Below are 62,403 nucleotides of genomic sequence, written 5' to 3' on the forward strand. Positions count from 1 at the left end.
GATACATGCACCCCAATGTTCATAGCAGCACTATATACAATAGCCAAGACATGGAAGCAACCTAAATGTCCATCGACAGATGACTGGATAAAGAAGTTGTGATATATTTACACAATAGAATACTACTCTGACATAAAAAAGAATAAAATAATGCCTTTTGCAGCAACATGGATGGACCTGGAGAATGTCATTCTAAGTGAAGTAAGTCAGAAAGAGAAAGAAAAATACCACATGATATCACTCATATGCGGAATCTTAAATAAACAAACAAACAAACAAACACTATGAACTCATGTACAAAACAGAAACAGACTCTCAGACTTAATAAACAAGTCTGAGAGTTACTGGGGAAAGGGAGGTGGAAGGGGATAAAGTTGGAAGTTTGAGATTTACAAATGTTAGCCACTATATATAAAAATAGTTTTTTTAAAGTTTCTTTTGTATAGCACAGGGAACTATGTTCAATATCTTGTAATAACCTTTAATGGAAAAAATATGAAAAAGAATATATATGTGAATATACATGACTGGGACATTGTGCTATACACCAGAGATTGACACATTGTAATTGATTATACTTCAATAAAAAAGAAAGAAAGAGAAAGAGAGAAAGAAAGAGAGAGAGAAAGAGAGAGAGAAAGAAAGAAGAAAGAAACCCTCCTTGACTCTACAGGTGCCTCTTCCAGCTATCCTCCCATGTCCTGCTCTTCTTACAGCACAACCAACTCCCCAGAAGAAGTGCCCATGCCCCACCCTCTCCACCTGTCTCCATCATCCTCTCCAGACCCCACTTCCACCAACCTTTCTTAGCATTGGAACCCACTGGTTAAGATCACCAATGACTTTCGTTTCACTATGCCATTCTCAGCTCTCACCTCACCCACCTCTGGGCAGTATTTGTTACAGCTGAGGGTTCCCTCCTTCCTGCAACGTTTCTTCGCTTGGTTTCAGAGACTTGCATCCTCTCTATGTTCGCTCACTTCCTGGCTGGGCGGGGTGGCCCCACGGATGTAAAGTCCATCCAGTGTGGACCACACCCCATCCATGTTCACAGCTGCAGTCCTGACCTCTGCCCTGAAACCCGGTGCTTGTATTTGACTCCATTTGGAGGTAGACTAGGCATCTCAAACCTGTCTTGCTCAAAATTGAACCTTCCATTTTAACCCTTCCTAACCTGCTTCTCGTCCCCAGCATCCCTGTTTGTGTACTGGCAGCTCCAGACCAAACCCTGGAGTTGTCCTTGTCTCCTCTTTATCTCTTACCTCACATCTGACCTCTCAGAAAATTCTCTCCACTTGACCTTTGCAGCCTTTGCTGAACCTGGCACCTCACCTCCTGCACCGTGACCACCATCATTTCCCAGAACTGGCAGAAGCCCCTCAAGTTCTCCCTGCAGCCTCTCACTGCAATCACCTTGCAAACCTGCCAGGGCCTCCCCTCAACCCAATATAATCAAAGCCTTGACTTACTGTGAGGCTTGACAAGATCAGCTCCCCACCCTCCTCCTGCCTCATCTCCCAACACCTCCCCTCGCCCACGCTGCTCACCCACATGGGGCTTCCTGCTTTGGGGGGAACACCCTCCATCCCTGGCCTTGAACTTGCTGTTTCCGGTGCCTGGAACTCTCTGACCCAGGTAATCACATGCTCCCTTCAGGGCTCTGCTTCCCTGCTACATCCTCAGAGAGGCCTCCCCAGGCCCCTCAACCTACACAGGCCTCTATTACTCACTCTCCCCTGGCTTGTTTCATTTTTCTTCCCTGCACATATTGCTTCTACTTCATTTTATCATTGATTTATGTGTTTGTCTATCCTCTTATTCTAAGTGGAAGATAAGCTTCACTTGTGTGGATTCTTGCCCATCTTGTTCATCATATGTCACTTGTGCCTACAACAGTGCCAGGCACAGACTAGGCCCTTACATTTTAGTTTATGGATGGATAGATAGATGGATAGATGGATGGGTGGATGGATGGATGGGTAGAAGGATAGCTGTATGGGTGGATGGACAGCTGGATAGATGGATGGATAGATAGATGGGTGGATGGATGAATATCCACAGTCACATAGGACAACACCTAGAGGGAAAAACACAAAACACCAACATCTCTTGTATCGGGACAGAACTTAATTTTTTCCCTAAAGCCCACTCATATTTATAGTTCCAGACACCACTGAGGAGGTAAGGGTAGACATTTCCACTTCCAATTTTCAGGCTCTGGGAGGAGGCAAATGAACAACACATGATCTAAAGGCTGTCTGAGCTCTCTGGCTTCCCTGGATGGCATCTACTGATGCCCTTCCCTTCTCCTCAGATGTCCGAAGGAGAAATATCTTTAGCCCAAGGATACTGGAAGATTCCTCTGGTCTTGGCTGGGCTGGGGAGGCTGACTCTAATGGACAGAAAGGATCAGAGGCTGGAGATCAGAGAATGTCTTATCAGGCAAAGCTTAAAAGGGACACAGGACACAAGAGGTGGGTGGCTTTGGCCTCTGGGACCCACTACCCCTTCTCTCACTGCAGGAATGTGACTGGTGATACTGATGTGTCCCAACCCCTACCTCTATCAACATACTTTCCTATCGGATACATTCTCTTTTTGAGCTCAGAACTCTCCAAATATTGTTTTCAAAGTTTTAGTGTGCTGGGGGCCGTGCAAGCAGCAACCGCCCTGTTTTTCAGAGTTGGCTATATCCACATCTTGTCCATCCAACCTCCCAACCTGGATGTTTCTTAAGCCAAAGCCAGGTCTGAGGCCCCCCAGTGCCCATGAGCTGTGTGGCCAGATGCTGTGCATGCTCCCTGAGGACATCCAGACCATGGTGGTCTCTGAACAGGCCAGGCCCAGAATCAGAGCCAGCCAGAGACAGGTGGACTTGAACTGACCTTGAACGAGAATTTGCATTATTTAACTTAATCCTCTCAACCCGGTGAGGGGTATGCTAATATGCTAATATCATCCTTATTTCACAGATAGGGAAACAGAGGCTCTGACAACACTGCCAGCATGTGGTGGAGCTTGGCTTCCCTCCAGGCCTGTCTGACTCCAAAGCCAGTGCTCTCTCCACTAGAGTGGGCACCTAGGGTTCATGCAAACCTTTCTGGAACAACACAGGGGTCACTAACTGGATGAAAGGGAAAACCAAGGCTTCTCAAGGTTCTGGTCAATACAGGTTGCCGCACAATCCGGGGTAGGGCCTCCAAGGGGCGCTCTTGTAATAACGTGCCCAGCCCAACTCCAGGGTCTAGTGGGTAAGGAGCAGGGAGGGTGGGGTCCCTGCCCAGAAGATCTAACCTAGGCTTCAGGCCCATTTAGGGAGAAGACAGTTTTGAACCTTAAAATTTGTCTCATCATTTCAGAGGCACCCAGATGTCCGCTTCCTCCTTTGTTACTCCTCCCCTCTCCCCCTAAACCCTGCCCTCAAGCATCCCCACGTGGGTGCACTGCATTGTCCGGAGCTCCTCCATCAGCCACATCCCAGCCCGCAGTGCTGTCTCCAGCAGGCTCCTGCGGCAGGGATGTGCCAGTAAAAGGGTGTTCCAGAGCCCCCTCCACTAGGCAAACTCTAGGTTGGGCCAAGAGGGAATTGGGGCTGTGAGGAGGGGACATCTGAGGAGGGAACCAGGGAGCAGCCACAAATGGTCAGAGCAGAGCGGAGCCTCGGCCATGGGGCTGAGGGTCAGCTGGGGCCACAGGGCGGCCTGTTTCTGCCCATAAAGCTGTCTATGTGTCAGAGCCGCCCAGGTGGGCTACCTTGGGCTTACCTGGGAAGAGGCTGTAACAGGCAGAGGCCAGTGTCAAAGATCAGCCAGACATTTTGGGCTTCGCTGGGGCCAGTGTGTGGAATAGGGTATTTCCTGGGCCTGGGACCCCAGAGCTCAGCTACCAGCTCCCCTTGCCAAGTTCAGATCCTGGTGAGAAGCCCTCACTGCCCAGCCCCCTCTCTCTCCCCCAGACACTTGAGCTCAGGTTCCTTGGCATAGTAGATGAAGGTAGGAGGGAAGCCATTGAAGGCAGAGCTCATGGTGGACGTGTAGGCGCCCGAGGAGGGAAGACCAGCCAGTCGCCCATGTCCCACTCGGGCAGCTGCGTCTCCTCCAAGAAGAGCCCATCAGAGGCACCACATGTGGAGCCGTAGAGGGTGCAGGAGAAGAGGGGTGGCTCAGGGCAGAGCTGCAGGGACACAGGGGTGGGGAATCAGGGAAGGAATGGCAGGGCACACTCCCAGGGCACAAGGCACCAGCATGGACTCTGTTATTCACCCACACTGACTGATTCCTAAGTGGTCCCTATGCACCAGGCACTGTTCTCAACCCTGCCCTCATGGAGCTTGTGTTCCAGAGACACATCCCAGCCCTACCAATTCACAAGTGCAGACACAGGTGGGACCTCAGTTTTCCCATCTATAAAGTGGGAAGATTTTATTCAACAATCACTCAAAATACTGGACCTCCAACTTGACCACACTGGAAATGCCTGAGGAGTTTTAATGAAGGACGGTGCCAGGGTTCCAGGGTCCTAACCTATGAGAAATTCTGATATCCATGGTCTGGGGCATGGCCTGGACACTGCAGTATTTTAAAGCTTCCCAGATGATTCTCATGAGAAGCACAGTTTGAGAATCTCTACTTCCTAAGTCTCCTGCATCTCTAACATTCAAGGATTCTGGAAACACAAACAGTGATGTAGTGGGATGCACATGGAAACACACCCACAGCCAAACAGATGCACAAGCACACCTCCACAGACCCGTGGACCAGAAGCCCACCTTCTTCCGTCACAGGGGAAATTGAGAAACGCATGCACGCAGAAGTGCCCGTGCTGACCCACATAGGCACATGTGCACATCCTGGTACACGCATGTGATGTGATAATCTGCCAAGCCATCACAAATCTGAGATCCTTTACCTCTTCTCCTGGTAGCAGGGAGCCCTGCTTCCCTGGCTAGGGGGCTGGACCTGGTGGCCTCTGGGTCTGGATGGTGACAGAGCCACACAAATGTCTCCTTACCTTCAGCACAATGGGCATCTTGGGTTCAGGCTCCCTGAGGGAGACATGGAAGGCACAAAAGTGGCCCTTGTTGAGATAGTACACCAGCTCCCAGTGACCTCCTGCCAGCAGGGAGAGGGCAGGACTGAAGTGTGCTCAGCCAGGTTGCATCACTGACCCTCAGCACCTCAGCCCAGCACGCTTGGGAGAGCTCTGACCCCCTGCCCAGCACTGGGTAAACTGTTCCCTGCTCCAGGAGTCTTCCCTAGACCCATGCGTGGTTGGGGCCTGTCCTCTGAGCTCGCACTGTTCCTCTGCTCCCCCCATCAGAGGTTTTCTCCTCTTAATAATAATAATAATAACAATGATAGTAATAGAACTAACATACCATGAGATATAGCTTGGGCGTTGTTCTAAGCTCTCTACATGTATTAAACTATTTAATCCTCGCAACTGCCCTCAGAGTAGGTACAATGAGCTCTACTTTACAGTTGAGAAAACTGAGTCTTGTCAGAAGTCACACAGGAGATTGTAGCAGGGCTGGGATTTGTCCCCAGATAACAGGTCTCAGGTACTCTGCCCTTACCTTAAACCAGTTTCCCTGGGCACCTGCTGCATGAGTCAAAACTGGGTGTAAACAGCCTTTTTGTGACGTAATTCCATCACGGTTGCTCCTTAGGAATATGCTAATTTGTCAATTTCTTTCCTCACGGGACACGTAGCCTGTCCCCCAAACCCAGGCTGGGACAGCTGGGCTCCCTCCAATGCTCCTCTCTTACCTCCTCAAACTTAGGCTCGGAGCCCTCCACTCCAGGGAAGCCCCCTCTGATGTCCAGGAGGCTCATGTCATGCCCGACCCCACAGCCCACCTCAAACACGTGTCAGCAGTCAGCGATGGCCTGTGTGAAGTTGTGGGGTGTCTGGCAGCCCAAGCCCACATGGAAGCTGAACAGGTGGAGAAACATGCATGAAAACGCTAGGATCAGAGGAAGAGAGACACCAACACAGCATCCTTGAGTTGGGGCTCTCACAGCGCTGTGTGGCGGCCTCCTCTCCTAGCTGTCCCCTCCCAAGGTCTCGTTGCAGGGGCTCCCCTTCTCTTCCCCCTTGGAAGGCACGTGCTCAGAACCCCAAATCCCAGGGCCCACAAGGAGGCTGGGCTGAGGAACCAGTCAGGGCCAGGTCGGGTGAGACCAGGGAGACACTCTCCTCAGAGCAAGAGTTCGGGGGGCACCACAACACGAAGTAATCAAGATAAAGAACATTAATGCAATAAGGAGTACGACTGATGCGAAAACATCCATGACAAATAAAATATTAGACATTTAAATAAATAAAGACAAGATTGGTAACAGTGATTGAACTTTGAAGCAAAAGGAAAAATCAAAACTGCCCATCCTGTCTTTACTTAAAATGTTGATACTTTCCTCACCATGAATTTTTTGGCACTAACCTTGACTTTTTTCAAATATTATATTAAAATGTTATTTATCTAGAGTGCTAAGTTTTTAGTATCCCCTTAAATTTTGCTCCCAAGGCCAGGGGCTTCGAATGCCCCACCTAGTCCCAAATAACATCCAGCTTCTTCGCTGAGACAGACGGAGCATCACGAGGTCCAGAGGGGCCACAGCCAACAGGAGGGCGCCCCGGTGAGCCAAAGGCTGGAGACAGGCAGCGGAGACCTGACTCCCGCCTCCCAGGCAGGGAAAGCTAGTGCGCTCACCTGGTTCCCACCACCACCAGCCTGGGTCTCTGACAGACTTGAGCAGATGTTCACACACCTCCAGGCTGGCCCCAGACTTGGCGCTCAGAGGGGAAGATGCTTCCACTGCCCGGGGTCCGCAGCCGGACACCAGCCTGGGAGAGGGGTGCATAGGATGCCTGAGGCCTGGATATTTTACTGCCCCCTACTCAATCTCCCTCCAGCTTCCCACCCACCCCTGCCTAGTTCCTCTGGACTGTCCAGCCACGGAATTCCAAGGAGGAAACACACCCACTAATTACAGACTCCTGCCCAGGCAAGAAAAAGCAGGAAAAAGATACAATTAGAAATATGCCTTCTACTGACCTCTATGTTACAGGATCAGAGATGTTAAATAACTTTCCCAGGACCACACAGCATGTGACCATCAACCGGAAATGGGAGCCTTGGTCTCCCCGACTCCAATGTGAATGCTTTTTCCATGAGGTCACCTGATGTCAGACCTCTTAATGTCAGGCTCTGCCCTGCATATGTCTACATGCAGATATAAGCAGTGTCTCTTTGGCACCAGTGTGCACCAGGGAGGCCTCGGGCCACTGACCCAGATCCCTGTGCTTTGCTGCTTGTGCCTGTCCCGGTCACAGCACGGGACCCCCTTGGTCTGGCTCCTGCAGCCTAACTCCATCTGCCGGAGCCCTAGGCTTGCTGCCCCTTGCTCCATCTGTTTCCACTGATCTGCAGCCCCTGCTGGTCTCACCTGGTCCCGGGTTCTGGGACCTTGATTAGCTCCCCTTCACTGTCAAAGACCAGGAGCTGCACCCCATGGTGGGTGGCATACTGGATGTGGGAGATGGGCTTGAGGGGTTGGTGTAGATGGTGTGCGAGGGGGCCACACCCAGGCTCAGCACCTGCTCCAGCTCCACCTGGGATAGGTGACCACCCAGAGCTCATTCATTTATTCTTCCCAATACGAATGAGCACCATGTGTGTCAGCCACCATTCTAGGTGCCACAGCCCCCACTCCAGGACCCCTGGCAATTGGCCTTTTTTTTCCAGGAAGTGTCAGGCCTGTGAATGAGGCAACTGGCTGCTGGCCCAGGCTCACCTGGCTGGCACAGTCGAAGCTGGTGCCGAGGGTGACCAGGACACGCACACCCAGGGGGCTGCTGCTGCGCCTCACCGCGTGGAAGGGTGAGACCCGCGGCAGGGCCTGGTGGAAGACCTGACGGCGGCCGGCCAGCCCGCCCAGGTTGGCTACCATGAAGGGGTCTCAGCAGTCCTGCCAGGACGGGGAAGGAGGGAGGGAAGGCTGAGTAGTGGGTCATCTCATCTGATTCTCACAACAACTCTATGAGATGGAGATGGAGAAATAAAGGTCTACAAATATGAAGTCACTGGCTCAAGGTCACACAGCAAGAACTCGGCAAAGGGAGGATCTGAGCCCCGGTCTCCCACGTCCAGGGAGCTTGCTCTTGACTCCTGTTCTCTACTGCCTTTCGACTTGTGTCCCTCTCTTTAATAGGGAGGGGGAGTCTGTTGGGCCAGGGAAAACTCTAGGGTATTTATTCTACAATCATTCAACAAAAATTTCTCCAACACCTACTCTGTGCCAAGCTCTAGCTTGGGTGCTGGGGAAATAGCAGTGAACAGTACAAATCAAAGTCCTGGCCCGGTGAAGCTTCCTTTCACCTGAACCAGAGACAGGTATGAACTCATGCAACGTGTGCTCCGTAAGCACTACCCTGTGCCAGGCACTGTGCGGGGGTGGGGCAGAGGGGTTGTATGAATTATTCCCAGTTCACAGATGTGGCCACTGAGGCTCAGAGGGCTGGAGTACCTCACCCAAGTTCTCACGGCTGGGAAACAGCAGAGTTGAGACCCAGTCCCAAGAATAAATGGCTTCAGCTGAAATCCGTACAAAAGTCTATGTTGAGATATTGTCTATTTTTTCCCCCTCTTCCCCTCCACCTCATTGATGTTAGTGGCTATTTCTGTAATTTAGGCCTTAGGAGGAGGTGTGTGGCCAGGGCAGAAAGAGGTTGGTTGCAAGCCTTTCTGGCTTTCTTGGGAGAGCTTAGCCCTTGATGGAAGAGGTTGCCAAGTTGCAAAACGAATGTCTTAGTAACACTGATAGACAGTGAAATGAGCCTATCTGGGTCTTTCAGTGTCTAGTCAAGTCCCCTGTCCCTGTCCCCACCCTCCCTCTCCATGTGGGCGGCTGAGGTCTCTGTGATCTGCTGAAGCCATCATTTTGGGGCTGTCCTGCCCCTGGCATGTCAGCTGTCACTTCCTGTAGACTTACACCCCACCTCTGTGCTGTGACCCAGAGTCTCCTCTGCCTGATCCAGGAAGACAGTTCAGCAGGGAGCCTGCTCCTGCCCTGACTCTTCTGCCACCCCGGCCTGGGTAGGGAGGGGGAGGACCCGAGGATGGCAGAGACGGCAGGGCCCAAGTTTCCCATATCTGGGTGGCAGAGAAATGAGTCTTTACCTAGAAACTAACTTGCCATGCGACTTGGACAGTATCTTTCCTTTCCTCCTCTTTGCCAAGTGGCTCCTCCTCCGTAAACTTTCTCCCTGGTCAAGCAGAAGGGTTAATCTCAGGGCCTTGAAATCACCCTAGTTTACTACTCATTAACTGTGGGCCTGTGAGCAAATTATATAACTGCTCTGAGCCTCAGTTCCCTTATCTAGGAAATGGGAGCTCAAGGGGCAGTGGTGAGGATTAAGCGAGATAATGCCCATAAAGCGCCTCCCTATTACTGTTGGTATTTTTGTTCACGTTTCTGTCCCTGTGACTTGTCCCTATCAGATCATGATGTCTTGAAGACAAGGACCACATCTTCTGCATTTCTGGGTCTCTGGGGATATGCCCTCTTATAAGACCTGGCACAGAATTTGCTGCAGTGAATATATGTAGAATAAATAAAGGATGTCACAGCTAAGACATGTGAGGTCTAAGATACAGACCAAGATCTGTCTGTTTCTACATCCTGGTCAGGACCCAGAAAAGAAAATCAATGGGACAGAACTGACAGCCCAGAAATAAAGCTCAGACTGAAAGAATTTAACACCTCACCAATTACCAAAACAAACAAACAAACAAACAAAGATTTTATAGAACAAGTCGTGCTGGAACAGCAGATGAGCAATTTGGAAACTAAAATGTATTTAGAACCTCACTTCTCACCAAAATCAACAGGGAATGATTTATGTTTTTAAACAATCCATAAACTATATTAAAAATATAGAACTGATCATCTCTCTGAGGTGATGACGTTTTAAGCTTGGTTGTGACAAAAGAGATCACAGTGTGAATGTTCAACAGATTGATGACATCTGATTTATAAATTATAAATACAGTCATAAACTCCAAACTCTTCTTTTCTGGGAACCAGGAGACCGGTGAGGCAGTGCTGACATGGAGATTAACTAAAAGGGAAGTGTGACTTGAGTAAGTCGCTGCAGTATAATTGCAACAATTAAGGTTTTCATCTGAATTCCATATCTGGTCAAATGATTTTACCTTTCTGATCCTCTATTTCCTCATGTGCAAAATGGAAATAGTATTGGGCAGGACACTCGGGTTATGCTGAGGATTAAATGAGACAATCCTAATAAAGATCTTCGCTTCAACCCTGTTAGTTCAAATTCCTGAGATCTGAGGACTGTCTGTGGCATCATGTGGCCTCTAAAGGCTGATCCACACCTTAGTCTAAGCAAGTGCTCAGCCTGTGGCTCTACAGCCTTGCCCTTCTCTGAGGGCTGGGACTTGCCCCTGCAGAGGTCAGGTGAGAACATGACTCAGCACAGCCTGCCTGATCGCATGCACATTTCTTCTGGAACATTGCTGCAGACGAAGAAACAAGTCTGAGCCTATGAACTCAATGGAATTGGAATGCAAGGTGCATAACTGGGATTTGGTCCTGTTAGATCCTGGGCACCATGTGAATAGACACCAAGATACCTCGGATTTTCCTTAGTTGCGCTGTTAAAAGTTCGTGAAGTTTCATCATGCCCAATTCTCTTGCCTTAAATATATCAGAGCCACCTGGTTGGTAGCAAGTCTACAAAGAAAGAAAGATAAGTGAGATCCAACCTTTCTATGATTCCCATGGTTGGGTTAGTGAGTACTGGAACTCATACTGTGTATCACATAGTTTCACCATTTCTTATAATCCTCAGAAAGACCCCAGGAAGCACTAATTACCATCTCTATTTTACCCAGATGGAATCAGAGGCTCACAATTTTTTATTTTTGTCTGTTTAATTCCTGAGGTTTTTAATAATTGGCAGAGCTGGGTTTCAAACAGGAGTCTGTCTGATTCCAGAGCCCAGGTTTCTTCCACTACTAGTTAAGTCACTGAATATTCATAGCAACATTGCAAAGTGAATAGTATTATGTTGGCTTTACAGAGGGAAACATGACAGACAGAGAAGGGTAAGATCTCTCTTAAGTCAAATGGTTTCCAGGACTCACAGAAGTAGCCCCGAAGGACCTCAGATCGGGTCTGATGAAGACCAGGGTAAACAGTCAGTCTTGGGGGAATAAAATGGCATTCTGTCCTTACCAGTCTCACCCTCCCACCACACACCCAACCCCAGAAGAACTCTGCAGTCCCATCCTACCCACTCACCGCTTCCCTCTCTGTTCTAAACCTTGCAGATGTTCCCTTCTGCCTGAAACCCCTTCCCTGCAGCCTGGCAAGCTGGTTCATCCCCAGTGTCCAACTTGAATGGCTCTGGGTGGTTGTCATTAATGCTGTTCATCAGCTATTCCCACTTCTTCCCTTGTAATTGGTAAAATTACACTTCTCCACTGAATCAATCCGTTTAAGCTAAGTTATGCCACAATAACAAACCATCCACAAAATATACTACAGAGATTTGTTTCTCGCTTATCTTCTGCTCTCACTGTGAGTCAGCCCTGGTTCTGTTCCATCCATCATTCCAGGATTGATTCAGGCTGAAGGAGCAACTCTTCACAGCACATTTCTACTCAGAAATCAGTAGCCAAAAAGAATCCAATGGCTAAGCCCGGTGTCAGTGGGGAGAGAATTATAATCCTTCCACAGGAAGAGACAGCAAACATTTTGGCAATGACACAGTCAATCAGAGCCTTCCCTCCCTTGAAACTGGGTACAGCTATGTGACTTGCTTTGACTAATGAAACATGAGCCAAAGGGATGTGTTACTTCCGGTAGGAGCTTTAAGAGCCAGTGTTAATCACCACATACTCTCTTTTCCTCTGCATGAGCAATCTGCACATGGTGGCTACTGCCTCAGCCTGGGACCTAGAGTGAGGACAGTGTAGAACAGAGTCCCCAGCCAACCCTTCTTGGACATGTAGATTGAGGAGATCATAACCTTATTGTTTTAGGCACCGAAGTTCAAGGATTATTTATTCCTGCAGCATAAGCTCGCCCATCCAGCTCAAAACATACCTCCTTTGAGAGACTTCACTGTGCTGACAGAGGACACTGCGAGGTGCTCAGAACTGGACCCATGGATTGGCCAGTGAGGAAGCTGCTGATTTTTAATGGGGATAAAAACACCACAGGAACTATGACAAGATTAAGAACATGATATCTGTAGAGCTAATATCTGGGAATAACAATGTGCTGTTCATTCATTCATACATTAATATATTCATTCAATAAATATTTATCACACACTTATAATGGGCCCAGAATAGGGTAGGCACTGAGGATACAGCAGTGAACAAACCTCCATCACAGAACTCACCTTGGAGTGATTGGAAAAGTTACACTGATAAGCCTCTTGGGGAGGGGAGGTGAGCCCTCACAGGCATGCTTGAACATTGGTAACATTGGCTTTTGCTCTGCAAATGCAGGTGTGGGGAGGAGCTGAACTGCTCAGAACAGGAGAGGGAGAGCTGTGGAGAACTCCAGAGAAGGTGGAGAACAAGGACACCTAGTGTCACAAATAGTCTCCATACAGTAGATGCGTAGGGAATAGGAAGACAAGGAAGATATAGATCAGACCTTCAGCATTTTTCAAATTTCTCTTGACAAAGCAAGACTTAAAAAAACAAATAAGCAAACAAACCCACCTCATGTAGAACCAACATCTTTTTGCACTGGTTTGTGGAGGACTTTGTAAATAGTTTGCCCAATCACAGGATTTCAAGGTGCAGAGATGATTTTCCACCCCTCCTTGGTTAACCACCCACTGGGGAGGTAACCAAAAACCAGGGCAGGGGTTTCACTATGTCAGTCTCCTTTCTCCCCATCCAAATGCTCATGACAATTGTCCTCTGGCCACAGCCAACTGCACTGCACTTTCAGAGAAAGTACCTGTTCATTTAGAAACCTGGTCTACTCAGTGAGATACCACTTTATACCCATTAGGATGGCTCCTGTTTTTTTAAAAACAGAAAATAACAAGTGTTGGTGAGAACACGGAGAAATTAGAACCCTTATCTATTGCTGGCATTGATGTAAAATGGGGTAGCCACAGTGGAAAACATTATGGCAGTTCCTCAAAAAAATTACACAGAGAATTACCACATGATTCAGCAATTCCTAGGTATACATCCAAAAAAATTGAAAGCAGGGACTCAGACAGGTATTTGTACACCTATGTTCACAGCAGCAATATTCACAGTACCCAAAAGTCAAAATCACCCATATGTCCATCACCAAATAAATGGATAAATAAAATGCGGTATATCCATGCCGTGAAATATCATTCAGCCGTAAAAATGAGTGAAGAACTGACACACGCTACCAAGTGGATGAACCTTGTGCTCAAGACATTATGCTCAGTGAAAAAAGCCAGACACAAAAGGACAAATATTGTATGATTCCACTTATAGAAAGTACCTTGATTAGGCAAGTTCACAGAGACAGAAAGTAAAATAATGGTTACTAAGAGCTACACGGGGCAAGGTGGAAGGGATTGGAGAATGGGGAGTTACTGTTTAACCAGAAACAGTTTCAGTTTGGGATGACAAAAAAGTTCCGGGGGTAGATGGTGGTGATGGTTGCACAGCAATGCGAGTGTATTTAATACCGCTGAAGTGTGCACTCAAGGGTTAAAATGGTAAACTTTACATTATACATATTTTACTATAATTTTCTCCATTTGGGGCCACTGGGCAGAGACAAGATCATACCGAGGCAGCCTCTCATGGACTCCTTGCTGCCTCCATCCTCCTGACTTGGACTGACTCCTGGGCTCTTACTCCCCAGCACCAGCTTCAGCTACTGGTGGCAGCAGAAGGGGGCAGGGGGAGCCCCGTTCCCCACTGATCAAGTCCAGCCAAGAATCTGAGCTTGGCGGTTTCCCACCCCATAATTCAAGATCTGTTGGGATCCCAGATGCAGCAAATGCTATTCCAAATGTTTTAGGGCCAGCCAAAAAGGGACTGATGCCCCCTCGGTACTGGACTCTACCCTGTATTTGGTTCCAGTGTTTACCTCCTAAGGTCCTTGGATTCCTCAAAGCAATAGAAATTGATAACAGGCCAGACAGGAATTCAGGCAAGGCTTTATCGGGACTCATTCTGCAGCAGGAGAGAGTGAAAACAAGTAACAGTTTCCTTTGCTTACTCCCCAGGGAGGGCACACTGGTGCCTTCAATGGGGTGACAGTGGGTGGGCCAGAGGGGTGACTGGGTGGTCTGCCCACCACCTTGGTGGTGCTGTGTGCAGGGATCATGCACAGTACCCTGTTTTTGCTCCCAGTACATCAGAAGTGGCAGTTGGTTTGTGGCCTTTTTGTATCTTATTGTTCATAATTGCCCCAGTTTCGCACCTGTGCAGTTATTTTCAGTCCCTGATAGTTTCTTTGTATTCTGTTGCTAGAGGACACTTTGTCCAGGAGCAAGCACTCCAGTCCCAGGTCCCGGGTCCCGGGTCCTAGGTCCCAGCCTTTCTCACAATGAACCAGAAATCATGAGCTACAAGGAGCCCTTTATTCCCTGTTAATTACAACACAAGCTGCTACCCACATTTTCCTGTTCTTATCTGAAGGTCATCAGGGTCTTGATCTTGTCAGGTCGTCAATCACTCGACAGCATCCAATCCCTAGAGCAGCTGTTGCCCACTTGGCATTAGGGGTTCTTACCCACCACCCACAGCCAAACCCCTGCCAGCAACCAGGGCACTGGGGAGGTGAGGGAAGGGCCACCTCCTTTTCGTTGTTTCACTCAGGGTAGGTCAAGGCCTGGGGTGACATCCCAGATTCCTTTTTCCTGAACTGCGAACTGATATGTGAGCTCTTGGAAGGTAACATGGACACTAACAGAGCAAGCATGAAGACTAAACCAAAGCGAGTTGACGGCGGATGTTTGAACGCCACGTACTTATCCAGCAGATAGACATCTCCAACAAAGGGCTTTGAGACCACATAATTCTCCCCACTGCAGACCTTCAACTGACTTCACAGAAGGGGTGCAGCAGCCCTTGCAGAAGATGCGTAACAACAGTAATCACTCAACAATCTTTTAATTCCACCTGCTTCTTCTCGGAAGGAAAATTGTCACTTGACAGTGACAATGACAGTTTTGGGGATATTAGGCAAAATATAGGGGCATTCCTGTAAGTTATTTGCTCTCTCTCAACCTCAGTTTCCTTATCTGCAGAATAGGGGTAAATAAAAGTTACCTGGCAGGTAGGCAGGTGCTTATAATCACAGAAGCTTGGAAGGACAGAAGCTCACAGCCAGACTTCCAGTCAGCAAGGATGTTAGAGGGTCCCTGGAACATCAGCCACTCCTCCTAGAACAGGAATCCCCTCCCCAACTTCCTTTCCACATGTTCATCTAGCTGCCTCTATTTGCATACTCCCAAAGACAGAGAGCTCAGTCCCTTTCAGTTCTTCAACAGCAGCTATGACTGATAGCAGTTTATTTTGACCTCCTATTTCTTGTTTCTAGCTTTGCTCTTCAAAGCCACACAGTACAAATCAGTCTAAATGCTCTTCCCCATCATGAGTCTCTGACAATGTGAGTGTCAAGGTTGAGTTCACCTGAATCTCCTGTCCTCCAGGGCAAATACCTTTTGTTCATTTCACAGATGAGAAAAACTGAGGTCCAGAGAGATCCTGGGACTTGGCCCTGATCACAAGCCCAAATTCACACGTGACAGACTGCAGAGCAAGGGTCCCCTGGGAGTCTAACTAATCCCCAACAGGATTAGGAGGGACATACCCCATCCTCAACACAGTCCTGTTAGAGTTAGAGCTAGGGTTAGTGGCCTTGTGACCAGAACCCCATTTCTCCCTCACAGAGAAATCTTCCAATTGGTGGATATCAATACCACGCATTATTTTGTACTTCTATTGCATATGCATGCATCCACAGAAATTATAGGGTATTATTTTGTTCATTTCAAAAAAGTTTAACATAAATGTTATCATCCCTTGTAGTAACCTATAATGAGAATGAATATGAAAACAAATATATGTATGTGTGTGTATGACTGAAACATCATGCTGTACACCAGAAACTGACACATTATAACTGATTTAAAAAAAAGAGAAAAAATAAATAATATCATCCCATATCATTTTGTAATTTGATTATTTTCAGTCTTTAATGTGTTTTTATGTTATCCTTACTGATTCATGCAGCTCTACTTAAATTAGTTCAAATTCTACAGAGTAGTCCACTATCTGAATAAGTCTCAGGTTATTTACCCATCTTTAACCAAGTGTTGATTAAGTTTTTTGCACTTTTAACTATTACAGACAGAGCTACAATAAACATTCTTATACATGTCTCCCTGTGCATATGGGTGAGGTTTCTCCAGGGCAAACATCTACCGATGGAATTGCTGGATCATAGATGTTCTCATCTTCAAGGTTACCCGATATTACCACATTTCCCTTCAAGTGATGGCTCCCGTATACACTCTTGCAGGAAATATGTGAGTTCCTGTTTCTCCACATGTTACCAACACAAGTGTTATTAGTCTTAACGACTAATTTTTAAGCAATCCATTTCCCTGCCTCTATCTCCATTAGTTGTTGAACATGTCATTCCAATTTCTCTATTTTTACATTTTTATTGTCTGATGTATCATTTATTGGAAGAAGCGTGTCTAAAAGCCTCATTCTAATTGTAGATTTGTAGATATCTCCTTGTATGTCTGTCAGTTTGGGCTTTATATAATTTGACGCTACATTATTGGGTCCACAAAGGTTTAGGTTCATTGTAACTCCCTGGTGAATTGTTTCTCCTTGAATGATGATTCTCTTACATTCCTAAGAAAGACTTTTGCCTTAAAATCTATTTTGTTTGTATCAATATTGACACACCAGCTTTCTTTAGGTTAGTATCTGCCTACTTTGTATTTTCCACCAATTTATAGACATGTTTTATTGCATGTTGCTTTATTGTGTTTCACAGATGTTGAGTTTGTTCTACGAATTCAAGGTTGGTGGCAAGCCTGAGTCAAGCAAGCTTATTGGCTCCATTTTCCAACAGCATTTATTCATTGATGGTTAGCATTTTTAGCAATAAAGTATTTTTAATTACAGTATGAACATTGTTTTTTAGACATAATGCTGTTGCACACAATAAACCACAGTATAATATAACTTTTAAATACATGGGAAACCAAAAACCTTGGGTGACTTACTTTATTGCATATTCACTTTATTGCCATGGTTGGCAATGAACTTGCAATATCTCTGAGATCTGTCTGTACTTTCCTCCTTTGTGTCACTGTGTTTTAGATGAGACACTTACAAATAGTAGACAGATGTATCTTTTTTAAAAAATCCTATCAGACAACTCTGGTTAATTAAGTTCATTTGTATTTATTGGGATTAATGACAAACATGTATTTATTTCTACTATCTTATGTTTTTGTTTGTTTCTCATGTAGCTTTATGGAGATTTAATTTCCATACAATAAAATGTACCATATTATTTTGTATTTTGCATTTTACATCCTTTTTCTTTGATCTTTTTTTTGTTTGTTTGTTTATATGTAATGTAATGAACCAAACCTGAAACAGTTAATACCTGTAAGTGTGTAGAAAAGAGCCTGGTACAAAGTAAATGCGTTCTCACGCTCGCTCTCTCTCTCTCTCTCTATATATATATACACACACAGATATATATACATATACATATATATATATAGGCTAAAGACTACTATTATAACAGTTGTTGCTGAGGGGAGAGTGTAGCTTAGTGGTAAAGTGCATGCCTAGTATGCACAAAGTCCTGGGTTCAATCCCCAGTACCTCCATCAATAAAATAAATAAATAAGTAAAACCTAATTACCTTCCCCTGCAACAAACAAACAAAAACAATTATTGTTATTTACATTTGCTTCTTCTATATCAGTCTTGGGTGAGGTGGAATCACAGAGGAAATGGATAAAACAGATGACTCTCCCTTAAGCATCCTGAAATCCAGTGCTAGAGATAGATATACAACAAGGAAAGAGAGGGAGGTATTAGGAATGAAAAAAAAAATGATGCTCAAAGAGGGTAAATAAATTGCCAAGATTTGTAGCTACTAAGTGACAGAACTGGGATCTGAGCCCAGGACTGTCCCATCCCTAAGCCTGGGTTCTTAAGACTTAGTCCTTTGCTGCATTGTAATGAACTTGTGAGACAGTGTGTGTAAAGCATTTAGCACACAGTAAGAGTCCAATAAATTACAGATGAGAATGACTGTGATGGTGATGATAGTGACAGTGGTGACGAGGATGAGGGTGGTGGTGATGGTGGTGGTGGTAAGAATGGTGGTGATTGATGAGGATGGTAACGACGGTGGAGACGTACAGGTGCAGGTGGTATTGATGGTATTGATGGTGGTGATGGTGATGGTGACTGACGAACCATCCCCCAGTTTGCCAGGACCATCCTGGTTTTAGCACCAAAAGTCCTGAATCCCAAGAAATCCCTCTGTCCTAGGCAAATCAGGATATCTGATGCTGATGGTGATGATGGAATGTCCAGGAGGCCTTTGAGAAGCCATCTAATCCAGGAGATCTGAACTTTTCTTGATCAGAGACCATTCTGAAAATCAAGTGAAATTTATTATTTCCTTCCTTACCAAAATGGCCAGAAATCCAACCCAGCCAGTCTGGATTCAGAGCCTTTGCTCCTGAGCTCCCCTCGGATGTCCTAACAGGCATCCCAAACAGAAAGCTGGGTGACCTCTCCTCTCTGGAACCAACTCCAGTTGTCCACATTCATGCAGTTGCTCAGGCCAAAACCAGGATTCATCCCTGATTCTTCTCTTCTATTCACAGCCCCATGTCTAACCCATCAGCAGTTTCTGCTGGTTTTGCCTCCAGCTCAGTCACATTACACCATCTCCACTGCTGTCACACTGGTCAGTCATGTCCATCCCCGTCTACTATGGTTATCAACCAAGTGGTCGCCCTTTTCCCACTCTGATGTTCTCCCACCTTCTGACATCATACTGTTTTCTTAACATAAACCAATCACCTGAGGTCCCTATTTAAAGGCTTCTGACGGCCTCTTGTTGTACTCAGAATAAAATCCAACTCCTTAGAATGGTCTCCCGCCGTGACCCAGCCTATGTCTTCGCCTCTTCCCCTCGCTCTGCTCCAGCCACACTGTCCTTCAAACACTCCAAGCTCCTTCCAGCCTCAGGGCTTCTGCACTTGCTTTGAATTCTCTTCCCCAGACCCTCCCAGGCCTGGCTTCTTTTTCAGGTCTCAGCTCAAATGTCACCCCTCCCTCTCACCCCCCAAAGAGGCTTCTCCTGGTCACCCTGGCTCAGGAAGAAATCTTTACAACTCTTCATTCCTTTACTCTCTTCTATTTTCATCATGCTTTTCATTATCTGAAATTACCTTATTTATTAATTTGTTGACCTGTTTGTGTATTTCCTTAATATTTACTGAGCTCCTACTTTGTGCCATCGCATTTTTGACCTTAAAAATAAAAGTCAGTTATTTTACTAGCAAAAGTGAGTTTATTTGGGAATAGCAGAGAACTGCAATCCAGACAAGCAAGCCACAGCAAAAACCACAGGCAAGTCCAATAAACAAAGGAAACATTATCTGATAGAGAAAAAGGAGGAAGTTGGAAGGGGTTGTTTTGAATCAAAGTTCATTGGAGAAAAGTGAGAGTTCAAAGTGATGACATGACGGTTTCTTATCGGCTGAGTTGCTGGGGTAGTTGATTTCTTGCAGGAGATGGAAAGCACATCTTTTCCTGCTGGGGCCTGTAACTGATTTTTTTTAGGGGGTGGAGGGGAGGTCATTAGGTCTATTTTTTCTTAATATAATTTTTTTAATGGAGGTTCTGAGGATTGAACCCAGGACCCTGTGTATGCTAAGTGCTTTACCATTTGAGCTATACCCTCCCCACCAGGGGCCTGTAACTAATGGTTCTTTCCTGTTGAGGATTCTTCTGTTGGGGTCTGTAATTGACAAATCTTCCTGTAACTGACCTGGCATGGCACTGTGAGAGCTCCCCCTTCCGGCCTCCCAACTCCATTGCAGTGAGGTTTCCCTTTATTAATTTTCACAGTGTGAACGGCTGTTACCTCCTAACACCAAGAACAGAGCCTACACGAGCCCATTAAATATCTATCGAGGGGCTGTAAATATAGACCAGGTTCTGAGAGAACAGACGTTGGTCAGAGGTCAGGTGTTACTGGAGAATGAGAAGCACCTAACAGAGGACTCAGTCTAGTTTGGGGGTCAGGACATCTGAGCTAAGACCAAAAGGATTTAGGTGCAGAGAAAGGAAAGTATTCTAGCTAGTTTAAAAAGGAACCTAGTGGGTGAGGGTATAGCTCAGTGGTAGAGTGTGTGCTTAGCATTCATGAGGTCCTGGGTACAATCCCCAGTACTTCTATTAAAAAAAAAAAAAAGATATCTATTAGAGAGTGTTATGTGTTGTAAATAATCAGGAGACCTGAAAGAAGCAAATTTCAAACTGAGCTTTTGTTAGCAGGCAGGATAGATGGTTCCCGGAGAAAGAGAACCAGGCATGGCTTTCTTGACATGAGAAGCCATTTTGGCCTAAGCCATTCTGTGATCTAAACCTGGCCACAATGCCAGTTGTTGAACAGGTCTCTGTAATCAATGATCTTAAAGAAACAAAAGAATGCAGAAACATTGTCTGTTATCAGGCAAGAGAAGAAAGGACAACAAAGATAACAGACTCCCAGTTCTGTTTCTGTGGTAAAGATTAGACTGAAGCCTCAACCACCAGATCAACTGAAATCTAAGGGATAATGAGGTTGACATTTTCTGACTCTCACGACTTCAATCAACTAAAGCTTGGACTCTGCCTACTGCCCAAGCACCTTCATAAATATGCAAGTACTTGTAACTTGAAACTTCCCCAATTTTGCTGTTTGGGGAGACACTGCTTTGGGAAAGATCCCAGGTGTTCTCCTTATTTGCTGCAAATGATAAATCCTTTCTTCTCCTGATCTTTGGCTTGGTTGTGTCTTTTGGCTTGACACCTATCAAGAGATGAACCCAGTTTTTCAGGTAATACTTTCAGGAATGACTCCCAAAATCATGGAAGCAGGTTACCAAGAAACCTGTCCCTGGCTCCAGACCCTCACAACCCCTGCTGAAGCCACCAGGGTCAGGGACCCTCTGCTGCCACCACTGCAGACCCACGCCGTGCCTGCTACCTTGCATCAACACCACCAGCAGACCTACCACCAGCAGCTTCACTGCCCAGCCTCACCTCTCACCCTGCCTGAACCTGGTGCCCACACGCTGGAAATGGCCACGGGGGAAAAAAAAAAGCTTTTGGCATTGTCTGCAGAAACTCACTTCCACCTTCCAAAGGTCATGTGTCTCCAATTGGCTGAAATTAAGTCACACCCAGAACTCTATCTCTAAGGGAAAGGGAGTCTGGGAAATGTGTTTTCAGCTTTCTAGCTCCTGCAACAGGGAGGGCCCAGAAAGGAGGGGTGAATGGATATCCAGTGACTGTCCACTGTATGCATCACTGTGTGCATGCATGTGTGTGCCTTGTGTGGGTGTGTGCAAACGTGTGTGTCCATGTGTGTATACATGCTGTGTATGTGTGTGTGCATTTGTGCTTGTGGGTTACACAAGTGCACCTGTGTGTGTGTGTGTTTGTACATGCTTGTGTGCATGCATGCATGTGTGTGATGGGGGACAGCTGGAGGGGTAACAGGCCATCAAGACCTGAGGGAAGGAGGCATTATCAGAAAGCCCATCGCAGACATTTCCTCTGTGAGGATCTGAACCAGAGATCCTGAGGGCCATTCAGCCAACATAGGAAAACAGTCTTTATCTGTCCAACAGTCTAGTCCTACTTCCTTATTTTACTAATGGGAAAAGCAAAGCCAGAGGAGTCACGTCCCTTGCCTAAGGCCACACTGCAAGTCATGGCATCGGGCTACACCCAGCCAGGTCCCCAGGGGGGAAGGTTTGTGTTTTTCACTTGAGATGTGACCAGTTCCCAAGGGAGGGTTTTATCTGAGAGATTCTCCTACCCTGGGCACCCCGCCATGAGGACGCCTGGCAGCACCGCCCACCCCCTGCTCAGCAGGACTTGTCTCTGGCCTTTCAGGGGTGTGCTCCTATGTACTTAAATAACAGTAAACATTTACCAACGCCTACTCTGTGCCAGGCAGTGCGGCAGGTTGGGGTGGGAGGTGGATGAACACATAGGTTACAATCCCCACCGGCCAAGCAGTCCCTAGCCTCGTGAATGATCAGGTGAATGGTCAGGACAGTGTCAGGAGGCTAACAGGAGGGAGGGGGCACTGAGGGGACATCCTAACTGTTGTCAATAAGAAACCTGAGACCCAGAGAGGATCCCTGACCTGGCCAAGTTCACACAGCCCATAAGTGGTTGAGCCCACAATTTAAATGCAATCTATTTTGTTAACCTAAAACAATAAAACTGCCAGTCATTTTGCCAGCAAGACGGGTTTATTCAGGAGCAGCAAAGAGTTGCAACTATCATAAACCACACCCAAGTCCAGCAAAGCAAAGGAGAGGAAACTTTTATAGAGAAGGGGAAGTTGGGAGGGGCTGTTATAAACAAAAAGTCCATTGGAGGAACTTGGGAGTTCGAAGTATAGTGGCATTTTATTGGCTGAGTTGTTGCCAGTCAAGGAGAAAATCTTTTTTCCTCCTGCTGGAGGTAGTAATGTAGTGTCACTTCCTGCCTCAGGTGCAAGGTACATTTCTTCCTCCTGGAGTCTGTGTTGATGCCCAGTGGTACCTTCATGAGCCCTCCCCCTTGTGGCCTCCTGACTCCATTGCAGGGAGGTTTCCCTCTATTAATTTTCACAATTTGAATCCAAACCCATGATTTTAGAATATAGGGGACAGGATGGCAGAGAGTGTGGACTTGGCTGTCACCCAGACCGGTGTCCAAATTCTAGGCTCAGGCCCTTACTAGCTGTGTGTCTTGTGTGAGTTATGAAAGTTATTAACCTCTCCTTCCCTTGGTTTTCTCCTATGTCAAATGAGGCCATGAATATTTCTTCCTTGTGGAAAAGGTAGGAGGGTTAGATGAGATCATGTGCAGAAATTATTGAGCCCATGCTGGCACCTACAGAATCGTCAGTAAGTGCTAGCTCTGTTTAGTCTAAGTCATCAACCCACCAGCTCCAGGCTGCCCAGGCTGTGAGTGAGTAGACGCAAGAGGGCTCATCCAGTATCTTCTAAGGTGCAGGAGTCACATCTCTTTTCCAGGTTGACCTTGTGTGTCAAAGAATTTAATGGTTCCCAGGGGCTGGGGGTGGGGAAAATGGGCAGATATTGGTCAAAGGGTACAAACTCCCAGTTATAAGATTAGCAAGTTTGGGGATCTAATATACAGCTTGGTGATTATAACTAATAATATTGTTCATATACTTGAATGTTATTAAGAGAGTTGATCTTAAGTGTTCTCACCATAAAAAAGAAATAGTAACTATGTGCCGGGATGCAGGTGGTAGCTAATACAATGGTGGTAATCATTTTATAATTTATAAATGTGTCAAATCAACACATACACCTTAAACTGACATAGTACTATATGTCAGTTATATCTCAGTAAATTTGGGGAAAAAAATAAAATTTAACCTTGCCAAAAAGAGATCTGACCTTTGTTCTCAGCTCCTGGCAGGTAATCTGTTTGCCTGGGGTTCCGGGACTAACCAGATAGTAACAATGAGATTTAGGGTGGGTGCTGGCCATACCAGAAAGACCAACCACATGATTTAGGGTGGGGGCTTTGGGTCATATGGTATCAATTGACCTGGAGACTGAGATCAATCAATCAGTCATGCCTACCCAAGGGAAGCCCAATCAAAACTCTGATGCTCGGGTGAGCTGCCCGGTTGGCAGTGCTCCAGGCATATTGTCACTCAGGGATGCAGGGAAATGAACACATCCTGACTTCACGGGGAGAGGACAGTGGAAGCTCAACAGCTGATACTTCCCCAGACTCCACTCTACTCAAGTCTTCTCTTGGTTGATTTTAATCTTTGTCCTCTCTCTGTAATAAACTGTAACCATGCATACAAAAGCTTTCAATGAGTTCCATAAGTTCTTCTAGTGAATAATCAAATTTAAGGGCCATTAGGGAAACTCCTGAAGTTGCAGTTGGTGTTAGAGGTGAGGGTGATCTCATGGATCATGTTCCCTTTAAACTGTACAGTTAACAAAACTCTTGTACCCCGGCACATTGAACAAATGAGTAAGTGAGTGGGTTGTCCCTCCCAATGGCTCATAATCAAAGTCTAACAAGACTTGCCTCAAGCCCTGAGGGGTAGGGACTCTTATCAACCCTTTCACAGGCTAGGAAACCGAGACTCTCAGAGAGGTGAGGCAAGTGGAGGGGCCAGGATGGGAACCAGAGTTGCTGGACTCCAACATAGGATCTGATCACCATAGGGTACTGTTACGGAAACGACAGGCCAGTCAAGAAACAAGCACCACTCGGAGGGTTGGAGTACTCCGATGTATTACGCCAGCGGGCTCAGAGGGGCTTCTGCTCCGAAGCTCTGAGCACCTCCATGACGTGCGCATGAGGTTTTATAGGGTAAAGTACAAGCTTGGGGTATTCGGCCAATAGGCATGGAACAGCTTTAGCAGCATTATCATCACAAAAGTGGAGGTGGGGAGGCAGCAAACCACCATTCCAAAGCCAGATATGTATCTTTGAAAATCCAGCTGGCTAGCAAAAACACATAAACAGCAAACCAACACTAATTAACTTAGATTTACAAGTTAGTCCAGCAGAACTCAGATCAGTATTCCAATACTTAGACTTGTGAGCCCAGCCCAGCCTCTCCTTCACATTCCTAGACCTGTGAGTTATCTTGTTAGACCAGCCCAGCTTTTCCTTCACAGTACTGCCCCCCAAGGGCCCTTCCACCCTCACAAGCAGGGTGTCACCAGCCCAGGACCCCTTGGGAAACAGAACAGAGAAGAGCTGAGGGAGACCAAGCTCACAGCCCCTGAGGCATTTCAGAAGAGGGTGGGTAGGTCTCAGGCCTCCCCAGTGCCTGGACCACAGCCTATTTGACCCTGCATCAGGTTGCATTTCAGGTCACTTAAATGATGCAGCAGCAGGGGGATGCTGAGGAGGAGCAGGGGGAGCTGGGGTGGACGGAAGACGTGCCCCATGCAAGGCGCCGCAGTCTTTGCTGCGGTTCTTGCTATTTTAAACACAGCAACAGCCAAGTCAGACATGCATTCAGGTCTCCAGTCTGTGACCTCTGAAATCCATGGCCTGGACCTCCCCACCTCTGCCATTTCACCCTCACTACGATTCTCCAGCTGTTCAGCTCCTGGATGGTCCTGTCCTCCCCCTGAAGGGCCTCTGCCATGCAGCTTTCCACCCCTGTCACTCTCCCCATGTTCTTCCCCTGCTGGCTCCCTCCTGTTTGGCAGGTCTCAGCTCCAAAGTCACTCCTTGGAAATTTCCTTTGATCCTGCACATTTGGTACCAGAACCCAAGCCTCTTGAGCCCAGCCCAAGGCTCCTCCCCCTCCTCCTCTGTGATAAACTCTGTGCCCACTAGACCTCCCCGTGGCTGTCCCAGAATCAACAAATATTCATTCAGACAGTCATTCAATCAATCAACTAACCTTTCTCTTATTGAGCACTTTCTTGTTCAAGGCTCTGTTCTAGGCTCAAGGGAAATAATAAACAATGAGCGTAGGTTCTCACTCTCATTGACCTTAGAGCCAGACAATACACTGATTATCACACAAATGGATACATCATCACACACAGTAATAAAGGCTAGACAGAGAAATATAGAGTGCACCAGAGAAATGGAGAGGCTGATTTAGATTGGGTGCAGAGAAGACTGGGAAGTCAAGGTCCCCATCTTCCTTTTCTCTTATGAATTTCTTTCTCTGTGCACTAATAGACTTGCCATAGTCATTAAGGCTCCTTTCTCCAGGCTGGGTACACAGGAACCGTTCAATAAATGTTGGCTGCTGTTACCATTTGTCCCTCCACCTCCTGCCACCTGTCCCTCACACCTTTCTCTAAAAGGGGCAAAGGGCAGGTGTCCCTGGAGGTAGAGGGAAGGCTAAGGTGACCTCATCTGTTGGCCTGGGCTTTGGTCTCAGTCCCCGAGGACTGACAGCCATAGAAAGGAAAAGAGGCACCCTTTCTTTGGCTCCCACTGTGGGTCAAGCACGGTGCCAGGCCCTTTACAGACGTGTTTTCGTTGACCATGGCGACATCCCATGGGGTGGGTGCTAGTACAATTCCCGTTCTGCATATGGGGAAACTGAGACCCAGAGAGGCCAGGGCAGCTCAGGGGCAAAGCTGAGATATAAACCTAGAGGATCTTGGCTCTTGAGTCCAAGTTTTTCCTGCAGCTCAGCTAACTGCCAGGATAAACACAGCAGCTGGCGGTAGGAAAGGAAGGAACGTAGAAAAGAAAGAGAGAAAGAAAGAAAGGAAGGAAGGAAGGAAGAGAGAGGGAGAAAAAGAGAGAGAGAGAAAGAAAACAAATTATAGAATATTCACTCAATAGAATCCTGTGCTGCTGCTTGAAAAATTGAAGGTGATAAATGCTTTCCACACTCCTTTACTGATTTCTTAGGGGGTGGGGGTGCCATAAACAGGCCTTATATCTACAATTATTTGAAAGTGGGTATCAGGTTCAATTCATAGATGCACAAGAAACAGCATCGGTTCATTTGTTTTGTATCAATTTTCTTTCTATCCAAAGTCCCATCCATCCAGGCTGGTAGGAAATTCAACCTCAGTCATGCTTCATTGTCCTCCTCAACACACATGGTCCTCTCCAGGATAGTGCAAAAGTCCTGGGGTCACATGTAGCATCAGCGCAGGGGGAAGAGCGGGGGAAAGAACTTGTGGGAGTGGGGTGGGGGGTGTGGTTTCCTCGGGCTGGGCCGGAAACTGTGCTTCCACCCTGTGAGCTCCCCCCTCTGCTCCCCAGGCTCTGCCTGGCTCCCCCAGCTCAGTGGGCACTGGTGTCCCCATCTTTGCTCATAGAACCCACAGCCTCCTCTTCCAGTCACGAACTTCTTTGGGGTTTGGGAAGAACCACCCCTATCTGTAATCAAGTTCCCTCCTGGCACTGGCTCTCTCTTCTCCCTCCAGCAGGCACTTCCACTGCATTTGTGTTAAAATAGGAAAAGGGGGATGAGTAGTGCCTGGTAAAAGAAAAGCAGAAACTTCTGTAGAATTGCTCCTTAGCATTCCCACTTGGGTCTAATTAGCCAGAATGTTGTCAGGTGCCCACTTCTAGCTTCAGGGAAGCTGAAAAGTGACAGTTGGCTTTTCCCGCCTTTGTGATGGAGGCAGGAAAGGGAGATGGGGCTTGGGAATGCCTGCTGGGTAACCACAGCATTTGCCTCATGAAAGTACCATGCTTTATGGTTTACAAAACAGCTACTGTTGCCATTTTACGGAAACTGCTATTGAGGCCCAGAGAGAGAAACTGAGTTGCCTAAGTTCACGTGGTGAGATGGTGGTGAGACAGCGATGGAGACAGACCTGGAGCCAAGCCCAGAGCCCTTTCCAGCGCACAACACTGCCTGTTTCCCCACGTGATCTGCAGGCTTTGCATTCGCACTGCCGGGATGTTTGTTCTACAACTGGGTCCAAAGTTGCTCCAGGGCAGTCTGGGCTGAGGCTGCCGCCGGTATCTCTGCAGGGACCACAGCCCAGGTGTTGGGCTGGGGGTGTCCAGGGACAGAGCACAGGCCCTCGGGGATAAGGGCAGCCCCTTCCCCATTAGTGGTCCAGCAGGGAGGCCTAGCCTGCCAAGGGCTGGCAGACTAAAAGAGCTGGGGTCCTACAGCCAGTCCCACACGCCAACAAAGGAGGGGCAGTGACAGAGAGTGAGAAGGGAGAGGGGTGATAGAGAAGAGGCTATGAAGAGAAAGAGGAGGGAAATGAGAAAGAGGAGGTGATGGAGGAAAGATGGGGGTGCGAGAGGAGGGAGAGGGAAGGACAGGAGGGAAGGAGGAGGGGAGAGATGCATGGGGCTGAGGGTCAGGCAGCAACCAGGCTGAGTGAGCTTCCTAGTCCCTGATGGGAGGTGGGTCAGGCCCGATACCTGCCCCCACCTCCCCTACATCGACCACCAGGTACTTGAGTGCGACCACTGTGCCACCGGAGGGAAGAAAGGGGCTGAGGAAACATGGAGGGAAAGCCCTCCCTGCCTGGGGGACCAGAGGTGGCTTCTCAGAGGTGGTGACCTCCAAACTCCTTAGCTCTTAGCTCTTCAGGCTCTTCAGTCTGGCCCCTGCCTCTTTTCCCACCTGGCCGGCCCCAGGCCACACCCTGGTACAACTCATACTCAGCACATATTTGTTGAATGAATAATTGAAAAACTTGAGCAACAAGGATATGAAAGCAGGATAAAAATTTCCCACTTCTACAGCTGAGTAAACAAGGTTATCGGGAGCATGATGTGGGCTCTTTCTCCCAAAGGTGAAATAAGTAAAGAAATGAAATCTCTTGTGCTGGAGGGAGGAGCTCAGGTTGCTCCATGGAGAGGGATCTTCTTCGGCCAAAAGCCACCAGTTGACAAAAGCATCTGCAAGATCTGTCCCAGGGGTGACAGCAGGCTTCCTCAGCCCCTACCCAACTCCAGGCCCCCACCCCCTCTGCCCTGGGCCCTGGTACCTGCCTCCAGCTGCTGCTCCCTCCATTTCACCTGGGAAAATCTCTCCAAAATAACCATCTGAGCATGTCACTGCTCTGCTCAACTTCTTCAGGGCCTCCCCATGATCAGCTCACACCTTCACTGCCTCTGCCCTGCTCAAAAACCCTCCATGGCTCCCCTCTACCCTGAGGATAGTATCAGGTCTCCTCACCCTGGCGTTCAGGACCCAGCCCATCTCTCCAAGGCTCACACTACCTCCTGACCTCCACACGCTCTGCAGCCCAGCCACCCTGCATTTCTCATTGAATGTCTTCAAACACCCCACTCTCCCTCTCTTGCTCATATGCCACTCTCTCTTCCTCAAGTGAGTTCCCTCTTCCCAACCTGGCCGACTACCAGTCATTCTCCCAGAGGCCTGTCCTGACTCCTCCCCGCCTCCACCACTGCCAGCCCCCACAGCCCTACAGCTCCTTAGAAGTGGGCTGTGTTCCTAGCCACCACATCCCAGGACCCAACAAACCCTAGTCACGTCAATATCTATTCAGCGGTACACCCACAAACGGAAGGGGCGAATGACCTGTGGTCAGCCATCTTGTCAAGACCAGGCGGGTCTTGACGTTCCCCAGCCGGGGGCCTGTCCGTCCCCTGCACATCACTGTGCATCTTCAGAGATGGGTTGGCTGCTTCATCTGAGCCTCACAGGGGCCTGGGAGTGGGTGGTGTTTTTCCATCTGATGAATGGGCCCAGAGAGAAGAAGGACTTGCTCGGAGCCCCCCAGAAGCCCCATGGCTTCAGCAGTCCAGTGGACCCAGGCCAGACTCCAGAGCACATGCTCTTCCCACCATGCCCTGAGCCCTGGGGATCCATCAGATTTTCTGTGCACCCGCCATGGCACCCAGCCCAGAGCAAGGGCCAACCTACGACAGGAAGGATAGGAGGGAGGAGACAAGTTGTTCAGCAAGGCCCTGCAGACAGGTCAGCGGTGGGCAGGGCCTCAGGGAAGCACTGGTAAGATGGTCCAAAGACCAGCCTCAGGGCCCTCCTCTCCACCCCAACTCCAGCCTCACTGTCCCTCATGTAGACATGCTCCAGGTCCCCCTTTTCTTACCCCCAGGCTCCCTTTTTCCAAAGCTCCTCCTTCCTCCACAGCCCTTGCCCCCACGCTCTCCATGACCCAGAAGACAGAGCCCAGGCCGCTCTGTCTGACCTGCAAGGCCTTCATGGTCTGGTCCCTACATGTCAGCACCCACAGCGCTGACACGGTGTTCCCAGCCCCAACACTGGCCCGATGGGATGGGGCCCACGCCGAAGGGGAGGGGGCAGAGAACATGGGAGGCACACATACTGGCTTCTTTATTGGCAGAGTCTTAGAGACTCAGTAAGGCACAAAGTCTAGGAAGGGGACAGGGTGCCCTGGGGGCCGTAGTCTGGAATACCCGGGCCTCAGAGCTGGGCACCCCATCCTGCTAAATGCTGCCGCTCTCTGAGTGGCTCTCAGTGTTTCTCTCAGTCAGGACCCTCCCCTGGAGAGCCTTAGAACAAGGGGCCCTTTTATCCCAGGAGGGTGAGTGTGGGCTAGTGGGGACTAGGGGACAGAGGAGGCAGCTCTGTGGTCGGGGCAGTGGGAGGGCGGGGCTCAGGCATGGACCTGACGTTCCTCCTCCCTGAAGGCACTAAGAACAGAAGGCCCAGCTCAGGGGCAAGTCCCGGAGGTGGGGCAGGGACTCAGCCTGCTGTCACTGAGCCCCGAGGCAGCAGGTGGGCCAGCTGCAGGGGCTGCCTCAGCTGAAGTCGCGGTTGGGCAGGAGGAGGGGGGCTACCAGGGTCCACAGGTAGAGGAGCAGCCCCGCCCAGCTGGCACAGATCTTCACCCACACGGCGGTCCACGTGCTGATCATCTTCAGGGTCTCACCGGGTCTGGAACACAACATCATCCCAGTGAGCCTGGCCCCCAATCTTGTGACCGCAGTCCTGGCCCTGACCTTATGACCCAGTTGTGACCTCGGACTTCAACTCTGGCTCTTACTCTGTAACTTGAGCCCTCGAGTCTGATATTTTTGACACTTGGCCTTATGACCCTACTTATAGCTCTTGACCTTGTACCGTGGACCTCACACCAACATCAGTTCCACCTTGGCCCCAGACCCGATTCTGGTCACTAACCTTGTTATCCTAATTCTGTGACCTTACTCCTGGTCCCTGACTTTGGGACCCTGAAGCTCCTGACTTTAGTTCTGACCTCTAACCTTGACTCTGACCCTCGATCCTATAACCACATCCCTGACCCCTGAGCTAATGACCACAGTTCTGATATCTCTGACTTCAATTCTGACCCTTGACCCTGTGACCCTAGTCCTGGCCTCTAACCTTGTAACTCTGATCTTGGCTCCTTGACCTGGCTACTTCAGTCCTGGCTTTCTAGCCTTGTAACCCCAATTTTAACCAAGAGACCAAATTGTGACTTTATATGGCCCCAACTCTTGACTTCATGACTTCTGTTCTTGACACTGTGACTTGGATTTGGACTCCACATCCTAATCCTAACCCTCCAACCAGAAATCACAACTCTGACCCCACAACCCAAATCACCAGCCCTGATCTGTAAACCCGGTCTGCCCTGCACAGGCCCAGCTCCCCCTCCTGTGCTCCCCACCTCCTGTGCTCCCCACTTCTCAGCACTTGGTGAAGGTACCAGCTACTGAGCAGACTGGGCACTGGCGGGAAAACCGGGGCATGGGCGGAGCAGGTTCTGTGGAGGCTTCTAGAGAGACGTCTCCATGCCCAAGCCTTGAGCAGGCATCAGGAGAACCCCCATGCGGGGCCGGAGGAGAGGAGACGTGTGGCGCACGCACTGCGGGCATCACCGCCCTGTCCGCGCCCGGCAGGGCTGTACGCTCACACCTGTACCAGTTGGTGAGTGTCATCATGACGTGCAGAGAGGCGAGCACCAGGCAGAAGTGGAAGAAGGAGTAGCTGTAGGTGACGCTGTCCTGCTCATTGTCTATGGCTCGGCCCTCAGAGATCACCACCTGCTGCTGCGTGGCCTCCTGCACCGGCGAGCACTCCTCTGTCTGCATCAGGGTGTTCACCTGCCGGTGGTCTGAGGAGCGCAGACTGCAGAGGGAGGGAGGAGGGTGGCCGTCAGGCTGTCACTGCCGAGGTGGGCAGGTGGGCGGCGCCAGGGCCCCTCACGCACTGCGGCATTGATCATGATGACCACAGGCACCATGGTCCCAGGGCCTCGGGAGCTGGCAGGCCCAGGAGTTAACAAACTTCTTTGATTTTCAACTCTATCCCTCCTCCTGTGTGACCTTGGGCAAGACACTTAACCTCTCTGAGCTTGTGATTCCTTGTCTGTAAAATCAAGGATAAGTGTACTACTTCCCTTACAGGCTTGCTGGGAGAATTAAATAGAATAATGACATGAAGTCCCCAGAACTGCGCCTGGCACAGAGCAGAAACCAAATAAACAGTCACTGCTATACTGGTTGTTCATTTGCCACTTCCATAAACATGTGTCGAACCCTAGTATGGCGAGGACCATACCAGGTGCTACATGCATTAATAATGTTCACAGCAGTGCTCATTTGCTGTTAAATTTGTTTTCTTTTACTCGCTTTAGCTGAGTAGTGTTACCCACCACCGCCCCTTTCTTTACATTCACAATACAGAATAAGAGTGAGGTTATTTTGTCGTTGCTCTCTAATGAGGTCTTGATGTTTTTAACAGTATTTAATAGTTTGAGACGCATATACAATTTTGAAAATTCAATTTGAAAAAAAGCGAAAGAAGACTCAGATTCCAGGCCACACCATCAAACTGAGAAATCGCCCGCTGCTGAGCTTCAGCTGACCCCATACTGTGTTGCTCTCTAGTGCAGTGAGCCCTCTGGCTGGGGCAAGAGCCACCACCATCAGTGGTTCCGCCCTCCTGGCTGCTTAACTTCCTTGTTCCTGTGTTTTAAGAATGGTGCTAAGAGGTGCTAAGAACAGACGGGTGCCCTGGGCTCTCCAAAGTGCCGCCCAGTGACCAAAGGCGGGGACGTGTGTGTATGCGAAGCATCAGGAAGCACAGCAGTGTGCCTAGGCGGGGACGGGGAGGGACAGAGCGCGGGGACAGAGCAGTGTGCTCAAGCTCCAGGGCCACTGTGTGCTCAGGGCCTCGGACAAGTGGCTGCGCCTCGCCGAGTCTCCATCTCCTCCTCTGTAAAATGGAGAGGACCTGGGCCCTTCCAGGTTGGAAAAGGAATCAAAGGAGGTGACAAAGAAGAGAGGTGTTGGTGAACCGCCCCAACTTGACTTGGAGAAGATGTTTTGACAAATGAGAAAACAAAACAAAATGTGAAACAGCCTCAAAATGTTCTAGCCCAGGGGCCTGGAGGCAGGTGCACTGCCCAGGGGCCAGGATGGATGATGGGGGAGCAGGGGGGAGCAGGGCAGAGGTGCCCTCCAGGGAGTAAAGGGCAGGCACGCAGGTGGCACGCGGAGAAATGCTGGGTCACAAGGAGGCAGTAAGTGAGTTGGCCAGATTCAGTGTCAACAATGATTATACTCAATATTCTCATCCAGTGACCCTTACAAAACAGCCATTCGCTGCCACCCAGCTATGCAAATGTTCACAGCTCTCAGCAATGATAGCAGACACTTATTTGGCACCTACTACTTGCCAAGTTCTTTTCTAAGAGCCTTATATATATTAACTCATCTGTGACTCTTCAACAATCCAATGAAGGAGGTACTATTTTTATTCCTATTTTACAGACGTGGAAACTGAGGCACAGAAAGGTTGAGTGACTTGCCCAAAATCACACTGCCAGTCAGTGGCAGTGCCAGGTTCAAATGCAGGCAGTCTGGCTCCAGAGTTCACACTGATGAGCACTTGCTAAGATGCCTGCTTTGAAAAAGTTGCCATCTAAGAATGAGTAGCTCTTTCTTAGGGGAGACTGTGGGGTCACGAGCCACCCCAGGCATTAGAAGTTCTCATCCTTTAACTGAAGAGCAAACTGAAGCTGGGAGAGGTGAAGCCATTTACCCCAAGGCCGCACAGCTAATGAGTGACAGAGCCTGGACCCGTGGGCCCCAGTCCAGGCTTCTGCCCTGGCCCCACAGCTGCTTGCATGCACCTGAGCTGGGCGCGTGAGTGTGCAGTAAAGGGCCCGGGGCCAGGAGGCAGGGTTCATCCCACTCCCACTGCCCAGTCGCACTGTGCCCTCTGACTCAGTTTCCCCACCAGCACAATGCAAGGGCTGGACGAGCTGCCTGGGAAGGGTGCCATCCAGGTTGCCATCCTGGCTCCCACATCCTCCCCTCACTTCTGGCTCGGGGCCCCCAATAAGGATTTCTTCCCAGAAACCAGAGCCCTCCACCCTACCTGATGAAGAAGGTGCACAGGATGAAGACAATGAGACCCACGATGCTCGGTGCGTCCCACCACTGGGTCTCATAGCCCTCGGGGCCTGCCAGGATTGTCCCGTTGCCAAAGTGGGTCAGCAGGTGGGGGTTGCATTTCTGGTCTGGGGATGGGAGCGTGGTCACTCTCAGCCCATGCAGGACAGGTCTGAGTTTCCAGGGAGCCCAGAGGATAAGCTCAGATGGACAGACAATGGACGGGCAGACGGACACACAACCAACCATCCAAGTCCCAGGGACAGACAACACTTAACAGACAAAACAACAGAGACAGCTCCAGGCACAGATGGGGTCCTCCCAACTCCCTGAAGGACTAAGTCTTGGAATGGGCCGGGGCTGGGATGTCCCTGTCACCTTTGAGGGACCCCAGCTCCCCAGAGGGCCACTGCTGGCCCAGGAACAAGACCAGACCTCCTGGAACCCAAGCCTATACTCACCAGGGACATTGGATAAGGCCAGCCAGGTGACAAACATGGTGTAGAGTGTGATGACGGAGGCCTGCAGCAGACCTGAGTTGGGCTGGGCATCCTAGTAAGAGCAGTCCATCAATATGACCCCTGCCCAGTCTGGGCACACTCCACCCCCAGCCAGCCCACCTACACCCAACCAGGGGACCTCAGAAACCCCTGCCACCCTAGGGCCATCCCACCCCACACCCTTTGGGAACACATACCACCCAGGCCATCCAAAGGTAGAGTCCTAATTCTTTCTCTTAAGAGACTACCCTACGTGTTCCCCTGCCGAGAACTCTTCAAGGACGGCACCTCTTCACACTCAGTTAAAGCCCTCCTCTGTTTACCCCACCTTTGTCTTCACCTGACCCCCGCAACCTCCGCCCCTTCCCTGCTGACAACTCCCCAGCCACCTCTCTGTCAGTGGAACCTGCCAAATCATCTCAGACCTCAGTGCCTTTGCACTCACCATGTCCCCTCTGACACGTCTCTCCCCCGTATCGTCTCTGCACCAGCAGCCCTTCCTTAGTATTCATGCCTCAGCTCAAACAGGATCCCCAAAGAGGCCCTGACAACCCTGACTGTGGCAGCCCCTGGCCCTGCCAGCCCACCTCCCTTTCAGCTCATGCCCTCTTTTACTTTCCACGTAGCACTTATTATCCAAAATCACCTCACCTGGCCTGGTCTCCTATTGGTTGTTCTTTCCCACCCCTCACTGCACACACACTTAGAAATCTGAATCTGAACTCTGTGATTAAGAGCACAGGCCCTGGAGCCAACCTGCCTGGGTTCAAATCCCAGCCCCAACCCTTACTAGCTGTGTGACCTCAGGCAAGTCTCTATCCTTCAAGCCCCCATTTCCTCATCTGTAAAGTGGGGAGGATGATGGTGCAGGGACTAAAGGACATGAAAGGTGCCATTAGCTCTTGGCTGTTACCATTTTTCTTCCTCCTCTTCCTCATAGTTGTATCCTCAACATCTGGCAGAGTGCCTAGTACACATTAGATGCTCAAGAGGTATCTACTGAATGAATATGATTGCTGTGTGACCTGGGACAGAGGCATCACTCTCTCTGGGCTTCAGTTTTCTCACTGGGAAATGGAGGCTCTGGCCAGAAGGAAGATTCCCAACCTTTCTGCTAAGGACCCTCAAAGACTATCTCACTACCTTTGAAACCCCTGGTGGGCTGATATCCCAAACTGTGACGTACCACTGGACTCAGAAGGCTTTCTTTCTGAAGAACAAATGATTACCTTGGAAGCCGCCACCCATTATCCCAGATGATCTGGGGTTGGAAACTGTGGAATTGTACCTTCTAACAACACTTCTTGAGATGTCAAGGAATGTCACTCAGTGACCCTTCCTAATATTCATTTGCATTGAAACAATGATGACAACAAAATAATGCTAGTAATAGCCAATGTCTGATGGATATCCACATGCCAGGCACTGTTTTAAGTGTTCACAAATATGGTCTCAACCTTGAGAATAACTCCAAGTAGTAAGTGTTAGTATCCTCATTTTACATTTGAGAAGAGAGAGGCACAGAGCGGTTAAAGCACTTTCTCAAAGACACCCAGCATGTAAACGGGAGAGCCAAGACTCTAACCTCGGAGGGCTGACTTGGGAGTCCACGCTCTTGGCCCAAGCTTCTGTGACTAAGAGCCCCTGTCCCAGGACTCCGGGCTTCCTACAAGAAGTCCCACACACCAAGGGGCCTGGTTTCAAGCTGAGAAGAGACAGGCAGGCTCACCTGGACCTTGGGCAGGACGGCGACTATGGAGATGCAGACACAGAGAGTGAGGTTGAGGCTGATGAAGACCTTGCCCTCGTAGCAGGCGCCAGGCTGGGTGTAATAAATGAACAGCAGCACCACGGCCGTGATCGACAGTGCATAGAAGAGGATGGTGAAGAAGAAGAGGCCTGGGCGGGAGGGGCAGCGGGGTCAGGAGGCACAGGGATCCCCATCCCTCGAGGGGGCTTCTCGGGCAGTCCTCACTTCTCAGGCCCCAACTTCCTCCTCCTCCAAGCAGCTCCTAAACTTCTATCACTCACCAAGCCTTTGTGAGTTTCTGCCCCACCCTGAACTAAAATGCTTCACTTGTGGCAAATAAAGTCACCATAAAAATAAGTACAATGAATACAGAACAGTCTTTTAAAAAGTGAACTAGATGCGTGGGGACCAGGGAGGCCAGCAAGTTGAAAGAGCTGTGAAACCAAACCAGCCCCGAAGTGAGCCTTTCTTCTTCTTCTTTTATTTTGGGGGTGGGGTGGGGGTAATTAGATTTATTTATTTAATGGAGGTACTGGGGATTGAATCCAGGGCTAAGCACGCACTCTACCACTGAGCAATCCCTCCCCCGAGCCTTTCTGCTTGATCCATTCAGAAGAACCGAAAGATCTGAACAGCGATCCATTCTGCCACTGAGGTTTCCATAACCAGATGTCATTCCTGGTTCGGTCCGGCTGTGCACAGCCCATTCTGCAAGGACCACTCAACCAGACCCCTTCAAGGCCTCTCCAGGGCAGCTCTCCTTTGACCGCCCTCAGTGCCCTGAATCAGCCGCCCAGGCCCACACACACCCTTCCTTCCATCTGCCTGGGACAGTTCAGCTCCTGCCCTAAGGCAGGAGGCAGCTTGAGGTGCCTGGAGGGCCTTCATCCAGCTTCAAGGACCCCCACTCCTTGGGTATCCCCACTCTAGCATGAGCACACTGACCTGCATACCAGGCTCGGGAGTCGCACTCCTCGGCCTTGCTCAGCCACCGCTGGTTCCAGGAGTGTGCAAAGTCGATGACCAGCACCAGCTGGATGAGGAGGAAGAGGAAGGAGCCCACGACGCCAAAGTAGAACCAGACTGGATGGGGAGAGGGGAGGGAGGCGTGGAGGTCCAGCCGAGGGGCAGCAGCCTGGAGCCAGCACCTTCCCAGGTCTCCCTCTCACACTCACTGTTACACATTCAATAGTCACTGTGCCACGCCCTGCACTGGGATCACTGAGAAGCAAAGTCCCCTCCCTCAGGGAGCCCCTAGCCATGCACAGAGATGCCATGTGGCAGGGTATGGGTCAGGGTCAAGGTGGGTCCCCACCCCCACCCCCAAGTTGCCCAAAGGCCATGTGGCTACGCACCAGAGCACTGTCTCTTGGGAGGGGGGGCAAGGACCCAGCCAGCAGCCTGGGGTTTTTATGCAAAGAGCAGCCCCACTCTGGAGACCCCATCTCCCTCCCCTAGCCCCCATCCCTCCCCACCAAGGCCACCTACCATTAGAGAAGGAGCCATCAGGAATGTAGAAGGCGCCCACAGTGATGCCCACGAAAACCAGGAATTTGAAGAACCAAAACCTGTGGGGGGAGGGGTAGGATAGACAAGAGAACTGACTGGGGGGAGGGGAACAGGCCTGACCTCCCAGAACCCCACCCCGAAATAGCTGGTACTGGGAGAAATGAGAGGGACTTTCTAATGGTCTGAGGGGCACAGAAACTCTGTCCTGGCCCTAGAAAAAGCCCCGAGGGGCAGAGGGAAGGACCAGTTACAAGTAAGGATAGTCATCGAGCTCTGTCCCCAGCTGTGTCACTAAATCGCTGTGTGGCCTTGAGCATGCTGCAGCCTTTTCTGAGCTTTATTTCCTCATCTGAGAAATGGGAACCACTACATGAGCTGATCTCTGTGCTAGGCCCTCCTGGCTGGAGTGTCTCATGAGTCTGAGGGTAGGGTCTGGAGATCGTTGGAGGCAGGCAAGGGAGGGGGAAGCCACTGTGGAAGGGCCCTAGGGTGCAGGCAGGGCCCCTCCTCACCCATTCTGGATGGCAGCCCTGGGGTCCCGGCTGCTGCGCACGCAGATCATGAGCAGGCAGAAAATGAAGAAGAAGGCAGCCATAGCGAAGCACATGCGGTAGGCGGCGCGATGGCCGAGCAGAGAGCCACAGTCGATGTGGCCCTGCAGGATGATGGAGGACCCGGCCCCCTTCTCACACACCCAGGGCAGCTGTGGAGACAGAGCAGCCGGAAGGTCCCGCCCCACCCAGAACCGGGGATGACTCTGCCTAAGCCAGGCAGGCTCTCCTCTCCCAGGGCTGGGTGGGATGGTACACAGAACCTCCCACCTCCAACCACTGCCCACCTCCATTCCCATCCGCCTCTGCAGCTGAAGTCCTACGAGTGAGCCCCCCAGGGACAGACGATCCAGGTACATCTTGCTACTGCCTGTCAATTTCCCGGCTACCGTCCCCACAGCGCCAGGAACGCATGGCACCGTCTCAAGCAGGATTTCCCCAAGTGCTCTCTACCCACCAGCCACAACTCCTCTCATACAGAACTAGAGTCTCTAGGGTGGGGCCTGAGAATCTGCGTTTCTAGCAGACTCCCCAGGGTATTCATGCCTCTGCACACACTAATATGTCAGAACCACCAGCCTGACTGTCCCACCAGCTATGAAACACTGAGATGAAGGGGAGACTCAGGACCCTAAAACTGGGCTTATGCATTAAAGTGGGGAGAGCTTGCCCTGGGCCAGTGTCTAAATGGACAATAATGATTCATGAGGTTAACCAAGGGACCGTGGCTTATGAGAAACAAGAATCCCCATGTGGGGCTCAAACTCTCCTCCCCACATGACCCCCCCAAACATCAGGCTTGGATCATGGAACACTCCTGTCCACCTCTTTTTTTAATTAACTTATTTTTATTTTATTTAAATTTTGTTGGGGGTGAAGGAATTAAGTTTATCTGTTTTATTTTTTAATGGAGGTACTGGGGATTGAACCCAGGACCTTGTGCATGATAAGCATGTGCTCTACCATTGAGCTACACCCTCCCCAAATTCCTGCCCACCTCTTGATTATCTGGGTCCCCAAGCCTGGGACCCCTGGCAGCTAAGCCTTCAACAGAGGCCTGGTCCTGCAGGTGGCTCACCTTGTGGAGCTGACTCTCCACGCCAGGACTCAGCATGATGATGGACACCAGCACCCCCAGGAAGAGGAAGGCCGTGAAGATGAGGCGGCTCACGGTGGAGTTATAACTGCAGGGGCAGCAGCTGCACAGGATGCAGGGGGCAGAGCCGCAGAGGCAGGACGCCTGCAGGGAGGACAGGGGACAGCGCCTTACTCTCTGCCTCCCCTCCACTCCCTTTCCCTGCACAAGCATGCAACACCCACCTGCTGTCCATTCGGTATCTCCAAACCTACACCGAGCCCGCTTGTACCGCACAGGGCAGTGGCATACCTCTTTCCCAGATGTTACCCCATTTAACTCTCAAGCTCGAGGGGGAGGCCAAGAAAACCAAGGCTGGAAGACTGTGGGTCCCACAGAGACACACAACCAGTAATCAACAGAACCCAGATTCAAACCTGGATCTATCTCAGGTACTACTGTGGCTTTGAGAGAGAGAGAGAGAGAGAGAGAGAGAGAGAGAGAGAGAGATGGGGTTGCACTGTTTCCTACTTAGGAGGCAGAGTGGTGAAAAAAAAAAATCCAGAAGGCCACCTCTGTCACTAATTAGCTATGTGACCTTACACAGCTCATTTAACCTCTCTGAACCTCAGTTTCCTCTTCAATAACAAGGGAATCATAAAGGTACCTACTTCTCGCATGGCAGTTCTATGGATGAAATAGGGATTTTTAAATTGTAACTCCCCCAAGTTCCCTTTCCCCCTTCCCATCTTTGTTTTTCTTCATGGGACTTACTACCATCTGATGGGCTTCCTAGTTCACTATTCTGTTTGCCTGCCTCCCATTGCTAGTTGCTAGCATACGATCTCCACCAGGGCAGGGGTCTGTGTCTGTTTTGTTCACTGCAGAATTCCCAGAGATGGGACTTGTGCCAGGCGCATTCTCGGGAGCTCTGTGACTATCTGTGTTTGGCATGGTACCAGACATGTGTTGAGACCTCAAGAAACAGCGAGCACCTAATAAATAAACATCTGCTGAATGAACGGAATGAGGAACATGAGTAGCTGTTATTTCCGCTTGTACCATTTGTGGACAGCAGCGGCGTCCAGCCCTTCCCCTCTCGGGCTCCCCTGCCCTCTGTCTGCCCCTTCCCTCCTCGGGGGCTGGCTGAAATCATCTGGAGGCTGGTGATGCCACACCATTCATAGCTGTAGACTCACCCCCCGGGGGCCGGTTCTTCAGCTCAGCCTTGGAGAAAACAGACCCACATCCAGATACATCTGGAAAACTTGTTTCTCTTTCCCTAAACAGCCCCAAGTCCTTGTTCAGGTATTTAAGAGTCCGGAGGGCAAGACACAGGGCCCGCCCTCCTGGAGCTTCCAAGGGCAGGAAAGATACTCAACAAATCATTACACCCATCAAGGTAAGGAAACATACATGTTGCTGCGAGTGACTGGTGGGGGCTTAGTATAGATTGGGGAGGGGATCACTTCCCTGAGGAAGTGACATTTAAGCTGAGAGCTGAGCAGTGAGGATTCACTCTCCTGACCAAGAGGAAGAAAGAGGCTTCCAGACAGAGGGAACAGAGCCAGCAGCAGCTCTGTGGACAAGAGGTGGGCATTGGAGGAACCAAAAGAAGGCCCTGTGGCCAAACCTTCACAAGCAAGTGTTGAGTGGCGATGCTGGCCAGGCTGCCAGGGCTTGGCAGCCCCGTACAGGACCCTGGTGTTTGTTCTAAGAGCAATGGGCATCCATTCGAGGGTTTCAGGTGGGAGGAAGAGGAATAGCCTTACACTGACTGATCAGCTTTGGGGAGCGCAGGCTAAAAGGGGCTCCTTGCTCCTCTGAGACTCGCCCACATTTTCTGGACTGGACACACAGGGTACCGCACAGTCTGCTTGCTTCTCATCTCCCCCCCTCATCTCCTCCAGACTGCAAGTGCCCCTGGAAACACTCTTTCCTACCCTTCTATCTCATCCCCAAAGCCAAATACTTGGATGCTAATGAAATGCTTGCAGAATGCAATTCTCTCTCATGATTCAAATCATAAGTCGACCCATTCAGCGACTTCTATTTACATCTGCAGCCCCCAGCCCAAGCCCTGACTCCTATCCACGGCCACCTTTTGGCAGGGGCGGGCCGTGAGGAGATAAGCAAATGCCAGAAAAGGTGTTTTATAAACCAGAAAGAGCATTCTGAGATCAGAGAAATTAAGAAACTGGCCAGAAGTGGACAGCAGTGCTGAGATTCAAGTAATGAGTGATGGCTTCCCTTTAGGATGAGTTCCTCTGTCCCAGACTCTGCGGTAAGCACTTGGTCAGGGTTAAGCCTCACTGACACTGGGAAGTGTGCTGCAACCTCCCACTTACAAATGGGGAAACTGAGATTCAGATAAGTGACACAACCAAGGTCACACAGCAAGTGAGCTGAGGGGCTGGGATTCAAGGTCAAGTCTGTCTGCACCAGGGCCTGCTAAATCATTGATGGCAGTCTCATTTCACTTCAAAACACCCCAGCAATGAAAACAACCCCTCCAGTGCCCAAGAAAACCAAGGGAGGCCAACAGGCATGGATCTCAGGAACCGAGTGCCCAAGTAGCCAGGTCAGGGCCCAGCTCTGGCTTGTTACAGTTTCAATTTGAGACATTTGAGACACAGGAAAAGTTGTCCCACTGCAGTCAGGGAACTGGCCTTTCAATTCACTCTGGTTCTTGGAGATCAAAATCCAAGCGTGCCTGATACCTGAAACCTCAGGATCTCCAAGGGCCTGGCCGGCAGCCACAGAGAGCAGGTCAGGGAGAGAAAAATACACACAGCCCCCAGCTGCTTCTGGAGCATCCTTAGACTTGTTTATATATTCTGCACCCCACTCCACCTGCGGGGACCACTCCTACAAGAACCTCTTCCCACAGAAGTGCCAGCCCACGGGAGTAAAGGCAGACATGTGGGCGCATGCATACACACAGAAGTTCATTGTTTCCACCAGGAAAACCATAGGGGAAAACTGAAAATAACACAGTGTCCATCAACATACTGTGGAACTCCCCTAAGGGGGATCTCTCTGCTGAGTGGAGCAGATGTGTACAGGTAATACTTACGTGGGTACATGTAACTAAATATAATTAACTATAAGCTATCCCCCCAATAAAGTTGATGCTACTATGAAAAAATAAAAATTTTAAATTGAGAAAAAAAGACTGAAATAGGCACAAAGCTTTAGGTTGTATGAGCTTAGGAGAATATCAAGGAGTTCAGGTTTTTTGAGCACAAGCCACCCATTCTCCTTGCTTGGCTCTGCAATAAACTTTTCTCTGCTCCAAAAGAAAAAAATAAAAAGAAAGAAAAGAAAAAAGAAAAAGAATATCAAGAAACCGCACATGACCTGCATGCCCAGCACCAGGGGACAGCGGTGGCCCACTGACTCTGTGGAATGTCAGAGAGGCAGGGAAGGTCAAAGTCGCTAGACTGACAGCTACACGGGCTATGCTTGTGATGCAACGTGGACGGTCGAGGCCGACTGTAACACCGTTCCTGCACTCAGATTACAATGCGCCCCCAACTCCCCAAGCGCACTCAGGAGAAAGGCAGCAATGGAAAAGCACCAGAACACTCAGAGTGGCAGAATCTTAGCACCAGCCAGGTTCTCAGAATGGAGAATTCAGAACTTAGGAAGCCCTGGGTCTTAGAGTCTTTAAGCCGCAAGGCTCCATGGCACCTCATAACTGGCTGAGCCACCCAAGGACTAAGCAAAACACAGGAGAGAACAGGTCAGCCCCAAACTACTCAAAACGTACTTCCTTCCCCAATGCAGTGCCAAGAGGAGAGGGCCCGTCTTGACTCTGCCGCCAGCTTGCAGTACAACCTTAGACAAGTCTCTTTTCTCCCCCCGTAGGATTCAGTTTCCTCAGCCAAAAAATGGGCTTCTGGGCAGGGCGGTGAAGTGGCTTGGAGCCCGTCAGGCAGCCCTGGGCTTCACTGGCTTCCCCACTTCCTCGAATGTGGTCTCCAGCACTCCACTCCACTCACAGAGCAGCGGCTGCATGCCGGCTTCGGGCGATTCTGGCCTGCTCCTCTCCAGCCCATCCAACCTTCCCAACATGCTGAGAGGCAGCGGCCCTTGTTCTCTCCATTTTCCAGACCAGGAGAGAGGTCCTCAGTCTTGTAGCTGAGAAGAGGCCGAGCCAGGACTGAGACCAATCAGTCTAACCCAAAGGCCTTTCACACCCGCTCGCATGTAGAAGGCCCTCCCTACATATGTGCTGACCTCCAACTCACCAGGTACTGGCTGGGCTGGTGACTCCCATCCCTTAGGGGTCCCTCTGAACTCCTCCCGGCCAGGACTCACCTTCAGCCCAGTACAAATGCTGACCAAGAGAGCCACGAGAGGCATATTCAAATGTGTTATGGCAGGAAGGGTACAAAAGTCTTCCCCACCGACCCATGTATGCCAAACATTCTCCCTAAAGATGCCTGGCAACCCCCTCTTCAGAACTTCACTCCTTCGGGGCAAATCTCCATTAAAACTGGTTGTTACTGCTGTCTAGTAGCGCCCAACTGCACCACTTAATACTGTGTGGCTGTGGGGAAATCACCTTCCCTCTCTGATCCAGCTTCCTCAGCTGTGAAATGGGGATAATATTAATTACTTCACTGGGGTCATTCTGAAGATTAAATGAAAGGATGTATATAAAGTGCTCACTACACCGCCTGGGCTACCACTCTGGGACATGAGTTCTGGGCCGATATATCATAAGGACGCAGTAAATGGTGGCTGTTGTAGGCATGGTTATCTGTAAAATAGGATAACCGTGTCATGGGGTGGGGGTGGGGGCCAGCAATGAGATGGCATGAGTGAAGGGCTCAGCACAACACCTGGCAGGCAGCAAGTGCTCAGTAAACACCAGAGGTCTGAACCCCAAGAAGCCACTGACAGGGGAGCAGGTCCCTTGCAGATATTATATTCAGAAAGTGAACCTCCCAGTTCCCCTTTGGGCCAACCCTCAGGCATCCAGATGTGAAGGAAGGGGTGGGCAGAAGAAGCCTGGATTAGAAATCAGACTGTAATCCTGACTCTGCAGTTCCTCCTCCTTTCACTGTACAACCTTAGGCAAGTCAGCTAATCTCTCTGGGCTGCGGTTTCCTCATCTGTAAACTGGGGGTTGGAGCAGGCCTGTCAGATGATTTCTGGTCCAGCATTATAGGAGTCTATGACTTAGAGATCAGCACTTGGCTCCAGAGGGAATTCTCCACCTACCTTTCTAAGATGATAATAACAATAGCTCCGATTTGGAGCACTCGCTCTATGCCAGGATCTGGGTGGGGCACTTTATCATCTTCGCAACAGCAGTCTGAGGGAGGCAGACAGGGAGACAGAGGCATAGGGAACTGCCAGGTCTCCCTTAACACCCTCCACCCCCAGGCCAGTTCAGCCAGATGGAATTCTGGTCAACTACAAGGAAACTCCTCCTTCCCCACCTCCAGGAAGCAAACACTTTCAGGCCAGAGCCCCAGCCCAAACCTTGGTTTCATTGGGCAGGGAGGGAGGGACCTCAGGGACCAGCTCTTGATTTTTCCTCCTGCGGCTGTACACACACACACACACACACACACACACACACAGACTTCACATATGGGGAAATGGAGGCCCAGGAGGACAAGAGATCTGTCCAGGAACCCACTCTATAACCACTGTGTGCAGATATTATTCTCAGAAAATGGCTGTAAAGTAAGTCTCTAGATCCCCCAGCTCTCCACCCCTACGCCCTCATCCTAACACACTCACAAATCAGGGACAAAGGAAAGCAAGTCTGAGATTCAGCAGCCACCAGACCGCCCCCCTCCTCTTCCTCTTGGCTCCTCTTTGTGTGGGGCAGAGGGGGAGGGGGCTGCTTGAATGAAGCTCAGATTTAATGAGGGGAACAGGGAAGGGAGAGGGGGCTGGGAAAGGAGAAGGGGCCTCCCGGCTGGGGTCTGCCTGATGCTCCTCCCCTCTGCTGGCTGCAGCCCCAAAACAGAGGCTGGCTGCTCCCCAGGTCTCCCAGCCCAGGCGACCAGGTACTCCCCCCACCTCCCACACACACCCCAATCTCCCTCAATTCCTGAGTTTTCCCATCCAGCGTTGGGCCTGGTGGCGGTGACAACCCATGCCCACTTCACTGACGAACAGCTTAAAAGGCAGAGGGGGCCTTCCTCCCCAACCCCCATTTCGGAGCCGGGAGGGGAAGGGTCTGGGGCTCACTGGGGAAGTGCTCAGGAGTTAGTCTGACCAGACTGAACGAGACGCAGAGAGGCTGATAGCTTGGACGGGAGGGCAGACCGGTGCGGACAGACACCGAACCCTGGAGACAGACAATGACAGAGAAGCAGCGGACGGACAAAGAATCGGACAAACGAACGGACAGAGACAGATACCAGAAACATATAAATGGACAAACTGAGGCAGACGGGCAAGGACAGAGACTGACTGACAGATTGCCAGAGAAAAAGAGAAGGACACACGCAGAGAGGGACAAGGACCAGGCAGGCCACACAGTCAGAGCGTCCGGGAGAGAGACGAGAGGCGCACCGCCAGGATAACTCCAAGTGGGGCGAACTGGGGCCCAGCAGCCACCCCCACCCCGGGGTCTGGGCCTCAGTCTCCCCAGTTCCCGGGGGGAAGCCCGTCCAGTGCACTCCCTCCCCCGCGGCGCGCCCCACCCCCTCCCTCGCGGTAACCCGAGCCCCGGACACCAGTTGTCCCCGGCGCCCGCGGGCCCTGGATGGGGGTTGGGGGACTCGGTGAACAGGCAGATCCCGAGGGCGGGGTGCGGGCCCAGAAAGACAAGTTTGGAGGAAGGGAAAAGAAGAAACTATTTGGAGGAAGAAGTCAGGAGAAAAGTGCGCGGTTGAAGAAAGAGCCGACGGCGCAGGCGGGCGGGCGCGGGGTTCGGGACTCACACAGCTGAGCAGGGAGCAGGCGCCCAGGCAGGCCCCCATGTCGGCGGCGGCGCGGGGCGTGGGGCGCAGGGCGCAGGGCGCCGGCGGAGGGACTCGGGATCCGGTCGGGCTCGGGGCGCCCGGACTGGCCCCGCCCCCGGTCCCGCCCCAGCCCGGCCCCGCCCCACCTGCCGAAACCGCTCGCCGCTTTCCGGAGGCGCTCGGGACCTTCCTGGACTCACCTGGAGCAGGTGCGCCGGGCTGGACTGTAGGAAAAGTAGGGTAACCGGGGACTCCAGTGGCCGCGCGAGACGCGCAACCGGACCCGGCTCTGGCCCCGGCTCGTATCCCGATCCGAAGTGAGGGCTGGGAAATAGTGAGACCTGGGTTCCAGGCCCGGAGAGGCCGCAGTGTGACCTGCAACACTTCCCCCTGCCCTCAACCTCAGGGGACAGAGCCAAGAGATGGTCACCTCTGACTCCTCAGCTCTTGCCGTAGAGCCTCTGCCCAATACATTAAATGCTGAATGATGAATAACCGGGCAAAGAAATGGGCAAGTTGCTTCACCTCTCTGAGCCTCAGTTTCCCCAACTGTAAAGTGAGGATACCTACCTCAAAGGGCTGTTACGACACATAGTAGATGCTTGACAGATGTGAACTGCCTGTTCCTGTTTCTCCCAAGACCTGGCCTTGCACTGTTTCACCTGAGCTCCTCTCCGTCCTCCTGTTCCTCAAGCTCTACTGACTCCTGTCTTGGCCCACATGCTCCCCCAAGCCACTTTTTCTTGGTGCCTCATCTTTTCCCAGGGATGCCCAAACCTAGCCCCAAGCTAAGGAGGTCAGAAAGGGTGGGTGGGTCACATTCCTGCCTTCCTGCCTGTCCCTCAGGGGTAGGTGAGAGACACCAGAAGCCAGACTCTGTAATTACTCTCAGCTCACCCTCCAGCCCTCTCCTCACTCAACTGTACATGGGATGATGTTAGGGAAGGAAGTCTGAGTGCCCTTGGACCAAAGATCCGGCTTGACTGTGATACATGGGGCATCAGGCTTAGCCATTAATTGTGCCAGGACTGTTCCAGAAACAGACCCCACAGTTTCCCTCTTCCACACTTTTGCCTGCAGGACAGCCTCCCCTTGGAAAGTCTTTCTTCTCTTTATCCCCTTCTCTACCTTTCAAAGCTCACATCCAGTATTTTCTTGGTAAAGAGAACCACCACCACTCCCAAACCACTACCTGGCCCCATTAGGAATAAGCTTCCCCGTGTTTCTACAGCGTGAGACTCCTTGATGCCTCACAAGTAACTAAAGCTACCACAGAGGCCAAGCTCACACCAAACTCTTTGCCCTACATGGTCCCACTCAAGCCCCACAGGAACCCTGAGAAGTAGATTAACTCCCCACTCCACCCCAATTTATAGATGAGGAAACAGATTCAAAGAAGTAAAGTGGCATGTGGACGTAAACTGAGCACTGACCAGCTATGATTATTGGGGTTGTTGTTACTGCTGCTCAAAGCCACACTGCTCAGAAGGGCAGAGGTAGAGGACCACCCAATCCAACCTTGATCTCAGAACCCAAGGCCTGTCCCTGACATCCCACTGCCTCTGTTTGAAAAGGGAGGTGACACTACACAATCTGCCTCTTTTTCTGTCCAATAGTGTCTTCAGTCCTAGACTGAGACCTTTAGGAGACTTTGAGCCACCCAAGGACTGTCCGATTCACCTCTGGCCAGTCCCTCCCCAGCCTGGGGAACAGCACAGGGCCTGGCGCACTAAGGCAGTGAATGCTTCCCGAATGAATGAACACCTGAACATTTACCATGAGCCCAGTGTCCTCATTCTGTTGTGACTGACAGTCTGGTTCAGAAATATCCCTACACTGTCACCTTATACCCAGTGATCCTCTATGCATAGAAGGGTATGCAGTGGTCAGAAGTGAGCCGTTCTCATGGCCGCCCACCCCAGGGTCAGCTCCTTTGACACTTCTGCCCCAGGGGCCAAACTTCCCAACCCTCAGCCACTCACTTTCCACGACCTAGTCCGACAGAAAACACCCAAGATGAGCAACACCTGAGGCTCTTGATCTGTCACCACCTCTCACACCCTCTGCCACCCTGGGGGCCACTTCTCTTCTCCGGACCTCCTCCCCTTTCCCTGAAATGAGAGTGATCACCCTGCTTAATCTTACGGCGCAGTTGTGAGCATCCAGAAAGCATTCTAAGCAAAGGCAGCTATCTGAAAGGAGAGAAGGATTAATATGCCTGCAAGTGTAGAGAGACAGCCCCCTCTCATTTTAGACTGAAATCTTCCAGAGCATGATGAAGTGCTGCCTGGTCCTGATCGCACCCCGCGCAAGATGGAAGCCAGCTGAGCTCTCACCCCCCACCCCCCACACAGAGGGCCAGAGCAGCTCTGCAGACAACTCACTGTGTAGCCTTGTCCCGGTGTCTCCTCCTCTTTCAGCCTCATGCTTCTCATCTGTAAAACGGATATAATCGTTTTTGCTCCAGTTACCTCAGGGGACTCTTGAGGAGATGAAATGAGAAGGTGGATAAAGAGGCTTCATTTCTCGGTATCCTGACAAGCCCACCTGACTTTCTCCCAGTCTTGAACCTCTTGCGTGGAGCCAGAATCATTCTATGTCTCACACTTCCAAAGGCAAGATCACAATCAGGAGCTATGTGATCTCGGCAAGTCACCCAGCCTCCCTGAACCTCACTGGAGGGTTAGGATTCAGGATCACCACAGCTCTTCCAACCAGGTAATGCCACATAAATTACATCCATTGAGAGAAACATGCAGGAGTCATTTGGTCGAATCCCTATGCCCATCACCCAGCCCAGACAGATGCTCGACTCTCCAGGTCGCAAAGGAAGCAGGTTCTGGCTCCTTGGGCCACTCACCCCAGGGTTTTCTAATCTGATCTCATTGGGTCTCAGTTTTCAAATCTGCAATATGGAAACAATCCCTTGCTCAAGCCTCCCTTCCTCCTGCTCAAGCCCCCCTTCCCCTTCCAGAGTCTTCCAACCATTCTTGCCCATTCCTCTCACCATCCTCCCATCCATGGGGACGCCGATGTACTCTGGCTTTGAGCCTCCTGTCCCCTCGGCCTCGATATCTGCACTGGCCTCCACTTCCTGCTTCTGACCCATTTACAAAGCAGGGCTGAAGCTATCTCTTATGAATATTCATATGGGATAATGAGGGCTTGAGATGGGGGAAGCATCTGGGAAGAGGCATTCACAGGACACCATCCACCCACTCTCCCCATATACGGCCCCCCACCAAGGCTGCTCTCCTTCCCCAAAGGTGCATGGGGTTTTGGCACAAAGGTCTGAAGTAACAACAATAATAATATCCACAGCAACCATTTTAAGTCCTCACAACACATCAGGCACCCTGCTAAGAGCATCTCCTGTAAGATGCTTTAAAGATGGGAAGTATTTTCCCATTTAACAGATAAGGAAATTAATGCTCCAAGAAGTAACATTCACAGAAGTCATATGTGAACTGTGCACAGTGATTATGTGCAGAATGAGAATGGAACCCAGGTTTTGTCAGACTCCAGGGCTTGTAGTCTTAACCTCTGGCATGCAGCTGCACACGGCCAAGCTCAGGAGCACATGGTCACGGGGCCACATTTGGACCTCAAGCTCTAGCAGGTGAGCTCACATTGGTCTTAGGCGACTGAGGCTTTAGGAAAAGACTCAGGTTCTGGAACTGACTTCAACTAGAGAACATGGAGACAGGCAGACAGGTTTGTGCAGAGTGCTTGTTCACACGGGTGCAGACACACATAGTGCACCTGTGAGCGTAGATGCACACAGAGTGTGTTATGAGTGCAGGGCAGTGAGCGTGTGTGACACGGCTGCCCCTGAGGCTGCCTGGTGGATGTACTGCTATACCGCTTTTGTTCCTTTTTCAACTGACACTTAGAGGGGGCTGCTGGGTGCCCAGTACTGGGGATGTGGTGTGAACAGGCCAACACATTCCCTGCCCTCCTGGAGCGACAGTCTGGTGGGCTTTGTGCCCAGATGTGATAACGCTTTGGAAGGAATCTTTGGGGCAGGTTTCCTTTGTGGGATGGGGCTGGGAGGTGAGTGAGAAGACTGTGGTGCAAGTGGAAAAGGTGGGGAGGGTGTAGCTCAAGTGGCAGAGCACATGCTTAGCGTGCACTAGGTCCTGGGTACAATTCCCTGTACCACCTCCAAAAACAAGTAAATAAATAAATCGAATCCCCCCCCCCAAAAAAACCCTAAAAATAAAAAAAGTGGAAAAGGTAAGACATGTCAGGTGGGGAGCTGCAGGGGAGCCCCTGACACTTGCCAGAAGTGTTGGGGGGAAGTAAACCAGGAAATGGCATGGACTCCCCAAGGGTCACAGGGTTGAAGATTCTATAAGGTCTTTGGATGCTTCCTTCACAGGTATCAAAGGTCTGCCATGAATGCACATGCGGGGACTCTGTGTGTATGTGTGAATGCGTAGGTGAGTGCAGCAAAGCCTGTTAATGTCGGGGAGAAGGAGGAGAGAAAAGAATGTCATTCGGTCCAGGCCTCACATTCATGAGCTTCAAAAAAAATGCATCAAAAACCAGACAGATGAGTGGAGGGATAATGAGATGAATTGATGGATAGACGGATGGGTGGATGGTTGGAAAGAGGGATGGATGTGTGATAAAGCAAATATTGCAAGATGTTCATTATAGATTCCAGATGGTGAGGAGATGGGTGTTCACTGTACAATTCTTTCAACCTTTCCAGATGCTTGAAATTATTCATAATAAAATGTTAAAAAAAAAATAACCCTCCAAGGGGGCTGGATGTGTAGTCCCAGGGAATCATGTGCAAGATGAGAAAACCAGGATGCTTATCCTACAATTTTAACCTAGACCCTGTCAGCAGACCACGTGGCACTGTGAACTCATATCTTTTATAATTCCTGCAGTTATCTTATGACTCAGCTACATCGGATTTGTGAATGTGTGTGTGTGTGTTAAAGATGTTAATTTATTTTTTAAAAAACACGTAAAACCTACCACAATTGTGACCAGCTGTTTCAGCATGTCTTCATTTTTAACTTACGGGGAGCCTCAAAAATCAGAACTGGTTTGGGGCTCTCTTGGCCTGTGAGAGTCCCTGCTGTGTGAGGTGCGTGTGTGGGTTTGCAAGTACGCACATGCGTAGGGATGTGAGCACACGTGGGTGGGTGAGGCTGACACCCACTTGCTGAGTGAGTGAGTGAGTTCAGCCCCCTCTAAGCCCTCATGAGGCCAGCACTTTTCCCCAGGGTCAGGGGTTATCTTGAGGCTAAGGAAGGGCAGCCACCAGCCCCAGGGCAAACTTGGGGACCAAGAACTCTGTCATCTAAGGCTTGGACACGCTCGGGCCAAGCGGCGTCCCCTGGTTAGCAGTGGGAGTGTGGGTGGCGGAAGCCGGGGTGATTCCCAGAGCAGAGTGAGGCAAGACAGGTGTCCTGGGGCCCCGTGGCTCCTTTCTTCCTCTTCAAGCATGAGTTACCTCCTGTCTAACCATTCTTCCTCCCCTGCCCAGTGCCTGGAGGCCTCAACTGTCAGCACCCCACCACCCATTGAACAGAGGGAAAAACTGAGGCCTGGAAAGAGCAGAGCTGCCCAGACCCCACAGCAAGGTAGCAGCAGTCAGGACTGAGCTCTAGCCTATGCTCTATTCTCTGCACCACTGCCTGCTGTAGGAGGGGGTCACTGTAGGTGGGGTGTCCAGGCCCAGCAGACCGAGCAGATGAGGTCCTAGAGTGCCCTCCTGCCTGTGTGGGTCACATACAAGATCCAGGAGGCCACCAGAGGCCACCAGGAGGGCACCAGAAACAGAGCACAGTTAGGAGGCTGGACCTGGGTTCTAATTCCAACTCTGCCATGGACCCTGTCAGAGTGACCCTGGACAGCTCCCTGACCCTCCGAGGACCTCGGTTTCTCCATCTGTGAATTAAACGAGATGAACTACAGCAGTGGCTTTCACAGAACGTTTGAAAGCAGAAACCACCAAGCAGCTACAAGAGCTGCTGCCTGGTCGATGCAAGGAAGGCAACAGATCTCCATACACTCGGCCACACGTCTGCCCCCCACCAAGCAGCTCACCAAAGAAGGTCCCACCCAATCACGTAACCAAGGGTAGGAGATTGGGCTTCAGCACATAACCAGGGTACAGTTCTAGCTGGGCCACTTATTAGCTGCATGGTCCCAGGCAAAGCTCTCTCAGCCTCAGCTTGCTCCTCTGTAAAATGGGGTTAACAATAACAACCTCCTAGGGCTGTGTGAGACTAAATGAGATAATTTGCATTCAGTGCTTGGCACACTATGAACGTATTAAAACTTCGAGCAATAGTGGCTGTTATTACTAATCACCCCCAGATGAGAACCTGCTGGCTTCACCAACCGTTGTATGTGTTCTGTCCCCCAGAGTCAAGGCATTTTGGCAGCTGCTACCCCAAATTCCTCAGCCAGCCCATCTCTGCAGCTGCCCCGGAACAGCGGGGCATGCAGAGGCTGCTTCGGGGCCGGCCTGGGCCCCGGGGAGGGGAAGCGCAGGGCTCCCTATAATCAGGCCAGGCCATGGAGGTCTGTTTCATCTGGATGACCAAGCCCCTGGCAAGCTATCATTAGCTCCCCTGCCCTGCCCTGCCCTGGGCCCTGACCTGGCCATGGAAGCCTCAGAGAGAGGGCAGCAGGTATTTAGCCAAAGCCTTTCATTCCCATGGGGCCCTCTCCAGGCTGCCTGGCGACACAAGCAGGAGGAAAAGTCTGCCTGTAGCTAGAGCCCCCACCCCTCCAGGCAGCAATTAGCCCCAGGCAGGACAGAAATTTGGCACTGAGAATCCTGCAACATTGGAGTTGAAGGAAACTCAAACCCACCTAGTGTATATCACACAACAGAATATTATCCAGTCTTAAAAAGGAAGGAAATTCTGATACAGGCTACAATATGGATGAACCTTGAGGATATTGTGCTAAATGAAATAAATTAGGCACAAAGGGCAAATACTGTATGATTCCACTTAGATGAGGGGCCTAGAGCAGTCAAAGTCACAGAGGCAGAAAACAGAATGGGGGTTTCCAGGGGCTGGGGAGAGAGTGCAATGAAGAGTTATTAAAAACAGTGGGGGAGGGTATAGCTCAGTGGTAGAGCACCTGCTTAGCATGCAGGAGGTCCTGGGTTCAATCCCCTGTTCCTCCATTAAAATAAATAAACAAATTAATTACCTCCCCCTGCCCCTAAAAAAACAATTCCCAGGAAATAAAAATAGAGTCTGGGTGATTAAAAAAAAGAGTTATTAAAAAAACAAAAAAGCACATCAAATGTGTCCTCTCCTTCAACGTGGGGAAACTGAAGGCTGAGACAGGGGAAGGGATGCATAAGTGTGCACAATGCGTGAGGGCTAAGAGATGCTCTACGACTGGCTGCGTCTTTCCCAAGTAAACCCCACTGCACCCCCCAGGCTGCTCCAGCAGCTGCATCCGCCTCCTAATCCGGACTCCAGCTTCCCGCTGATTCTTTGACACACCTCCCAGTGCAATTTTTTCCATCCTTTTAAAAAATAACTGTATTCCTTTACTCTGGGTTTTGTTTCTCCCAGTTATAAAAATATACCTGTTTCACAAGAGCAGGGAAGTCATCTGCCTGATTCACCCCAGTGTCCCATCTCCCAGATTTGCATCTGGCAGGGCACGACACAGATTGAATATATTAATTTTAAGAAATTAGGAAAAGACAGAAATGCTTTTAAAAAGTAAAAGGATGATGTCACTTATATGTGGAATCTAAAAGAAATGACACAATTTACAAAACAGAACTTGCTTACAAAACAAATTTGTGGTTACCAGAGGGGAGAGGGGGTGGGGGAAGGGATAAATTAGGAGTTTGGGATTAGCAGATACAAACTACTATATACAAAATAGATAAACAACAAATAACATTCCATTATATGAATATAGCACTTAAAAATTTCTATTTGTACATCAGTTGATAGGCATTCAGGTTGCATCCACTTTGGGGCTATAATGAATAATGAAATGCTGTTACAAACATTGATACACTACTTTTTGTGTGGACCGTTTTTACTTCTCTTGAGCATGCACCTAGGAGTTGCCTTTCCAGGGTCATATGGTGACCACTGTTTAGCATTTTGAAAACTGCCAAACTGTCTTCCAAAGTTGCTGCACCCTGTTACATTCCCGCCAACAATGGGTGAGGGCTCCAGTTTCTTCACATCCTTGTCAACATTTGTCATCGTATTTTTTTATTTTGACCATCTTAATGGTGTGAAGAGCCATGTTTGTTTCAACAGAAAAATATGGTTTGAAATTACTTATCATCAAATAAAATCAACCCCCCTGGAATGCACCCCATGTCAGTCACATGGCTTGGAGACCCCAACACACCTCTCAGGACCTGTGAGAACAAGGGAATCAGCCTGATCTGTGTGGATTAAAGTCATTTCCAAAAGTTTTGATTTGTAAACAATGTTTTTCAATAACAACAAAAAAATTACTTTTGATTTATTTGACTACTAGTGAAGTGGAACTTTTTTCATTTGTATTTTTATTTTTTGTATTATTTATACATACTATTATTTATATGTTTCATATATTTATTATTTGTATTTCTTATTTGGTGCCAGAAAGCTCTTTTAAATTAATTAATTACTTAATTTTTAAAATGGGGGTACTGGGGATTGAACCCAGGACCTCGTGCATGCTAACCATGTGCTCTACCACTGAGCTCTTCCCCACCTCTGAGAATGATCGTTTTAGAAGGAGAATCTCATTACACCCTTGTTTAGAACTCTGAGTGGTTCTACACTGACTATGGAATAAAGACTCAACTCCCTTACTTGGCCCACAAGGCCCTGTACCTTCTGGCCCTACCTGCTCCTCTGTCCCCTTTTCTCACCATCGCCTGGAAAAGTTGCAGTTTCCCAGAAGAGTCTTTGCATCTCTTTCCTCTGGCCTTTGGCAATTTGTGGACATCACCTCCTCCAGTATGACTCCCAGGTTCATCGGCCACCACATATGTCTGATGGAACCACTTGCGTACTGGGCCAGCTTCCTGGGCGTACGGCCTCTGCAGAAAGACCCATAATCAGCAAGCACCCCTTGACTGGTTTACTGTTCTGCTGTCACCGCTTTGAAATTCTTAATAATTTTTTTTAACAAGGAGTCTCACATTTTTATTTTGCATTGGAACCCATCCATTATGTAACCAGTCCTGCTTTTTTATCTTCAGCCACTTACACAAGTTAATACGCCCCTTGACCTCAGGGTCTGTCCTACCCACTCTGTGCCCTCAGTGACTGGCAGAAGCCTGATGAATGAGTGCCCAAAATGTATGAGCAGAATGAATGAATGGGAGGGAGGGAAGGAAGGAAGGAAAGAAGGAAAGAAGAAAGGAAGGAAGGAAAAAAGAAAAGAAAGATAGAAAGAAAGAAAGATAGAAAGAAAGAAAGAAAGAAAGAAAGAAAGAAAGAAAGAAAGAAAGAAAGAAAGAAAGAAAGAAAGAGAGAGAGAAAGAAAGAAAGAAGAAAGAAAGAAAGAAAGAAAGAAAGAAAGAGAAGGAGAGAGAGAGAGAGAGAGAGAAAGAAAGAAAGAAAGAAAGAAAGAAAGAAAGAAAGAAAGAAAGAAAGGAAGAAAGGAAGGAAGGAAGGAAGAAAGGAAGGAAGAAAGGAAGGAAGGAAGGAAGGAAGAAAGGAAGGAAGAAAGGAAGGAAGGAAGGGAACAAAAGAAAAGAAAGAAAACAAAAGAAAAGAAAAGAAAAAGAGAGAAAAGAAAAAGGAAGGAAGGAGTTCACCTGTTATACCTTGAAGAATAAGGAAGGCGGAATTTTCAGTGTAAACAGAAGTTGAAAGAACATTCCAAGCGTGGGCAAAGGCACCCATGGGTGAAAATTCCCCATGGGCAGGACCCAGAGGCCCTGGGAAACAGGGTTGCACTGGCCTCAGCTGAACCACCAGCATCCGGGGGAAGTAGGAGGGGTGGAGGCAACACCTAGTCTCTGAAAGGAGATCTTTCCTCGGCTGGGGGCAGGGAGAAAGCCCTAGAATCCAGAGATGGGGTGCTAATTAGTGCTCCCGGAGGGGCCTCTCTTGTCCTTGGGGGTGGAAGAAGTCAGGCCAGGAAGTTGAAGGGAGCCAGTAGGGACAGCTTGGCTCAAGTTCAGGCCATCAGGGCTGGGTGATCTTAATAACTACAATCAAAATGCCTTCACCACCACTGGGACAGACCTCGGAGCTCTGAATCAGTGGTCAGCATCTCCTGCCTGGTGCCGTATCAGTCAAAAAGGCTTCTCTGGGCCCCAGGCCCTTCACTCCAGCCCACCCTTGGCCCCCTTCCCTTTGGCAGCTAGATAGTCCTCAGTGTCCCAGGACCCATGAGAGGTTAGAAGAGGCCCCAGCTGTGGGTGCCCCAGCTGCAGGCAAGGGCAGCAGGTAATGACACCTTGGGGTTTATGGGCGTAGGGCTTGGCCCTGCCAAGCTCAAGGGAAGAGGACCAGATAGCTGCAAACCCCCCGATGGAGTTTAATATTGCCCATCTGGGCACATCTACCCCTCCCCTCCCCTACTAGCACTGTCTCTCCTTCACACCTGACTTCCCAGCCACAGTGGCTTTCTTTCCAGCCCTTGATAAATCAAGTTCATTCTTGTCTCAGGGCCGTTGCATTTGCTGTTCTCTCTGTCTCCGACGTTTGTCCCCAGATCCAGGCATGGCTGCTTCTTATCACTAGGCGGGTCTTACCTCAAACACCACCTTCTCACTCAGGAAACGCTGGAAGGGTCCTCCGCTGGACGCAGAATGAGCCCTTCTCTACCTCGTGACCTTGTTGAATTTTCAGACTGCCTGGTTCTTCCTGGCTCAGAATCCTACCCCTATTATCTACTAGCTAGGGCAAGGTTACTGAACTTCTCTGTGCCTCTATTTCCTCATCTGTAAAATGGGGATAACAGCAGCACTTATGTCATGATTCTTTCGAAGGAGTAAATGAGATGATACAGGCACATAGTAGGGCTTCAAAAATGGTAACCATGGTGACCATCACTGTCTGTGAGCTGCCGCTCCCCTTGAGAGAAGAGACTGTGTCTGATTGCTCAGAGCTGCAACCCCAGGGCCTAGAACAGTGCTTGGTACATAAAAGACGCTCCAGAAATTTGTATTGATGTAATTGATCTGTTTATTCTCTCTGAATATTTATATTTTGCCCTTTTCCTACTCTCCTGGCACTCCATACAAGCAGAAGGTCTGTTAGGTAGACTAGAGGCTTCCCCAGGCTAGAACAGGAGGAAGGATGGAGAGTGGTGGGAGCAGAGACATCATGGCCCCTGAGAGGGCCCTGCAGGTGGCAGCCAGAGCCCCGAGGGGACCCACCGGAATGACCCCCAAATCACAGTGTGACCTCCAACTCAGCAGAATGATTCCTGCGCCCTCCAATATGACCCAGAAGATGTGGAGAGAGATACTGGCCCCAGAAGGGCCATTCAAAGCAAAAGGGATGGGGAAGGGGGGCGGAGGAGGCAAGGGTAGGCTATGGCTCAGTGGTAGAGTGCCTGCTTAACATGCATGAGGTCCCGGCTTGAAAAACAAACAAATAAATAAAAATAAATAAAGAAATCTAATTATCTCTCCCTCAAATAAATAATGCAATAAAATAATAATAATAATAATAAAAATTTTAAAAATTCTTTAAAAAGCAAAAGGGACAGTGGATGTCACCAAGGTGACCTAAGCAGACACATGGCTGGGAAACACACTAGCCTACTCAAGCCTGAGTTCTACATAAATTCCTCTCCCACCCCAAGTTAGACACAATGCTGGACTGAAGAAAAAGAAAGTTCCACTTCTTACACTCTTGAGTCATGGCCTGGTAATCTTACCTGGCACTCGACTCGGAAGTTCCCTCCTTATCCGACCTCTCTGGGCCTCTGTCTTCTGTGAAGAGGGTTTCACCGGCTCTCCCAGATGCTATGCAGGTTTCAGTCTTGATGTGTTATCTCATTTAATCCTTTCAAAACCCCCTTGAGATAGAACTGCTATAATCTCTGCTTTGCAGACAAGGAAACTGAAGCACCAAGAGTCTGCGCCTGAGTAGCTCGTGTGACTGGAGCCCACCCCGCCTGACCCCAGGCCAGCCCTCTTCTCCACCCACCCAAAGCAGGCAAGCAGAGAGAGCGACAACATTTCCGAAGCCACAAAGACCTGTGTTGATGACAGGGGGCACGGGGGAGGGTGGGGTGCCCTGGACAAAGCAGGGGTGAGGGCTGGGGCACAGCACTGGCCCGTGTGTCTCAGGGAGAGCTGCAGTGTCATGCCAGCCGGGGATGCGGCTCAGCACAGCTTGGTGTGGGGCCAGGCAGGGGGATGGGGGGGTGAAGGGGCGAGGAAGATTAAGGGGACTGGGGAAGCGGGGACCTCGAACGGGCGGAGAAGCCCCGCCCTCAGGCCACGTTCCGCCGCCCAAGGAATGCACCTGATTGGTATCAAGAGGTCCAGGTCAAGTGCCAGCTCTGCCTCTGGCTCTCAGGGTGACCTCGGCAAGTCACTCTCCTGCCAAAGCCTCTGTTTTCCCATCTGGACTAAATACAGAAGAACCGAGGCTGGAGGCTCAGTGAGAGGACCGCCCTCCTAGTCGGGCTCCGTTGTGCCCTCTAGTGGACAAACTGGTGAGTGCCTCCCTCAACTCCCGGGTGAGAACCGGAGGAATCCTCCTTCTTGATCCCTGATCCTGGGTACATGGAGGCGGCACCCGCAAGTCTCATTGCCAGTCCTCAAAGGAAGGGAAAGGAACGGGGGAGATCTGGGTGGGACAGAATTCCCGAACCTTGGCTCTGCCCCTCAATTGCTGTGTGAGTTTGTGCTCATCTTCTGTCTAGGCCTGCTTCTCTACCTCTAAGAAGGGAGCTATTAGATGAACCCCGATCTGGGAGGTGTAAAGCTTGTTTTCTAGCCTATGAATGAGCTGTGTGAGCTCAGGCAAGTCCCTGTCCTTCCCCGAACCTCAGTTTCCCCATCTGCCCAAGTTAATAGGACCAAACAGCCCCAGGACCCCTCTGGCTCTGACATTTAGGGGGCCAAGTGGGAAATATGTATTTAGAGAGATTAAGAGGAGGTGCAAGGGGCCTCAAGGAGAGCTTCCTTGAGGGAAGGACCAGGTCGAAATCATCTCCCAGGGCTTATAGGAAGCCCCATGGCATGGAATATATATTCCGTTTTTTTAACTTAACATATTTACTGAGAAAACCCTCAGGGCCAGACCCTGTACTGGCCACTGGCCACACAGTAGCATACATGACAGACACAGCCTTTGCCCTTGAGGAAAAATTCACAGCCTAGTCAATGGCACTGATTAGTAAACAAACCTTCACATTCTTGTCTGAGTAAATATAACAGGAATATGGACAAGTCATAGCCACAGCAGTGCTGGAAAATGAAATATCAGAAAGGTGACATGTGAGTGGGGCTTTGAAGGATGAGGAGGAGTATAACAGGTACTGCATTCTTTTAAAATTAAACGGTTTTCCCCATCACATTGGCTTGTGCAGAGATCACAATCTTAGTGGAAGTTTTACGGACGAGCAAGTGGTGATGGAGATGGAAAAACCCAGCAAACAAGAAGGGCTGGCTCGGGGGAGGGTATAGCTCAAGTGGTAGAGTACATGCTTAGCATGCATGAGGTCCTGGGTTCAATCCCCACTACCTCCTCTAAAAATAAATAAATAAGCCTAATTACTTCCCTCTCCCCACCAAAAGCAAACAAAAATTAAACTAAAAAAGGAATAAAAGCGAGAAGGGCTGCTTCTCTGGGTGCTGGGTCGAAAATAGGCAACTATAGACTGTGATAAGCTTGGTGAGTCTCAGACACAGAATGGGGTGCAAAGATGGACTGAGGCCAAGGGTCAGGGATGTCTGTTGAGGACTTAATAACTTTTTTAAAAATCTCACATTTTGAAATGACAGGATCAAAATGGCTGTGCCAAACTGGCTGTGTTGATGTGTCTTTGAGTTTAACGAAGTCATTGCTCCAAGTTTCTTCCTCTGCTACAAGTCACAAACCAGCTCAAACCACCCCCAGGGAAAATGTGGCTTCACCACAGTCACTCCAGTCATAGGGCCCCTTTTGTTGACAGTGTCTCATGGGATGCGTTTGGGAGGAGACTAGACCAGCAGTGCGCCAGAACTGCTTCACGCCAACTAGCAGGAACCAGCTGCTAAAGTTCCAGGAATTTCGCAAGCTGGTTGTTGAATGGGCATTATTCAAAATTCAATCGCATAAATTTACAATTAAGAAATATATACATGAAAGTTACTTGTTTATATGAATGTTTATCATTACTTACATCTATAAGAGCAAACAATGGGAATAGACTTAATGCTGAATTCTATCTCTTTGTGGAATTCATTTTCATCCAGAAATATAAATGAATTAGAAAAAAAAATCCCTAGCCATTTGTTGAAGAAGTACACTTGTAATAAATGTTTACTTTTAATATTTAATAGCTATTTATCAAATTGTGTACTATATTTCTAGTGTTTGGGTTAATTGTGTTCTGATAATAACTAACAGATAATCCAATGAAGATTTTTTTAACCCCCCCCCAAAAAAGAAATATATACATGAGAGACAAGTTTTTCATTAACACTACAAGGGTCTCTGGCCCAATGAGTGGGGTTTGATAGTAATACTTGCTACAAGTAAAAAAAAAAAATACATATATATATATAAAGTATATAAAAATAATCCTCAAAAGTCATGCCTTCCTAATGATTTTACTACCCTTCACTATTCTCTGTTCTCTTGAGGTTATCTGCACCTATCGTAGCTGACAGTGGAATTTGACATGACGGTGCACTTCCACACACCTCTTCCCGACTCTGTCCTTGGTGACATCACTTTGGTAACTTGAGGTCGGCCAAGGTGGGAGTATTTACAACACGGGAATTGGCAAAGGTTACAAATCAGGCCTTGCTTTGTTGTTTTGTTGACTTTCTAGACTAAAGAAAATGATGGACCAAATAGTAACAGTGCAAACTAAATTGAAGTGCTGAAGCTGAAAGAGGTTTCAGTTTAATGGATATATTTACGGGAGAGTGAGAATAGTGTAACAGTAGATCATGTATCAGACTATATGGCAATAAATTTATTGGGAAGAGAGTTAGTACAGGCTGGAATGCAGCTCCGTTTCAAATTTTAGTTGAATTGTAACCACAGGTTGACTAGAAATACTAGAGTTGGGCAAAAATTAACAAAAGCAGGAGGGTTGAGCTTAGTGGTAGAGTGCGTGCTCAGCCAAAAAAAAAAAAAAAAAATTAGCAAAAGCCTTCTGGTGAATCAATTGACAATATGGAATTTACAATCAACAGTTCCTACATCATGTTGTTATTTGTAAATTCTGTTCTACACATCCTTTATATCAGTAAAATTTATAATAAATATATATGCATATCTATATAATGTCTACAGTTGGATTCCTGAAGAAACAATTGTCAAATATTTGTGGGCACACCACCGAACAAATCCAAGTTTTTTTGGTGGGGGCAGCTAATTAGGTTTATTTATATATTTATTTTTAATGAAGGTACTTGGGGATTAAACCCAGGACCCCCTAGGTGCTAAGCATGCGCTCTACCACCTGAGCTATACCCTCCCCCAAGGACAGATCCAAGTTTAATAGAGTCCTTTGCAAAGCACATTTCTGAAACTGAGCAAAGGGCTCGTGTGCCTGCGGTGCATGCAGAAAGCCAAACTCTGACAGCAGGAGCTTGTGGCAAAGTAAGGGTTTATTGCAGGGGGCCGACCATGCAAGGGAATGGGAGACAAGCCTCAGATTCACTCCAGCTTGGCCTTTGTGTTGGGGTTTCCTTTTAAGGGGAAGAACAAAGAGGCTGGGATTAATCATTGTCTCGTGACATTTCTGTGACATTTCTTAGTTTCAGGAGCCAGGGTGTTTCTGGTTTATGATTCTCTGGCCAGTTGG

At 49.5% G+C, this 62,403-nt stretch overlaps 2 protein-coding genes and 1 non-coding gene across 5 annotated transcripts; all 3 read right to left on the reverse strand.

The window, feature by feature from the left end:
* Nucleotides 1-3,407: 3,407 nt before the first annotated feature.
* Nucleotides 3,408-7,952, reverse strand: LOC105085829 (ornithine decarboxylase-like). The gene is given in 8 exon segments (XM_010976118.2): nt 3,408-3,507; nt 3,930-4,047; nt 4,050-4,173; nt 5,011-5,125; nt 5,327-5,368; nt 7,449-7,551; nt 7,554-7,614; nt 7,797-7,952. Coding segments are annotated over 8 exon segments (819 nt in total).
* Nucleotides 7,953-30,077: 22,125 nt separating this feature from the next.
* SERINC2 (serine incorporator 2) lies at nt 30,078-49,528 on the reverse strand. Of its 3 annotated transcripts, XM_010976097.3 has the most exons (11): nt 49,460-49,528; nt 48,837-48,887; nt 39,521-39,682; nt 38,404-38,594; nt 37,871-37,950; nt 37,328-37,465; nt 36,362-36,531; nt 34,594-34,684; nt 34,119-34,260; nt 31,650-31,862; nt 30,078-30,665 (listed from the first exon to the last, which is right to left on the reverse strand). In XM_010976097.3, exons 1-11 carry the CDS (start codon nt 49,472-49,474, stop codon nt 30,530-30,532), a joined length of 1,389 nt encoding a protein of 462 aa, XP_010974399.1. In that variant the 5' UTR covers nt 49,475-49,528; the 3' UTR covers nt 30,078-30,529. The 3 variants fall into 3 exon arrangements, with proteins under 3 accessions (XP_010974399.1, XP_031320433.2, XP_010974400.1); XM_031464573.2 differs by lacking the exons at nt 48,837-48,887; nt 49,460-49,528 and adding an exon at nt 46,432-46,528; XM_010976098.3 differs by lacking the exons at nt 48,837-48,887; nt 49,460-49,528 and adding an exon at nt 44,750-44,765.
* TRNAD-AUC (transfer RNA aspartic acid (anticodon AUC)) lies at nt 39,351-39,423 on the reverse strand. Its single transcript has one exon. It is a non-coding gene; the product is annotated as a tRNA-Asp (tRNA).
* Nucleotides 49,529-62,403: the final 12,875 nt, after the last annotated feature.

The sequence above is a fragment of the Camelus dromedarius genome, chromosome 14 (genome assembly GCF_036321535.1).
Source record: "Camelus dromedarius isolate mCamDro1 chromosome 14, mCamDro1.pat, whole genome shotgun sequence".
In the NCBI taxonomy this organism is placed as follows: domain Eukaryota; kingdom Metazoa; phylum Chordata; class Mammalia; order Artiodactyla; family Camelidae; genus Camelus; species Camelus dromedarius.

Coding starts and splice junctions, on each gene's coding strand:
- SERINC2 (XM_010976097.3), bottom strand. Junction 34,685..36,361: donor CCGTCCTGCCCAAGGTCCAG/GTGAGCCTGCCT, acceptor TGCTCTTACTAG/GATGCCCAGCCCAACTCAGG. Junction 34,261..34,593: donor GGCCTTATCCAATGTCCCTG/GTGAGTATAGGC, acceptor TCCCATCCCCAG/ACCAGAAATGCAACCCCCAC.